Genomic DNA, 72,089 nt, shown 5'->3' with positions numbered 1-72,089 from the left:
CTCACAAATTACGTGATCTTTTTTCTGCTAATTTAACTTTGCTTCCAAACTTTTAGCCTGCAAGCTACGAAGGTTTATGTTTTTGTTTTTTTCTGATGAAAGTTTTGCTTAGTTTAGTATTTAAAAAAATTAGAACAAAGCAAAAAAAAACCTGCATGATAAGAGTTCTTTCTGCTACTTTTTTTGACAACTCCCTTTCTGTGTCTAAATCTGGAACTGAAGGGAAAACCAGCTCCTTTATGACAAAAACAAAAGAAAAAAAAAAAGCGTACCGGTGTGACTGTAGATTAGTGCATTTACAAACCTAAATATATCCAGGCGACTCTTTAATTATCGCCTTCATTCCTTGGCACATGCAGTTGCAGTTTTTGGTGGACCTGTAAATTTCCAGGGACTTCTGGCATTCGTCCCGTTTTTGTTCGCCTATCTGCAGACCTGTCAGCAGCACAGAGACGGCAGGGAGGGGAGCAGGGAGGGGAGCAGGTTCGCGCTGGAAAGAGAAAGACTGATGTTTGTGTGTGTTGCTGCTAGGTTACCGCTCGCTTCTTTACATTTCTCCTCCTGCCGTCTACACACCATATTTGCATAAAACACATCAGAGCCGCTGTTTTGTTTCTCTCACTGGTCATTTTTTTGCAACTTTAAACTTCTTATAAGACTGTAGGTGTAGGTGTAGGTAAAACTATGCTTCTGTGTTAAACAAAGCCATTGTGCTCGCACTGACTCCCCATGTTCGCGTTATCTTACCCTCACTCAGCGGTAGTCACCTGACGTGCAGAAATGAAGGATTTGCCAGCAAATAATTCCTTCAAAGAGCCTCTATTTCTTGCTGCCACATTCCAGTCTGGTTATTCCTGGACGGACAAATGGATATTTAGGTCATAGGTAAATGGGTTACTGACGGGACTGGGGGGTAAATGAGAACCAAGAGTAGCAGGAAGATTTCTAAAACTCAAAGCACAGTATGATAGAAGTTAAACTGTCTCATCTAAATGTTCAGTTTCTGTGTCCATCGAGTATTTTAGCTTAATTTATCGTTTCTCCTTGTTGTTATCAGAGACTTTGACTCTTTAAATGAGGAAGACCACGCCGCGAACCTCCAGCAAGCTTTCGACATCAGCGATCGGGAGTTCGGGATTCGCCCGTTCACTTCTGCTTTGGACCTGAGCGCCGATGAGGAGCTGGACAAAACCAGGATGATCGCTTACCTGTCGAAGTTCTACGAGCTTTTCCGTGGGACTCCTCTACCTTCGTCGGGTACGTGGCTCTGTTTTAGTTAGGATGCCCTGGAGTTTACATTCTTTTCACCGTTTTCTTTGTTCCCCAATTTCTTCATTTGAAAAAGAAAATGCATTTTACGGACGGATAGATGTTTTGCAGTTCGGCCCTCTTAAGGTGTAGCGGCTTGAGAAGAATGTCATTATGTAGTGAAACTATGCAGTCAAGTACTCTGTGATTCTTGATTGTGTGCACGTTTCAACAAAAGTGCTCTTTAATGTAAAACGTTTCCCTACACAAATACTGGCTCTCGAGACAAGTCCTGTTGCTTCATTCAGCAATGCTTTGTAAAGGGAAATCTTTTCTAATTTACTTCACTGTGTTTCTTGCTACACAGCAGATTCCAGAAGAGTGGATGAAAACAATGAAGAATATCCCTCGGAGGAAGTCAAAGCTAATAATAATGATCTCAATCTTGCACTGACAAGGAAGCGGGTACCAAAGGTAACAGAGATGTTTAATCTGCTGTACTAAAAATAACTTTAGTTGTGCTAATTTCTACTTTTTGTAATTTTTTTTTTTTTTTTACATATTGATTTGTCTTATTCAGCGGTTCAGTTGCATTTAAACTTATAGATTGTGCCTGTTTTACACTCTTCCGGTAAAGAAGAAAACCCTCAGGAAGGTGGTCCTGCGTCTCAAACTAGCCGCTTTCTGCCCACATTTAAGTGAGACATTGTGGACTCATCTGTTGGGAAATGTTGACATATATTTTCATAAATTACTTTCAGAGCAAGAACAGCCAATTCTCAAATAAGTTAATGTCGTATATTTGCTTTGAAGCAGTTGATTGGAATTTCAGCGCAAAAGAGAAAACGGCTCTGTACGTTAAAAAGAAGACAGGCATGTTAGACGAGGCTTTCAGGGATAAGTGAATGCCGCTGGTTGGAACAATTCAGGTAATCCACTTTGTCAGGAACATTTTAGATATTGTAAAATGATGTTGTGGAGTTTTATGTGCAGCCTATGAACCTTATAATTACGAAACGTTACAACAGCAAGTGCCTCCCATACAGAGCTTAATGCAAGTGCTGTCAAAAGACTGCATTTTTTTTTTTTTTTTACTCCAGCAACAAATCACAATTCAGTACTGTACGGATTTGTTTTGTTTCGGTGAAACAATAGAGGGGGTAGATAATTACTGTGTCTTAAATGTGTTCATGCACATTAAAAAGCATCTGGTGTGTTTGCTCAGTGCCTTTTGCTTTGCGAATGAGGCGCTGCTGCAGAAGAGTGTTCATTTTGTTCCCGTTGTGCTCCGTTTTCAGGATGAGAAGAAGTCGGACGGTACAGACTCCGTTTACAAAAGGAGGCGACGTTTCTTCTACCTGGAGGAGGTTTGTTTTAGTCTTTTAGTTTGTTTAGCACGTGCACTTTGTTGTTTTACTGTATTTCTGAGGTTTTGTTCTGCTCTTCTTCAGGCCACTAACATGCGTAGTAACGGCTCATCAGTCCAACACGAACGGGAACCCAAAGAAAACAAAGTTCGCTCAATGGCTTCGCAGCTACAGGCCAAGTTTGAAAACAAGAGCAGCTACATGTTTCAAAAGACACAGGTAAAACACTACAACATGTCTGGTGTGGTCCAATGTTTTTGCTGTTCTTTTAAATTAATTCTAGGGAATCTGAACATCTGATATATATATATCTTCAAGTGTTTTACACATTTATGGTTATTTTCTCTTTTTGAACTCAGTTGCTTAATTGCACAATCTTACACTGTGCTCTGTTGTTTAGGTGTTAAGACTCTTACTTCTAGCATGATTCTTTTCCTCTTTTTTTTCCTCTTTCCTGTACTTTTTCACTAACACTTCCCCAATCCTCCTCAAAACCCCTGTGCAGTCAGACTGTGAGTCGGTCTCGGTGCTCCCTAATCTTAATCAGATTGAGCTTCAGCCCGTTAGGATCAGGTCTCCGGTCCCACCTAAGCCGTCTTCGATGACACAGGTACATTCAGGTGGCACAACAGGCCCAAAAACGTTTTGTTTATGTTCACTCATCAGCACATGAAATCAGATATTTAAATTTATCTCTATGGATTTTTTTTTTTTTATGATTGGAGGATAATCCCAAACAGAAAACAAAGTCTTAATCAGTTGTGGATTTTTGTCAGGTCAGCAAGTTTTCAACCCCACGGACAACAGTATCTGTTTCAACACTTAAAACATTCCCAATTCATATTGATTTTTGATCAGATTTTTTTTTTAGATACAAAATCTAAAAAAAAAGTCTCAATTTCAATACATTTTTTGTGACTGTAGAGAACCACCTGCATGTTTTTTTTGTGTGTTTTTTTTTTAATAATCAACACACCCAGTGATTTTAGATGTGGATTTACAGGAGCTCCTATCTGTACTGTACCTTTCAGTTTGAAAAAAGTATCAGAAAAGCGGCTGAACAGTTAGCCAACCTTCCTCCAAAGACTCTGCCAAAACCCCAGCTCCGTCCTCAGCCCCAGCATCCATTTTTAGTCGTGAAGCTCAGACATGTTGATCAAGCTCTCGCTGAGACGACGCCCCAGCCTGAGCGCGAGAGTCCCGAGCCCCCCGCGTCTCCTCCTCCGTCCTGCCGCTCTGCTATCTGTTTCATGACAAGAGTTCTGCATCGCCTCAGAGAGGTGGACGAACACGTATCTGAGGTGAACACTTTCTCCTGCTCTGCCTGTCTGTTTTCCGCTCTGTGCTCTTCTTACATTGCTGCACGCTCCGATTCCCAAAAAAGGCCCCGGAGTGAATGATGATTGTATATTAAGTTCCCATTATACATTTTGGCTTGTGCAACATGCAGTCAGATGAAGTCAGCCCCCGATTATCCAGCTTTCCAGAAACGCCGCACAGCCCAACAAGCTTGGCTCGAATTTGTTTTACTGTTACAGTTGCAACAGCCAAATGCTTCTCATGTAAGCACATGTTGGCAGATTTTGAGTCATTACCTCTGTTTGCCTCTGTCAGTGCAATTTATACCAGTGGAACCAGCATTTCTTCATTTTCTTTCATTGAAATATTTATGCAACCATTCCTCAAAGGAAGAAAGCCAAGAAATCATTCCTTTTTGAAAAATATGCAGTTTTTTTTTTTTAACTATTTGCTCGATTTTTCACCTTAAAATGTTGTTGTAATGACTTTTTGCACACATTAAGAAATCACCTATTAAAATATGAATTTATACTTTTCCATTCAATGCACTGGTCATGTGCTAAGAGATAACTTTCAGTCGTTTATCTGTTTGAATGCAGTGTTTTTTCTCATCGTCTCTATTTAAAATTGTTAAAACATTATACTAGTAATAACTTTAGTGCACATTGGGTTTATGAACGCACAGCTGTTATAATATTATTGAACAGATCATGAGCAGTAACTCCATCACAAAGTGAAACACATTTTATGGATTAAATGCGCACACAATGATTTTCCAAGCTTTTACTTCTGTTAATTGTGGTGATTTTCTGCTTACAGATAATGAAAACACAACATTTAAGATTAGAACACATCATAATTTAATAAATATAAACTTTATACTCATGTTGAAAATTACTCTGACACCCTAGATCCAAAAGTTGGTGACAGAGCTCTATGTGATAGCTTAGCACAGAGCCTGAATCAGTTATTAAAATAAAATTAAAACATGTTTGGTAAGAGATGCATCAGAAAATAGTACCTAAAACAATTGAGTGGAATATACATCAAATGCCTGTGCTTGATTGAATTGTGGTTATGAGCCACATAAAATTATGGACCACACTTTGGGCACCCATAGCATAATAACACAGAAGTTTCTTAACTCACGATACAGCGACAGAAATGATAAAAAGTTATATGTGAAAGTCTAGATGTCTTGTATCCAGTCCGGTATGAAAGGAAATCATATAAATATTTTCAATCAGAGTCGTTTTAAATAACCAAAACCAGTTGAATGGAAGGTTCATCTGATTATCTATTAGTTTTCACACTCTCTGATTTCTGTCTTTTTCATCCAGTCACTGCAGGAAACATAACAATTCCTAAAGCAGAACATTACATAACTCAGGGGAACTGCTCCTCTGAGTTACGACTTTAACTCAACCAGCAACTGCTGCAGCAACTCTTTGTGTGAGGTCTAAAATTAAAGTAATCAATATGTTGCTGAAGGCAAAACAACTATTGTTTTCTTCTTGATAATATAGACTCTTCAGGGCCACACAGGTGTTTGGAGTTAGTACTCTGTCTAGTTTGTGTGTGGGTGAATGTGAAGACTGTTGATTTTCCCTTTGTTATCTTGTAGAAAAAAGCTCAAACCCAACAAGTTAGGGAGTTTCAGACAAAGAGCATAAAGGAAAAAGCTGTTCACCTTAGCGGACTGTTCTCAGGCGACAGTCCTGACGTTCTCAAGGTGACTATCGCAAATTGTGTGAAGCCGTGCTTGTTTTGAACGCCTGCATGCATGTGCTTGTTTTCTCACCTATGATTTAATTTTATTCACTCGTATGTATTTCCACGCAGTGTGTGTTCCCAGTGTTTACATTCCTAAAACAAACAAACAAACAAAAAAAAAACGTATAATCTCGAGATAAGCAGTGTTGCATGTTTAAATAGAAGCATTGGTGTGTCTGCATGACTGCTATTTTATAATTTTCATATAAAAATTACATGTAAAAATTCTGCTTTTCTTCGAGAGCTTGTTTTAAGTGCTCTTCCAGCTCCCCCTGTTTTTAATTACAAGCAGCCCTCAGAGGAGAAGCGTGTGGTGGCACTTTGTGGGTTTTTGTGCTCCACCCAAACGGCCCTGTTTAACTGAACAGCCAGATGTTGGAGAGAAGCACCTCCATCAGCTACAATCCAGAAATTCACGTCAGCATCAGATCTGAACCCTGCAGAGCCATGGAGCATCCTCTGACGGCCGACGTTTCTTCTTTTAACATGTATATTAGTGGCTCAAATGATGTGAAATAATTGGTTGCTTCTGTTTTCCAGGGAAGCTCTATAAGAAGGGCTTTTTGCCAGTCGGCTGACAAGTGCTACTCTTGCTCCAAGCGCGTTTACATGGTTGAGAGGGTCTGTGCCGAGGGGTTCTACTTCCACCGGGAATGTTTCCGGTGTTCCACCTGCAGATGTTCTCTCTCACAGGGAGCGCACGCATTCAACTCAGAAGAAGGTACCTGACTCTGTGCATTTTTTCATGTTGATCATGACCAACTTTCTTTAACAATCTTTCTACATTTTTTTTTTTTACTTTTGCAGGGAAACTATACTGCAAACTTCATTTTCATCACCGCAACAATCTGCGAAGGACTTTTTCTCTACCTCCAGTGAGTACAACATTAATCAATTTTTATTTTATGTTTTTTTTTAACATTAGAGTGGTAAAATGACCCAACATCTGTGTACGTCGTCCTCGCTCAGAATCGGAATCGAGCTCAGGATCAAATTGCTGCAGAAGGAGAGAGTTCCCAGCCCAGCAGCTCAGCAGAGCTGGAGAACCCGCCTGCGGCAGGTACCTGCACTTCGTTCATAAAGAAAAAGCTGAACTGGTCACTGAGTGTGACGCGCGCCGTCTGTAACGCCCCGTGGTATCTGTCTCACCGCACTCGCAGCGCAGCACAGGCCCTCGCTGGCCACCTGAGAGACAACGCCCATGACTACATGTTACTGTACGAGCTACTGAGCATGAGCTTACCCCTGTTGTTTGTTTTGCAAGAGGTTCTGCTGCAGATGCACACTGAGACTGTTCCCGATGAGCCGAGCGCCTTGCAACCCGCGCTGCTTTGGCTGCAAGAGCAGATCGGGCACAGGCTCATCTAGTTTGCGAATGGGCAAAAAAAAAAAAACTGTTTTAATTTCGAACATTTCTCCATCTAACCACTAAATTGGTGGACCGGGTGCACACTGATTGAAATGCTATCATTACTTGTACATGCATGGAAGCAGGATTTTGACGTTTACTCATTTGTAAAAGCATTGGATGCGTCTGTGCATCAGCCAAAGAGGAGAAAACTGATCAGCTATGAGGTGAGCGAATGCATTAAATGGTTTGAAATCAGAATCAGTAGATTGTAGTCATTGGACTGACTTAGCCTAATCACCGTTACTGTAGATTTGCCCTAGCCTATAGCTGTTCCTGAAATCCTGTGAGTCTTGTGGTTAGAGATATGACTCATGAGCTCTATGCACTTTATTTTGGAGAATTATTTTGTCCACGTAGCGATAAACTGTCACCTTAGACAAAAAGTCCTCTCTCGTGTTCGCAGCCATCGCAGCTTTATTCTTAATAAACGTATTATTTCGAGATGCTGGCAGAGCTGCGTTTTACTGACACTGTGGTAATTCTCTGTTTGATTTTATAACTTGTTTTCATTCATATTAGTTTTCCATGAATAACACCAAAGAGTCTACCACTGTCCTTAACTTTGGGGAGTGTTTTGCTTTATTTTGCTGCCATCTACTGGTGCCTCAGAAGATAGCAGCCGGACAACAGACATGTCAACCTCAAGTTTTTTCACCTATTTTATTTTTGATTACCATTTTTAACAACCCCCTTGTGTTTAATATGGTCAGATTTACTTTAATCTGAACGCATGCTGTAAAGTGTTTGAATGTGTTTGTCTTTTTTTTTTTTTAATTTCAAAGCACGTTGTTGGATAATCAACTGCGAACCTCTCTGACTGGAACCAACCAGCTGCTTCCTATAAAAGTACGCAGTCTAATGATGCTCACAGGGCACTTTAGATTGAGTTTCACATGTAGAGATTTATTTGAAAATGATTGCTTACATGCAACACATCTTCTAAAGTGTTTACAACGTGGTAAAACTTTATGTTTCGCTATGAGCTTTATAATATTTTGAACCTGCAACTGAATGTCTTGTTTACTGTTCAAGAGGAAAACGTCAGTGTTTCAAAATGCCAAAGAACTTTTTTTTCAGCGTGCAAACTGGACTCGTATAAAATATAATTTATACATCTTTAATGCAAATGAATCTGTACGTTGTTGGCTCATTGTGAAAGTCGATATCATGCTTGCATAAACATTAAATTCTTGTGTGCATTCAGGCGTTTTATTGTTGTCCTTATTTCGGTGTCAGTGTTTCAGCTCCTGTTTCTCTTCTTTTATCACTCAGCTGACGACTTTTGTGAAGCATTTGAAGCTCACGGATGGTTAGGAGAAATTACGTTTTGAAGGTGATTCCCTGCATGGCCACATGGTTTGTGCTGTGAACACTTCACTGTCGCAGAGTCTGATCCGAGTGACAAACTGTGGAGTTTGGTTTATCTAAAATCATGTCTGATGCGTGGCTTCTGTGTTTCCAGTGTTTTATCAGTCCTTGATTTGTCTGAGGAAGCTGCTTATGCTAACTTAGCATGACTTGAAACTTTGACACTCACAAGGTGTGTGACTTGTTCTAAACCAGAGCTTCTCACACCTTTTTATAATTACTGTCCAGCTCCAAATAACACCGCCTGCAAGGAGTTCTTAATTATCCCCCCCAACCCCTCCATTCTCTTCACTTTGAGAAGTTTCTAATAATGCAACAATGTAAACAAAAGGCCTATGTTGGCTGTTTGGTGCTGACTGCCAATTTAATTGTTTGCAATTACCCTCCAGAAACTGATGCCAAAATTTAAAGCTGGAGAATTCAACTGAAGAACCTTCTTAAGTCAGAATTTCAAACTTGGAAACTGAGGTGTTCCTCACTAACCCTAAACTTTTGATTTTATGCTGTTCAGATGGTTCGTGTCTCATTAAATCAGTGGCAAAACCCCCTAGCAATGTTTGTGACTACATAGTCCTTTGCTGTTTGCTAACTATCTTGCATACTACAGAAACAACCATATTTTTTATTGCATTTGTTTTTAAAATCGAAATGTTCAGTGACTCTTACAACTCAAGAGCCTTTGTTCTTCACACTGACTTGATGCTTGATGGCAAAAGCACCAAATGGCAGAACAATAAATTCATGACACGTCATTTGCCTCAGTTATTTAAATCGCTTAATCTATACCTAATGGTTGTCATAAATAGCAATTCATAAATGTACATATCCATCTTTGTAAGACCTCAATTAATAATTGACCATTTAATTCTAAAAGCTGCAATGTATTTGACACACATTTTCACAAGAGTGAAAGTTTATAAAATTACTTTTTTATTATAAGACGTTCTAAAAAAAAAAACAAACAAAAAAGACCCCAATTCTTTATGTATCTATTTAGTTTACAAAATAAAACTAAACATTTAACAGTGTACATTCTCTGTTGAATTGTGTACATATTTTTTGCCTCCTACATTTAGAAGCTGACGAAGAAGAGATGTGGCTCCCAGGACAGCAAGTTACAGCTTAAGCGTCATTATTTCTCATTGCTGATAATTTGATTTTATAGAGATGTTAAACTGTCTGTAAGTAATCTGTTCATGTCTTCATCATCATGGATGATTTTGTTGGGCTGCTCTGATCTAGTGTTGTACATCACATGGTGGCACTTTTTATCAGATGACATTATATTTAGCAGCTTAGGCTGTTATATATTTTTTCCTTGACCAAAATTAACAAGACAATTCTTCATCCATCAATTAAAAAAAACAAAAACAAATCAATGTCAAAAATCGTGTGCTTTCCGGATTCCTCGCCTGCAGTCACTTGGTCTAACAAATTTACACAAAACTCTGAACATAATGAGCATAAAAATAAGGACAATGTGTAGTTAGAGAAGATGTACCAGTGAGACAAGTAAAAACTGGATAATAAAAGTGATAATATTATAAGTTTTTGTCTGTCTTTTTTATTTTAACAAAACAACAAAAGAAAACAACTTAAAATCAAAATCCACTTATGTTTTGAACACTGTTCAGAAATGCACAAGACACTCCAAGGATTGAACCTTCACTGACTTTCCACAGCATATAAAGACACTTTTGTATCGTTCGTAGAAAAAAGGTCCTTGACTTTGAAAACAGATGATTGGCTATATGAATGAAAATGTTCTTAATTTTTTCGCAGAAAGGAAAATGAATTATTCAAAATTGGATTTATTTTCCTTTTATTTGCATCTGCTCATTTTTATTTGATTATTTAGCACACAGATCAATGTGGAACTGACGTTTTTTCAGCATGAAACGTCAGAAATAATTCACTGGTCTGCAGGAAATCTTACTTAACTCTATACCAGAAGGGGGCGCTGTGATGCATAATTGAAAATGAAAACGGCGCTATCTTGACAACATAGACATCAGATCGTCAATTTCTCAAAAACAAAAATTATAACAATAATTATCATATAAACAAAATTGCTGTGAAGGAAATTAATCTTAAATGAACTTATCAAAACTGTTTGAATTATTTTTATTCCATAAAAATAATTCTTAGAATTTTTAGATATTTTTTCTAAATAATAGTTTCTCCTTTTATTTCACTACAAAAAAATATTTTGAAAAATAAAAGTAATCCCTTCGTTTTACATCTTGAGATCAGTTTGAAGCACAACACTTCCTTTGATTTTAAAAGTTTGAGCACAGGAGACAGTTTACGACCAGAAAGAAATGTTTCCTTAGAAATGTATGTTTAAATACAGAAGAATAAAACTTAAGTAATAATAATAATTCAGGCATCTGATTCTGTAATAAAAGTAGGTTTGTTAATGTGTCTTTTCTTTTATGTACAAAATTGGACCGAACAGGAACTGATGCCGATTATGTTGCTAATTTATGAGCAAAACAGGACATTTTGTGTCTAAATTTTTTCTTATTTTTACATTAGAGTTTTCATATTAAATTCCATCACGTCCCACCATATTTTCTACCTACATCACGTGCAGAGGAAGCTTGTCACTATGCTGATTTGCTGTTTGAGCAACATCGTTCTCCTGCCCACAATGAGCCATTTCGTGAAAGTAAAATTGTTTGAAAAGAGTAATCTGTGCAAAAGTACAGTTGTTATAAAGATGTATAGATAGAGTGCAGAAAACAAGAGTATTCACACCTCTTGAGATTTTTCACATTTTGTCACATAACAACTGCAAATTTCAGTGCATTTTTGTGGGATTTTATTGACATAAAAAGCACATATTTCTGAAATGAAAGGAAGATAAAACGTAGCTTTTACAAAGAAAATTCTGAAAAGCAAGACCTGAATTTTTATTCACCACCACCTGAGTCAGTGGTTTAAAGAACCACCTTTTATTACAGCTGCAGATGTTTTGGATTACATCTGTTGATTGTCCATCATTCTTTGCCATTTTCAGTTTTATTCAAAGTTGCTGTTCACACAAAATTGCTGTGAACAGCAATTTTGGTGTTCTGCTGCTTGGATTCATATCTGAAGCTATTTTCACACTTAAGCTGCCCTATGTAGCTCTGACCGCATATTTCTGAAGTTTCAGGTTGTTTGCAGCCTTTAAAAGGTTTTCTCTCAAGATTCATGTTGCTAACTTCACTCATCCTCCAGCCAATCAATGACCAGCTTCCTTGTGACTGTTGGAGAAAATTATCCCCACTACATGATGCTGCCACCCGCTTTCAGGCTGGGGATATTGTGTTCATTTGTATAAAGTGCAGTCTTAGTTTCCTATTACACTCTATGTTTGGTATGTAGGCCAAAATAATTAGCTTAGATTTCATCTCACCAGAGCGCCTTCCTTCACGTTTGCTGTTGCAAACTTTGGATTTAACTTATTGACTTTCTTTCCATAAAAGCTAAATGCTTGTCTCTGCTCCAAAAAATACCAGAGTTGGAATGTCCAAGACAAATAGTTGTCCAGTGTCTAGACTCTCCCACCTGACCATGTGGATCTCAGCAGCTCCTTTAAAGTTATTTTTGGCTCTCCACAGTTGCTACATTCATCGTGCTGTAAAGTTAAAAACTGACATAATGTTGCTACATGCAAGGACCAGGGATTGTTGCAAAATCAGAGGATTTAATTTAGGGGTAGCGGAAGGAAGGGGGAATAAATGCAAAAACTATATTTATATTTATTTATATACCAAATGCCTTGCTGCTGAAATGTGCTATACAAATAAATAAATTTAGATTTTAGATTTATTAAAGAAAAATTTGCAAAAAAAAATGTCATAAATTCTGTCGGAGATATGGGAACGGATCAGTGATTTAAATAAATTTCTGGACTACTAATCCCTTAAAATGTTCAACTTTTTTGGGGTTTCAACATTAGTAATGCATGCACACACACACACACACACACCCCCACACACACACACACACACACACACACACACACACACACACATACACACACCCGCGCGCACACACCTAATCACACACATGCATGCAAACACACAATAAAAACAGGAGTATTAGAAAATTATATTCTATTATTCTGTCATGTTGATGGTAGGTAATTTAGAATATGTTTCCCATGAGTTTTATTTAATATTTAGATATTTCTTATAAATCTATTATTTGTACTATTTGCCTGATATGTGTTATCAAAAATGCTAAACAGGTCTTTGATGAACAACAACAAAAGTTTTTTTGAGATGGTTAAATCATAAAATAAAAAAGATTAATTTTCACCAAAACAAATGGTTTGTTTTCATATTTTTGCAAAATGTCCAGCAGAGGCAGAGATAGGTTTGCTTTGTTGTGTTTACCTCTGCAGAGTCTAATCTGTTTACTGACCTCTCACAACTCGTCCATCTCTTTTTTCTTGTTCAATAAATGACTTTTTCTTTAAATGCATAAAGAGTAAAGGAGAAGAGAAAACAGGCAGCACAGTAACTATGATTAACCTTCAAGCAAAGGAGCAATCAGAGTCTGAAAATTGCATTGAAATTACAGAAGCTGTGAAAGTTGATGAAAAAACTGGAAAAAAAACTGGATAGTGATAAATCTAAAAATAAAAATGTCATTATTTTTGCACTTTTACGCAAATCACCCTGCATTTAAAAACAATTCATCAGTCAGAGGAGACACAATGCGCTGCCAGAGTTAACAAACAATGCAAATGTTCGGCTGAAAGTCAAAAAGCAGCTGTCATTTCACCATTCTCCTCCATTCTGAACACTACACAATTCTGTGAGTGCAAACTTCTGGCTTTACTGTGCAGAATATGAACGAACAGAAACTAGAGGAAACTGGACAAAAGGACCAGCACAGAACCTCTCGCTCTCATGTTGCCACACAGGAACATCATGAGTGGGGTCATTCAGCGCCTCCGTTCTGCCTGCTGCATTTAACCTGCTGACATATAAGTGGAGCTGTGCTCGCTGTCTTTAAGAGTGCAGCTGCTGCTTCTGCTGGTTCGACGGCAGAAACAGCTGCACAAATAGGCCAATGCTAAAGCTACTTACTAGAAAGGAAAATTAAAACTGAGATTGTCTGATTCTTCTCATCCGCATCCATCTTAGTCTAGGAATTTTTAACATTTAAACGACCATTTTGACAACAATATGGTCTTTGTATTGAAGAAATCACAAACAACAGAGGGCATAGTGCAAAAGATGATCTTTTATGTTTTAATTTTTTTTTTTTTTTTTTTTTTTTACCCAAATGAATGATTTGGTTGGTTGTACTTCTGTGACTGCAATAAAATTATTGGCAGATTATTTAATTTATTTCTCCCATTTCCCTCTTTTTTATGACTTTATGTCAAATTTATTAACATATTTTACATGTCATTCTAACAAGTGCGATTTCTTGAAATGTTGTTTTGTTGTGTTGTTTTGTGTTGTTTTGAATGCCTTCTCAATGAGATTCTGTTTTCCTTCTTTTATTTCTTTACATTTTTTTGTACAGTTTTGCAAGACCCAGCTGTTTACTCATGCTCATGTTCAACTGAGTAAATTTGCAACAAGAACTGAAAGAATCTCAAGAGGGTGGAAAATGTCCTTATTTGTCTTTTTTTTTTCTTTTGGTTCCAAATTGGCAACAAAAAGGAAAAGATTACAAAGAAAATCAAAATTATTTCAGGTATTTGAATGAAAAGGCAACATATTACTAATGATTAAGTTTGTTTACTTACAAGCCTGTTATATAATTCTATGAAATCTATTTTAAGCTCCAATAAATTGCAGAATTGCTATACAATGTTGTGTCTATTTCCTGTTTTCTCTTTTTTATTAGGATGACAGATGTTTTTTTTATTTCAACGGCAATTTTGGCAAAACAAAAGAAATTAAAAATACTAATTTGAACTTAAAAAAAAACATCTGTTTTTTTCTCAATTGATTAGATACTTTATGGTTCCACTCCCCCAAGATTTATGTTTCTTCCTTTTCTCAGGAGGCTTTTTGAATTAAGCTCATCTTCCTTTTGCATCTGTGGTTCCACAAATTGTTCTGCAATTCCATAACTCAGCACTGGACGACTGTCAATGTGAATTTATTAAGTGGAAAAATGCAGCTCAGGATCCTTGAAGAAGTTAAAATAAAATAAAATAAAATGTTTTTGGACATGTCTCCTGGATTCAGCTGGTGCTGGGAACCTCACACACATAGCTGTAATTGCATTTTTAAAATCTAATCAAGAAGGACAAACATGACAGCCTTCAACACAACCAAAGTCCTTCAAATTTCTACATGGCGCCTGAAGCAAAAAAAAAAAAGAAAAAAAAAAAAAAAAAAAAAAATTCCATCAACCTGCTCAAATCATGCCTCTGCAGCACGCCGAACAAGGTAGAAAAAATGCTCTTCAGTCTTGTGCATTGTTGCTTTAGTGCCGGGATGTTATCATTTCAATTTTGATCATTTTCTCCATATAGGTAGGCAGAAAGACAAATAATTGCTGCGCATTATGTGCTGTAGATAGTTGTATAGAAAAGCTATTAAAAGAAACCATATTTCTGGTAAATGGACTCGAAATGAGGACGTGAAAATCAATTTAGATAAAAATGTCACGGATTATTACTTTAATTGCATTCCACATACTTGTCATTTACCAGTTTTCAAAGTGGAATGAAATATAGCTTTTCTTAATAATGCAATTATATTTCTGAACTAAATTATATATAAAAAAAAAAGCTGATAAATGATACTAAATTCTGGGAATATTTTCCACTGCATCGACTAATTGAAACATATTTTAACTGTTTCACATAGTGTTTTTCTAAAGGATTTTAATAATTAAACCATGCATAGAATAACACTATTTAATCGTCTGTAAATCTGAGAGAGGTGAACTTTCTCTACGCAATGTGATTTTTAATTACTTGCATTTTTTTTTCCTATGGAAAATCAGGTCAGAATCATGAAAACATCACCGCATTTTCTCATTTTCTGTTCAAAGATCGTTTTAACGTCTCCTGTGGGGGTTTGCTTATAAAATTCAACATGTATGTGAACGTGTGTAGCCGCAGATGCAGCCTGATGTTGGAATTAACTGAAAGAAGTCCGGTTTTCTTTTTCAGCCTACTGATGTGCTCTGATTTATATCAGCCAAAGAGGCTTTCCACAAGGACGGATGCAGCAGTCGGAAAAATGGGACTCGTAGATGAAAACAATAGATGAGAGGGTGGCACGTCTACCCTTCCTTCCATTAAATTATTTTTCAAGATTATTAATTCAAGTGGGTGAATAAGGAGAATAGATATTACAGTGATGGGCCAAAAAGAATATTTTAGGAGACCTATTCCAAATCTTTTGATACGATTACACAAGATGTTTTTCTTCTGTGTGTTTTATTTATGTGGTTGGATAAAGAGCTCAGTGTTAATGCAGCTCATAATGATATTTCAAAGAGTGAAACAACAGGGCACACAATATAAGTCTGTAAAAGGCTGAATCAATACTTTTTTTTCAATAGCAGAACACTGATTAAATGTAATTTTTCCTTTATTTTTTTTTTTTTTACCCAAGTATGTCATAATCCAATGAGGGTTAAATGAGGTAATTTCTACTGACATCCTGACCTGATTTGCATTTTGCATAATGACTTCCTAGCTGCTCATCATGGTTTAGTGGTTAAAGAAATGTCTCACTCTCAGGATTAGTTCAGGTAGAAATTCTGCTGTCAATAATACTCATAAAAAAAATAAAAAACTCAGAAGGTGAATGATCTCTGCAGAGCCTTTGTAAAGAGGTCTCCTTTTGGAGATAGAGTATTCTAGAGTTACTCAAAACTGTTTACATATTGTGGTCCTGATGCGATGCGTCATATTTAGGTTTGTTTGCATGAAGCCTAAGTTAAAATATTTATTGTGTATTAAGAAGTAAAACTCTTTTTTTTATTAAATAATTCAATTAAATCCAACTGGAGGTATACCAGCTGAGTTCAAGACTGTAAAAAATAAAAATAAAAAATGAAAGTGGTGGAGTGGTTAAATGTCCATGTACAGAGTTTCAGTTCCTGACCTTTGTTACACGTCTTATGTCTTACATCTCTGGAGGCTTTCAGCTCCCCTGATGCCAAACAGCAAACTTTGGAAATCAAAATTACGCTGACATGGAAGCTTTATTAATTTTTTTCCACTTCTCTCACCTATTGCTCTTACTTCTGAACACCTTTATCAGTGGATCAGGTAACTGAATCAACCATTAAAATGGTAACACAAGCACCAAACATGGCACAAATACTCCTTAACCACTGTGTTGGTGTTGTTGGTAGTTAGATTTATTAGACTTGCCGACTTATGATGTCACACTATTTGACTATCTGATACACTGCACACCTATGCAGAATCAATAGGGTTTTTTCATTCAAAATGACTCAGGAATTGAAGGAAAGTCATTAAATCCTTTTATTCGGTTTGAGTATTATTATTCCAGTGATATTTCAAATCAATTCTAAGAGCCTTGAGCAGTTATAGTGTGTTATGTATCCATTTTCCTTAGAAAATTAAGTCTTGTTTTTTTTCCATTGTTCAACCTTGACAACTTTCTTATCCTAATATTTAACACTTTTCACACGTCTCGTTCTCTTTCTCCCTCTTTAGTTAGTTTTTCTTATTGTATCACTGAAAAGGATTTAAGATGTTTTATTCCTGTGTGATTGATGTTTTGTGCCCTCTTTCCAGGTCTTCATTGTTGGAAAAAATAAAAATAAAAGGATGGCAGCTGGGGATAAATCTGATTACTGGCAGCTGGAGAATGCTTTCTGTCTTGTTTTATTAAAGTATTCATACATATTTTCAACAGACTAGAATAAATCTTCAACACAAAATATGCAATGATTCTAGGAGAAAGAAACCCTTTTTTTTTAGATTTTTTCTGAAGAAGTTTAATTTAAAGTGAATGAATAAATTGGCATTATGTCTGATTTTAAGCTATAAAGGAAGTAAGCTGTTTTTTTTTTTTACATAATCGTTTATAAAAACACAAAATACAAAGTCGTATAATTTTAAAGTTGTACAGTTTATGTCAGAATCACTCCCAGTTCGGTGCCCCTAATTTCGATTGTAGGTGTTCACATGAACTAAGTCCAGGTTGTCTTGCCAGCCTCCTCCTCTGACATTTAAGCTTGGATTGTGACAATGCATTTCAATAGCCTATTGTTCTGAACCTCTATCATCTGTGGCGCCCAGTACCTGGATGCTGCGCTTTTTTCACCAAAAAGCAGAAAATGATCACCCATAATCAGACATCATACACCAAGATGTCTTGAACAGGAGCATTTCCAGCCATTAGGTGTAATTACAGCCCTGTATCTGCCTTTATATACCACTGTATTCATATCTAATAAGCCTCTCTGCACCTACTAAGACCACAGTCTCTCGCTGGCCTTTTTATAGGACAACAGCGGTTCAGCAAGCAGTTAAGAAAAACACCCTGAAAAAGTGTATACTTGGCAGAGCCGAAACTGGGGATGAGTGTCTATTAAAGGTTTGGAGCTCGCATGTGCTTGTTATTGATTTGTGCTAAGGCAACAGAACGGGAATATTTCACAAAAATTATCCATGTTTTCCGCTGTTATCATGTCTCTGTGTGGACGTGTAAGTGCAGGTTTGTGGATTTTGAAAATCTCCAGAGAAAATCAGCACCCCTTTTTAAAAATATACACACACCAGAATAAAAAAAAAAATATGTAGGGAACATTTTTTTGTGTGTGTGTCATAATTTTGGAGCCCAAAAGCTTTTTTTTGTGCCAGATGGGAGAAATTTGACAATAGTGTTAGTTGTTTTGTGAAGCACAACATAAAAAAAGAAGAAAAAAATAAAAAGGAAACATGCATCTGTGTGATATCAAAAAATCCTCTGCCTGAGATACAATCGGAGTGCACATCTGGTCATAATCACATTTCAAACATTGGTTATGCAACAATCTGCCTTTAATGTCTGCAGCCCATTGGCAGCACCATTGAAATGAGATAAAGAGATTTGTAGGTATCAACCATGTATGCAAACTGTTTAACTGTGATAAAAAACAGGGAGTGCAGTGTTTATTAGGATTTAACATAATTCCATCGAGTGACACATTTTTCAATCACTCCTCCACTATCCGTTTTGCGACTGCATACTCCTGTGTGCTAGTACACGTGGTATGTAATATCTGATGCAATTTGGTGTTTTGGTTTTATGGTGACTTTGTCATTTGATAAAAACTCACAACTATAAATTAGGTGTTGAAATGTTGGGTGAGCTCCTATTTAGAAACGTGAGACTAGAAACAGTTTTTGACTGTGAGCTGAAGAACCGATTGCTGTTGATCTGAAAGAGAAATGCTTTCCTATTTCTTCCTGATTTCAGCTGCTCAGTAGAACAGGGTGATCTTTTGTTTTTCTTTTATTCATAGGGATGACAGGCTTTTCAAAAACTTTCTTTAGGTTATCAAAATAATACAATTCTTTAACGGTTGGAGCATCGTTGATGACTGCAGTTGGTACAACTGAGAATCAGTTCAACAAAATAGTTGACCTTCAGAGTATTTTTTCAAATGAAGACAAATATTTTCTCTCACATTGGAATTAAACTCGAAATGAAAAGCTTTAATAAATTTAGTTTGGTCTTGCATTCCTCAACATTTTGTCTCTGGGTCTGCTTTGATAAGTACAATAATAAATCACCTTGTTCTAAAAAAAAAAAATAAATAAATAACTTAGCAAATCTGCAATGTTGAAATATTGGAAGTTCTGCCAAACTGAGCAGATAATATTGCATGTTTCTTTGTGGAAAACCATGTACTAGTCATTTATAGATAATACTAAGTGGATATCTGGTTTTGTCTTTTATTGAATAAAAAAGCAAGACATTAGTCCTGTACAACTATCTATCGGGTGAATTTTCTGTCAGTCTCGCCTTCATTTCTACAGATTTTCTCACTATTGTTTTTGAAAGGAGAAAAACCTCTGCCAAAAAGGCCAAACAGACACGTCAACAAAGAACTAGTTGTAAATTATATATATAGGCATGCTTCCTTGCAAGGAAGGACACAAACTATTCCCATTTCTTTTGGCTAAATTTGGCTAAATTCACAAAACATGACAAAGAAAACAATGGTTTGATGGTGCATAAATACCATTTTATGCCAGTCTACGAAAAATGTAAGAAATTACTTTAAGTAACAAGTCACAAGTTTATAGACCTGTAACGTACTCCAACCTCAAATGCTGGTTGCTTTCAGAAATTAAGTTAAGGGTAAATAAAAACGGAATGACACAGAGAGCAGATATTGACCACACTTATGGTGTGGGAAGCAAAAATACTGATACAATTAGACTGTTCGATTTGACACTCCTTTCTTGGATCAGAACCTGGAATACATCATCTGTAGCTGAAGTGTTAAGGTCTTTGGTAATTTGAGTTTGTTTTGGGCTTTGCTATTTGTGTTCCTTAATTCTTATCTCTATTAATTCTGCTTTGTTTCTGTTTTCACTTCAGTTGAATGACGTGAAAATAGACATTGGTTGACTTTACTTTGACTACACATATCCTATTCAAAGCTTTTCTTTCCTTGTTGCTCACCTAGAGTTTGTGTATAAGTGCAAACTTCATTAATTTTCTTTGCTGCAAATAAGCAGATACACATCTGTTCATCATATTCCTAATTAAAATCACTTTTTTGTATAGTCAGTGTCAGATTTGGAACAACACCCTGTTAGACATTGAGGATCCAGATAACATGTTAGATGGTTACAAAAACCCTTTGTTTCTTCACAGGGTTTTAAAAAACTAATGTCTCTTTTGAAAACAATAAAAATAAAAAAGGTAAATACTGATTGGGAATTATTTAAGTTGCATGTTTTAAACATTTCAATATTCATAGCTTTTTGACTAAAATAATATATTTGCTCTTTCGCAATCTGTTGAGATGTTTGACTTGAGTCATATAGCCATTTGGCAGAGTAATATAGGAAAATAATGAGTTAAAGTGACCAAAGCCAAGAAGCATCAATGAAATAGGTATAGCTATGCTTTTAAAAGAAAGCTCAATTAGTGATATAGCAGTATTTTAACTTTCAGAGGCTGTGTTCCCTTTGACCACAGCAGATAACCATGGAAACCAGAGCACTGTGGCCATCAAACTAGAGAATGATTCAGCAGCTGAGGTCTTTTGATCCAAAAAGGAAGATAATTAAATTCAGTAGAGTTCTGAGCAACTACTGGTCTATAAGTAAAGATGGTTTAAAAGTGAGGCTTTTGGATTTTGACCCAGTAATTATCTGTGCAGCAGTTCAGAGACTTTTAGCTGTAACAGTGTTCAGATTGTTGTTTTCAATTTTTGGCATCATCATCCTGAGAGAGGATCAAGTCTTACTGCCAGCGCATCTTGTTTTTACTTTCAACTTTATTTTTTTTCCCCTTATACATCCACAAGCATGTTTTGATTGATATTTGCTTATAAGACGATGCTCTCCTCACACGTTATTTAGTCTGCAACCAGTGCTTTAAGATCATTCTGCCACTTTAAGGGGTGATGGAAAGAGACCCTGATATGAAAAAAGTGGACACAAAAACTGGGTTATTGTGTCACCATGGAAACTCTCATCCCCACTGTATTTTACTGCATATGCCCAATCATGTTTACTGCCTTTGACTGCTTTCATTTTCATTTTTGAAACCATGCAGATTCACAAGAAAACCCTGCAAAGCTTGCCCATTTTCAACAGTTGGCTCACTTCTGAAAACGCTGATCAGTTACAGTTCACTCTCCTACATCAAACTGGAGGCTTTCTCCAGTACATGATTTCATTTTAAAACATTACTGGGGTTAGAATATCCTATTCTATTTAAATGACTTGCATACAATTAAAAAATAAATAAATAAATAAATAAATAAATAAATAAATAAATAAATAAATAAATAAATAAATAAATAAATAAATAAAAATTGTAATTAGGAATGTGAAAATGTATTAGCCAGGTAAGATCAGTAAATAAAAAGTGAATGTAGCATTGTGTCATAAAACACATTTTCTTTATGTGCTTTGACACATAAAGAATAAACACATTAAACAACACGAGTGCAACATAAATATATAGAAAGAGGAGAAGCTGCATCGGCTGAGCGGTGGGCTGGCCCATTCCTTTTCGTTTAACCTGTAAGTGGCCCTCACTAGTCTCTCTCTTATCTCTGAATAAAGTGAATCAGTGTGGCTGGCTGAGCAGTCTAAGCGGAGAGCCAGGAGAGCACCTGGCCTTACACGGCGATCTGATTAGAGGAGGTTGCAGGCCAGGCTGAACCAGACCAGGCCAGAATGTGGCAGCAGCAGGGCATATGTGAGTGAAGTGAACAAGATCAGACTAATTCTATTGCACCATTACCTTCTCCTTTTTTGACGGAGCAGGGTCAAATCAAAGCAATGCCGCAGCACAGACCAGCCTTTTCAAGCCCAGTAACAGGAATGGGGGGCAGGGGGAGCAATAGACACACTACTACTTTCCTGGTTCAGAACAGATGAGTAAAGTTCTGTGAAGCGTGTATTTAATAATCCAGGTGTAGTTATCTATGATGCCCCAAATTGGCTTTCAAATTAGATTTCTCTGACATATTTTTCTCAGTGTGAAATTGAGTGAATATTGAGAGTCACAGTAAAAATTGAGGCATTTTGTTGGGTTATACACACAGATATGAAAGGCAATGAAGAGTTATCTTTTTTATTACTATGATAACTCATTGTTTGGAAATGGGGTTAAAACAAAAGTTAATTATGGTAATATGACATATTGTAAAGTAAGTGTAAGTATGTGTGACAGTAAATGGTTAGTTTATATGATATAAAATACATCTGGGTCTGTTTTTGCTCAGCTAAGTCATTCTTTATAATTTACTAATTGCTAATGGTTTGTGAGATTCAGTAAAAATAACTGATGGGGGAAGTGATTTGGTTTGAACAGAATTGTTCATACGCTAACACGCAGTCATTAAATTAACTTCTGTCATTGCCGTGTTTGATTGCCTGTGCTTCAGTTCAGATTCACCTACATGCAGATTTTTCTGTGAAACATGCCTCCAGATTATTAACTCACCAATTCACAGATTGTTATTTTTGTAAAACATATCAAAACTGTTTGAAACAAGCTAAAAAAAATACCTCTGCACAGTTGGACTTGACATATTGTTGTCTGGCGTTGCAAAGCAGCCAATCCAGGAGTGGCTGCAGTTAATAATGACAAGGGTTTTAAAGTTGAGTTAGAACAACCTATTGACAAGTAATCAATGTGAAAAGTTTGGTTCCCGTATTCCTTTGAAAGAGGAGAAGTTTGTTCATACCTGTCCACTCCAAGTAAATTAACTTGTTCAGGGTATCTCCAGTTGAAATGTAATAAATTGTAAAATGAAAACTGTGAGTTTCTCCAAACACCAGACGTCCAGGATGTCTTTTTTTTTTTGTCGATTTAAGCTTAGCCAGTCATCACTCACATTCAGCCCCCAAATTATTATTTTTTTCCTATTTTCCTGTCCATATTTAATCTTAACGACGAGAACAACTCTGGGTTTAATGAGCACTAAAAACTTTAAGAACACATTTAGACATCAACAGTAGACATCCTCAACAGATTTTTCACTTTTACTCATTGGTCTCTGGTCTCATAAATTAGTTGATGCAACTTACACAACAAGAGCATACTGTACACCACACTACCGCTTTCTGACTAAACAGAAAGTCACTGTTCTTCTTTACTATTTGTGAGAATGATCAGATTTAATACAGCCACTGCAAACAGGAAGATTTCATTTCTTTTAACAGTTTAGCAGTTATCATTTGGTGAAACAATCTAGCAAATTCTGTCCCTCCAGGATGCGATGACACTGAAAATGACTCAGATCCTCTTACACGTCCCCTCTTCTGACACTGGACACATGTGAATATAGTAAGTAAATAAAATGTAATTTATGCAGCACCTTTTAAGATATAAAAATCACAAAGTGTTCCACCGTGAACCAACACAACTTCACAAGAACCTTGAAGTCTAAGAACACTGCACTGCTTCTAAGCAACACTAGTTGACAAATTGCCAGTTTTGGCTCCAGCTGCACTTTTACATTCTTCTTCAGTGTCTTACCAAATATACTGTTCAATATTTTTCTGGGTGACATGATATTAGTTGCTTTGATATTTGGAAATACTTCACTATGCAGATAGTTGGATGGAAAAGCACTGGTCTTTTAAACCTGAACATGCAGAGACATACGTTAAACGGTGTTGATGGATGTCCTCACAGGAGCAGTCGTCCATCTTCATACAGGCATTTCTTCTTGGGGATCGGTGTCAAAACCCTGGCTTCTGATGAACAACTTGTTCAGGCAGGACTGGAGCTGTGTGTTTTCACTGTTTCCTGTCGCACTGTGTTTGGAGTCATTCTCGTTAATGGAATCAAGCTCATTTAAAATAGTCCTAAAATGGAGTTTGTGCTAAATGACACCAGCAAAAAAAAAAAAAATTAGTTGCAGTTAATAAAAAATGAGCTCTTATATTTTCTTATAGAGCCAGGTGGATTTGGATAGTTTTTTGTGTTTGTTGTGTTTTAAGAAAGTGTTATAAAAATTGTTAGTTTTTTTTATTTATTTAGTTTTTACTTTCAAAGATGCGTCTTTTCATCGGACATGGGGGAGTATCTGTGGTGTTTTCGACACATTTTGTGTTGCAATTAACTAATTTTATTTCTATCCAATGCAACGTTCAACAGAGTAGATATCCCTGGCTCAGCAGCACCTGGTGAAATGTGTATTCTCATAAAAAAAATGTATTAAATATTAAAATTTCAACTCAGATTATCTGACTGTAAAAAAAGATAAGATCTATAACCTTATTGAATGTCCAAATGAGAGCGTATTAATGATTGCAGTGCATGGGCAGCTTTACAACTGTAAAGCGGTGATTAAAAGTGAGAAAACAATGTTTGTATTGTTCTTCTTTTCGCTTTGCCTCCGTGGCATGCAGCTTGGTTTCATTCTGCGAAGCTAAGAATTCGGAGTTTTTTGTTGTTCCCTGAAGGCGTCAGCTCCTGGGATGTTTAGTGCCTCCTCCTCCCAGTCCCCGCCGCGCTGCTGCCGCTTCGCCGCTGCTCCTGCTGCCTACTGCCCGGGCTGGCTGCTGGCCGCTGGGCCCGGGATGACGCCACCTCTCGCTCCGCCCCGGCGTAAACTCGCTCCCTGCGTTCATTTCATTCCTGCTCTCATTCCGAACATTCTTCGCATCTCTGTCAGTGCGCGAAGCGATTCACCTACACCTTTCCTGGCTGGCCCAGAAACACTAGAATAACTTGACATAGTATTCAAAATACCCACTAACACCACATTAGCAAAAGAAAGGGACATTTGTAAATGAGATATCAATAACGAGGTAAGTTTCATTTGTAGTTGCAGGTATGCAAACTGGTTGTAGACTTCTGCTCCCGAGGGTTAGTTTAGGTGTCTTAGAGTGACTGCACAATGTATTAAAATGTTATGTTATTTAGGTATTTAGGAAATATCCCATCTGGTGAAGTAAGGTTTGGTCGTTTGTTTCCTCGGTGGGGATAGATGGCCGCTGTTGCAACAGGGTGCTCACTTTAAACACTCTGCTGTAGCCCACGGCTTTGACACGGCAGCGAAAATCTTTGACATTTTTCACATTTTTTGAAAAGAAGCCCTGATCCTACGCCCCTTATAAAAGCCTCTGGTGGCGTTTGACCCGTGTCAGGCTGCAGGGAAAACTCGCTTTGGATTTAGGGCGAATAAAAAAAATAAATACACAAGAGGAATTGAAGCTTTTTTTTTTTTTTTTTTGGGACAAGATGACGGTTGAAAACGTTGCTGTTTTTCTCTCCGTAGTTGGCTCGGCCGGGAGTTGTGGGAGCATTTTCGGACCACCTCGGAGAAAGAAAGAAACACGGCGGGGAGACTTGTTGCTTCAGCTCGGCTGACGGCGCTGTTTTAAAATCGCCGTCGAAGTTTTACCCGTGTAAGTATCGCTTTTTTTGTTTGTTTGTTTTGTGTCCCTGTGTGTGTGTGTGTTTTTTTTTTTGAACGCTTGCTTGTGATTTATCTCTCAACCGCCCGTGTGTTGCTCTCCATGTTGTTACTGCAAGTAACAAAACCGACTGAACAGTGGGGAAAAACTCCTTATTGTTTCATATCAAATCTGTCCTCTTCGTCTGAACAGGGCAACTGAGTTTAACAGCTTTGCACAATCTGTGACCCTTTTTTTTAATATTCTGAAACCGTAGTAAAATGGGATCTCTCGAGATTTTTCCTGTTGTTAATGAGAGAAAATTTAACTAAATTTATCAGCAACTCCCTCCTTTTTACAACCGACTATTCCTTTTATTGAAGCTATAAAACGCCCTGTGCCGACTTATTTGAACTGAAACCAGACTATATGGAGTTTATAGCGCTTTAATCTGGGGTTTCCTTCACTGTTGTCCTTTTCCTTTCTCTGCTTTGGGAAATGCCTGCTCAGCTAAAACTAGAGTGCCCCCCTCCCTGTCCAGCTGCAATCCAGCTCCGTTACACTGATTTCATCCACTTACATTGGACTCTGGGGAAAACTTTTCTCCTTCATAAAGAAATACTTTTTTAATAGAGCTCAGCTTTTATTAGCTACTCTTTTTTGTATTATTACCGTGGTGCAATTATAATTTTTCAGTTTTTATACCTCATTGTTTTCTCTGACTTTTGGGAAATGCTTAATAACAATCTTGGAGGAAAGCAAAACATACGCGCATTATCAAATTATAACACAAATGCATGCATACAAAATTATGTCTTGCAAAGCTATCTTACTCCTTGAGCTTTTTCACATTACGCCAGGTGACAGCCACAAACCTGAATATGTTTTGTGTGATAGGCCAACTTAACGTTGTACAAAACTGAAGTAGAAAGGAAACAATATTTTTTTCAATTTTTTTTACAACCAAAAAAAAAGCTCTTCTGAATAGATGATGTGTACGTCTCACTGTCATTACAGCTGCATGTATTTTGCAGTACGTCTCCACCACCTGTGAAAATCTAGGAATGAATATTTTGCCTGTCTTTCTTTACCTCAGTTCAACATCATTGAGATCGGATGGGGAGCATCTGAGAACAGCTGTCAGATTAGTAATTGTATTTAGGTCTGGACTTTGACTGGGCCATTCTGACACAAATAGGCTTTGATCTAAGCTATTTCGTTGTGATTTTGATTTATATATTTAGGATCACTGTCCAGCTGGAAGGGGAACAGTTATGCGCTACTGTGTATTGGTTTGTTGTACAAAATACATAAGCATATGGTTGTGATGTGACGAATAATACTTTTCAAGCCTTTACATAAAATTTTTAGCACATACCCTTTGCCCTTAACTTTGCTGGGAAGACTAACTAAGCAAACTAAAGAACATACGATTAAAAAAAAATGGATTCAGTTTATTTTCTGCAACAGTCTAAGAGATGTAACACATCAGTGGATAAATCATGCAGATGTATACAGACATAAAAACTAGATGAGATTTTGAATATGGGCAGGTAGTTTTTGAGTTCCTACATATTTTTGGATTTCACACTTTATCTGTTCTGCCTTTGTTGCTGACACAGCTCTGATAACCTGATGCGATTCAATCAAGTTGTTTTTATAGATTATTAGTTCAGGTGAGAACGATGCATCAAATCACGCAAACCTATTTGGTCACCTGTCAGCTCCGTTTTTAAATACTTCATTTAGATTACAAACATGTTTACATGGAAAAATAGGAACAGTTGCAAAAGACTAAATGATATGCTCTGAGTGCAAGGGGTTTTTCTGAACCTGTCAGATTTTTGCAACTTTAAAAAAAAAAAATCTGATAAAGAACACTAAATTCTTGCAATTAGTGTTTGGAAATCAGCTTGACTGCTGTCAGGTGTAACTGTATGTCACAGTAAATCAGCTTACCAAGAAGAAGGGAAAAAAAACAAACAATGGCTTTGTTTTATTTTATATTATACAACTGGTGGACCTGTTGGAGAGAAGCCTGCATAACATTTGTACAAGAACAGCTTATTGTGCCTGCATTGGCTGTGGACTTCAACTCAGAAACTTAGGAAAAAAAAAAAAAAAAAAACTCTGAAACTTATTTTTTTGGTCTACTTTAATGCACTTAAAGCATGACCAGGAGAACGTAGAATAGAATAGAATATTTAGGCAAATATGCATGAATAAAAGTATACTTAAAATATATATATATTTTGAATTTCGTGTTGGATCATTGTCCATGGAGGCAGATCCAGATACATTTCTGAATGAGAAGGGTTCGAGCTGAGGGACATCTATCCTCATTGTTCAGGTTGGCTTTCTTCTCGCTGCGTCGTCCGGGTCAGAGGGCAGAGCTGCACAGTGTAGTCTATCTGTGATGAAGTGTGGACAGAATAATGCGCTTTTGTGAAGCACAAAGTGGATTGTGTTACTTCTTGGAGCCAAGTGAGACCTCTTTCTTTCTCTTGTTAAGAACAGCATTTTGGTCAGAAGTTGTATCAGATAACTATTTTGTAGCACTTTTTTTTTTTTTTTCAAAGATGTAATTTACTCTGGCAATTTTGTTTTATTTCAGTTCTTTTTCTTTCTTCTTGGTATTAATAGCGTACACAGACTGCAAATCTCGTTGTCTTTGCATAGAATATTGATAGAAGACAATTATTAAATTAAAACATATACATACATATGATCTTTTGATGCACTTTTATCAATTAAAAAATTATTAACACTACCTGCATGACTAAACGTATATTAGAGATTACAATACTCACAAAACTGATAATCATAGAATATCTTTCTTTTAGAAATGTCTGTGTCTGCGTGGCTGGCATGAAGCCTGGCTGTGAATAAAAGTCCATCCTTTCGAAGCGCCTCTCTGATGGAATAGAGGCTGCAGCTATGTGCCCGTGTGCTTTTGCTAATTTCTTCACTTCTTACCCCCCTGATGGATCAATGTGAATGAATGGTGTTGTGGTCTGGCAGTGAGGATGCAAATGATCTGTGAGCATAGTTTCCACTTTGTTATGTTTCTTAAGTAAAACTACAGTGGAAGAGGTAGGTGCAGAATCACCTCAAGTTTTTATTTTGCGTGTTTTGTAGGTGGTGTGCTGGAAAAAAAGTGTACAGAACAGTGTCATTGCTTGGCACATAACGTCGTACACTAATGGTCCGTTTTTGCAGCTTTAGCATAGTTTGTTTTTGCGTGGAGGATTTCAGAGTCTCTGCCTGTTAGAAACTTGATTTGTAACTTCAGACTTAGTCCTTATACAACTATGATGTAAAACTGTGTCTAAATTTGAACTGAAATGATGCTCAATATTATTATTCTCATGAAAGAGCTTGTCTGTGTTAGTTTGAATAATGATACAGTTATTAAATGTGTGATCGGATGGGGTGCCGGTGGCTGAATCGCATCAATGCATCAGTTTCCCCCTGTCGTGGTAGAAGAGCTGCTCTCCTGCAGACGTCCAGAATGTGTGTGTCCTGAGCTAAACCTGATCTAGAAAGGGAATTTCAGAGTACGCGCTGCTGCTCAATAGTTTCAGCAGGGACTGCTGAGGCCCATGGAGAGTGGTTCTTAAAAGGAAAAACTGGCTCAGAGCCACTGACGTCATCTAAGTAAATCTGGTCCAGTAATGCTGCCATAAAATGAGTGCCAGCTACTACATGCACTTTGACCCTGTCAACCACCTCAGTTGGAATACTACTCACCCTTTTTGCTCTTTGTGCTTACTGTGTGGAACGTCATATTTAGGTATACTAAGATGGAAATAGTTGTTTAAATTAAACAAGTTAAGTTTCCAACAACTAGATCACTATTGTTTGTCTTGACAATCCTGAAAGAAATTTTAAAAGCAATTTTAGGCGAAGAACATAATAGTCTATTTGAAAAGCTTAATGCTGTCTGGGAAAAAAAAAAAAAAAAAAAGGACATTCTCAACACACACCATAACAGATTTAGTGGAGCTGTGTTCCGCAAGTTAACCATATCAGAAAAAAGGAGGGAACAAAAGAAGAAAGTCGAAGGAAAAAAATCTGGGAAAAATGTTAATTAGGTAACAGCAAAAGAAAGACGAGGTCATCAAAATGGTAGCCAATCTTGTAGCTGTTTACCTGGTAAGCAATGTTCAAATAATTATGTGGTTTTGTTTGTTTTTGTTCTGTCTTGACATGGAGGCTAATAAACACAAAACGCCTTTAAAATTTACAGCTTCTGCTTGGTACAATTACAACTTTAGCTGCAAAAGGTAATGAATATACTAAACTTTCATATAGGCCCTTTGTGTGCTTTTCTAGACAAGGCCAGGATTTATTTTCCTGTTTTGACGAGAGACGTTTTCAATTTTCTAGACGCAAAAAGGAACCAGACATGTGTCATTTAGAATGAGTGCATTATGTAGAAAGGACTCGTTCTGCATAACTTGCCTGTTTGCACTGCGGTAATGATTAAAGCTGAAATAAAGAGAATTTAAAAATTCACACACCTGTGTCTCTGCATACAGTCAGAGCTACAGTCACACAAATACTACAAACATATAAAACATCATAAACTAACTATAACTTTAGATAACTATTATAAGATAGACCAATTCAGTACACCAGATACAATAAATTCGGCAGATAAACAGCATACAATATTAGATTCACACACCAGAAATCACATTCCAAACTATCCTCTTCTGCAGGTTAGATTTGGCTGTTTTCACAAGTAATCATTATTATTGCTGTAATTTCCCCCACAATTATAAACAAAACAACATTTTCCCATTCATAGTTAGAGAAATTCAGAGTGGGAATAATTTTTAAAGCAAATATATACAGGAACCTGCAGCTAGTATTTTTTAATCTTTAATTGTTGAATTAGAATAAAAGAAAGAAGGGTGATTATGAGTTTGTATGAGTCCCTTTTTTTTTTAAATTTAATTTCAGTGAAATCAGCCAAAATTAGAAATGGCAGGTCAAACCTCTAAGAAGATTGGAAATCGTTCTTGGCCCACCAAACTTCGATTGGTGCACCGCTAATAGAAAGCCGTATATAAGTAGGCGATTGTTGGCGTTTTTAGTTTCACTGTTCATGGGCGTCTCAAATTTACCAACTTTCTTGTGTTGCTTTAAATAAATCATCAAATGACTGATCCACCCTTATTGTTTGAAGTCAACCCAATGTAACCCACTCTACACTGTTTACAATGTGGTGGCCTTAATCATTTGTTGTGTACAAGAGAATTTCGGCTCCATGATCCCTCATTTGGTCTCTAGTGTTTCAAAACCTTTTAAATGATATGTGCTTCCCCTTCTGTTATTACAGTTTTTTAAAAAAGACAAATAACTGAGCTTCCTCCTCATCACACACACAAAAAAACAATATGTACTCCATGAATCATTTTATGAGTCAGTTTCTGAAACCACTACAAACACTTCTAGCTTTTAGCCGCAATGAAAGCAGGAAATCTGGGCTTCAACAACTTCCTTTCTAAGTGCTGACCAGAGAGGCATCAGCGATGCGCAGCTTCTTCAGAGTGAAAGGAAAAAAAAAAGGCATCCAGTTGCTTCATTTATGGAAACTGTTTTTTTTTTTTTTTTGTGGCTTTTTGTCTATGAATAATCTTTGTCGCACAACAGCTATACTCCTAGTCACTGCTTGGGTCAAATTTTTGCGCGAGATTTCATCAGTGACAGCTGTTCTGTTATCATGGCTAACACGGATCAGAGAGGTTCTTTTGTGCCCCGAAGTTGTCCGAGGTCCAGTGAAAGGCACAGACAGAGCTGAATGAAGGCTTCTAAAAAAGAATATGATGACTTTGTCTGGTTTATTAGTTTGTGGTCTGTTCCAGCACTCTGCAGCTGGGAGCTGCCATCCAACATCCAAATCTTCTTTTTTTCTGTTTGGTTTGGCAAATTGGCTAATATTTTTAAGCATTTCAACAAGGGTCTTAGATTTATATTGTCAGCATCATAATTTTCCTATGGCATCTAGGACAAATATATAGTCTTAAGAGTACTAATTTTCCACATTTTAAGCATACTGCTTTCTTCTGGGAAAATGAAGTTGAAATATCTCTAATTGCTGCCATCCTTTTTCTAAACTAGTCACTGGTTTATTATTGGCATATTGTTAAATAAAAAGTAGTATTTTCACTAACTTTCACTAACTTTCTCATTTGATCTTCTGTGATTAGTCAAATATTAGGATCCTAATGATGTGTAATCTTGCAAACGGGAATAAACACAAACATAACCTGAGGTTTTCCAACATGTTTGATCATGTTGCAAAATCAACTCATACTAAGGGAATGGGACAGTAACAAATAATAAATACTTAAGTTTAGTAAGTTTTATTAAAGGTAAAAATGTAGTAGCAGAAAATGGAACAAATCTCTAAAGTCTTATTATTTATTGTCATTAGGAAATGAGATGCCTTGTCTCACTCTAATAGGTAGAGCCTTTAGTTTTAAAACATTCACTGAATTTAGAAAAAAACAAAACAAAACAAAAGAAAAAAAAAACTAAAATCTTTAACAGGAAATGCTCAGATTTCGATCTTTAGCCAATCAATTCCTGCATCTATATTCATTACTCAATTACTACTGATGACCTTTGGAAAATACTTGAGGAACATTAAATTTTATTGCACCCACTGGTGTCCCTGTCTCAGCCATAGAATAAACAATTAGTTTGTACTTAAACTGGATTTAGTAAAATTCAAAATACTAATCAAAAATCTTAATGACACGACTTACAGCAGAAGAGTTTGTAGTACGGAGGAATAAAAACAACAACTTGGCTTACGGAAAATAATAACAAAAGAAAGATACGAGGGGATAAATGATGGTTGTGGAAGCAGAAAGAAAGAAAGAGAAGAAAGGCAGCAACAAATGCAAATGGTGGCCTTCACGCTCATCACTATGATTTGTTTTTGTCGTGCTTGTCCGCACGCGGCCTGAACGAGCCAGCAGCCAGCCCTCGGCCTGCTTTGCTCTCATAACTGTCAGGAGATCCTTTATCTGACAGACCTTTATTTACAGCTTTAATTTCCTGAGCTTTATGTGTTCCGCTCACACTCCACGCCGCTGTGACATGGACTCACGCCGCCTGGAATGCACTGCACATTTTTGATAGGCAAATGCCCCCTGAGCTATCATTCCATTTATGTTTGAATGGTAAATTGTCCCCCTTTTTTTATAGTCTAATATTACTGGCAGAGCAGGGATGCGTCTTCAAAGGGGAAGATTTTGTCATTGCAGATTTATAGTCAATTTTTCTGCTGTTGTTCAGCGTTAAAGACTTACTTGCACCTGTTTGCTGGACTGCGAGTGTCTCTCTGTTGTCTACATCTTGTTGTTATCGTCCCTTAGACTGAGACAGGTAGAGGGGCTGCTTTGACAGAACCTGTAAATCAATCTAAAACAAAGATTGATCCTGCGGTGGCCTGATGGTTGCTGGGTAGTTGGATACAGGCCTCATGTTTGAGAAAGATGATATCAGACAGACTCCTGGCACTTACGCCTGCCAGTTCAAAGAGGCATGAAATAAGCACCAGGCTGTTGTCAATAACAAAGGCGGCATAAGTCAGCTTTCTAGCATCTGCTGGACTTTTGGGCATTATTTGCAAAACTATTTTAAGGAATCTCTAGTACAGAGGAAGGTGTTGGTGCAGAGTCGTTATTGGGATTGTTTGTGATCATGCAATATGCACTTTTTTTTTTCAAAAACTTCTTTGAAAAATGTTTTTTACTTTATATTTTCTGTATGTGATTTGAGTCGGTATTCGACAGCTGTTGGATGCCTCAACTTTCATTTTGTAAGAATTTAGAGAATTTTGCTCTTTACCTTATTTGTCCATTGAACCGCATCTGAAGGTCCTCAAAGATCTACTGTAAAAGGTTGCATTCCATAAACATGCGATTCTCAAGGTAATTCATTTGTTTTGTTTTCTTTTTCTTTTTCAGTGATAAAAAGTGGAATTTTAGCACTTTGTGACTGTTAATGTTCATAGTTAGTTACTTTCATGAAAGGGGAATAAATCTGACATTGCTGTCATAATTATGCAGAGGCCAGGATATGTCTTTACAACATGTTAAAAATGTCGAGTTTTGAAATCACACGGTAATTACAGTTTTGCACATTGTGGCCTTAGCTTGTGTGGGCCATTATGGGGTGCACAAAAGTCATTCACAGAATCATTATTGCACCCTCTGAGATAACGGCACAAAAGAACTCCACATGGAAAATTACATTTGAGACCTCTCATCTGCTATTTCATTACCCTGATCTGTCTGATGGGTGAAATGGCTTCTCTTAATTTAAGGAGCTGGATTCCAGCTTGGTGAGTGGTTTATGTAATCTCACAGTAAGTGTAATTTCCTATAATTCCATGTCACACCTACTACTCTGCTTAGCTACCGCATTCAGTTCTCACATTGCGTGCCGTCTTTTGCTACCGCATCTTACAAATAAGGCCATTTCTATGGTGTGCAGCCTGCAAAGACAGAAGTATGCAATTATTTTTTAAGCTGCAAGTGTTTCTATGGGTGACATTCATACCTTCCTTTGACAGACGTAATTAGCCTGCAGATTCTGCAGCACTAAGAGACCGTTCCTACTGAAAATTGCTAGGTTATTCACGTGTTTAAACCTGCAGAAGCATCTTGTTGATGCAGATGCTTCAAATTTAGTTAATGGAGAAGAAAAAATATATGTTGTGGGCAATTTTTGCCTATATTGTGTCTAAGTTTGGACAACAAATCAACAAGCATTACCTTGCAGGTAAACAAAGCAGCCACAGTTCAGCAAACCCCAACAACATGTTGTTGATTACGTCCATGCAGTTTTTTTTTAGTTCTTAGTTTATTGTAAGAAATGTGTTTTATACAATCCCGTACCATTAATAGATGTTTCATTAATTGAAAACAATTAAAAATGTTGGTTTTACTCTTATGAAACCATTAAGACTGATCATGCTGAGAGTCATGTTGTGATTGTGGTTATCTGTTGATAGTGCATTGAACTGTTATAGTGTTTAGCTTTTGTAAAAGCAGACTATTGACCTAGAAGTGGGAGAACAACCGGAACTGCAAAGTGAACCTGCAGCTTATATCCCGCTGGTTATAGTTGATGAGTTTCAATACTAAAAAAAAAAGTCGCTAAAACAGAACCCATCTTCTTCAAATAATCACTTGACTTGTTACATTTCCATTGTTGCAAGGGCAAAAGCCACACATCAATGGCAACAAAACTTCAAAATGGCTTCTTTTGTTAAAATTCAACAACAAATTTGAGACATTGGAATCGATTACATCCATTTAAAACTATTTTCAGTAAGTTGCGATTTAAAAGTTGTATTGCTAATAAGGACATATCTTATTGCACTCATAAAAGTAAACGTACAGCAAAGAGAAGCAAAAACTACATGCTCAGTGCAGTGGTTTGGCCATTTTCCTTTATCTTGCACTTCTTTCAGAAATATTTGTTTTGTTAAAACATTTGTATTAATTTTGAACCCCCCCCCAAATCCTCTCACACAATTCACATGCTCCCAGAAAGCCATTCACGTGTTCAGGAATGCGTTCCAGTGTTTCCACCTTACCTATATAAGGCTAATTGCTATTTTTCAAGATATTCAAGTGAAGTATTCAAGTATTTCAAATTCAAATATGCAAAGACTGTTTAAACATTTAAAAATCCGAGGTGAACATGAGAGTTTAGCTGTATGTCTCTTGCACCTCTTCAGTGAAGTGACTCTCCTTACCTGCTTTTTTCATTTATAGAAAGAAAACCCATTCCATGTGAGAATAACAGTACAATACATTAATCTTACCAATGACATAGGATATGAAACTTAGTTTATCCGTACTTAAGGTGGAAAATCTTTTTCCAAAAAGTTTCTTTCAGCACTTAAGTGATATTTTATATTAGGCTATAGTGCATGCAAACATACTTTTTTTAAATTCAGACTTTGCTCTAAAATGGAAGCTGGATTTGATTAGAAGCTCAGTTCATGATTTTTTTTCTTTGCATGAAAGGCAGAGATCTAGAAAAAGTCCCTGGCTTTTAGTGGTTGAAATGGGAATGTTTCCCCTCCCTCATCAGTTTGTTAGTTCTGCAGCGTCAGCAGACACCACACAAAAACGGAATTCAGTAAAAGCTCCCTCTGCTCTCTGGGAGGTTTTTTTTCCCCTCAACAGCTTGCTCCCATCCCCCCTTCCCCCTCATCCACTGACATGTTGGAAGAAACATATGCTACTATTCCTGCTTCCTGACAGTTTGCACTGCTTCAGTGGGATCTTGCTTTGGGAGGAAGCAGTTGTCTGGAAAACAGGGAAGATTAAGAACTGAAACTGATATCGGTGCATTGATATCAAATGGACTAAATCGAAGTATTTTTTTTTAAAGGGCAGTAACTGGTTGACAGCCAGAGCAGTAATATTTTTAATGAAGTCTTTCTTATGCATTATACAATTTATGGTGATAAAATCAGAACACATTGTGATAACATTGTGAGATTTTCCTCGATGTTAATAGCTAAATCATTCAGCCTCTGCACCCCAGATGTTTAACTGAGCTCACAGCCCAATATGCAATCTTCTGTGTTGTATGTTTAGCTGAAAAAATAGATGAGAAGGCTAAATAACATTTCAGTTTGCACAGTCCGTATGAAGTGGAAACAAATATAGTAAAGACGGCTGCATTGATTTGGAAATTGCAGGGGTAACAAGTGTGGATGATGCAGCCAGTAATCCCTTGAGAGTGATTGGTCAATTAGAAGTAAATTAATTCATTAATACCTAAGAACTTGTTACCTGGAGTAGGTTTAAAAAACTTGCCTTCTAGGAAATTACATTTTTCTTCATTTATGCTAAAGGCCTGTATTTTTGAAAAGTTAGTACCATTTCTTTATTCACACATAATCCAATCTGGTGTAAAGCAATGGTTTCTAGAGTGAAAGTCTGGGCCCCACTCTGGTTTATGAAATACACAAAGCATGGCTCCTATATGCTTTTAAAACGATGATGGTGGATTGAATCTGGTTTATTTAAATCATGACAATTCAGAGCAAATTTCATCTCAGCACGAACAAGCCCCATTGATAAATATGTAATCAAATCAGGCTAAGATATTTCAATTACTGTATATAGGCAGATTTCCGTTTACTACATACATTTCAAATTTTTAAAATGTTTTTCTGGAACTGGTGGCCTTTTAATTGCAGCAGATCAGACAGGAAATGGGTAGAAATGGCCAGTTAAACCATACACAGAGGACTAACAGCCTTTGCATACTGGGCGGCTGCTCTGCATACATCCCAGTTTGATCCTAATTATATGACAATGTAGTCAAATTCAGTTTAATGCCAGTTGACAAAAGTCAATGACTTACTAAGATCCTTGAGTCCGAGTATTTCTGCAGATGTCAGGACTGTGTCTTGTGCTGGAAATCTGAGGTGAGAGTACAGTCCCCTGTGGTGCTTCTGTGCTGCTGACCACTTGGCCAAACACATGACTCTTTAGACCCTTTAGTGTGGTATATGTGCCAGGTGATTGTTGAGGCCTCCACCTGCGACTTCTGGAGGTTTTGAAAATGCAAATCAGGTTGAATTGTGTTAAATATACTGGATAAATCAAACAACGTGATCCTCACTGCGCTCCCTGCTTTGTCAAAATGGCATTGGATTTATTGAAGCAGGTGTGTGTGATTGCATCTTTAATTCTAACTCCATGGCAATAAAACTGCAGAGGCTCCTGATATGTGCCTGTTTGCTTACCCAAGTGGGCCAACAGGAGTCTCTGCAGGATCGTCATAATATGGGATGTCAGGGCAACATGTCTGTAGTCATTGTGGATAAATGGGTGAGCTTTCTGTGGTCCGGAGCAAGGCAGGATGTCTTCCACAAAACTGTAACCTTCTCCTGGGTCAAACTGAGGTTGAAGAGGTTCTGCAGAATCCCACAGAGCTGCTCTGCACAGGCTGTCAAGACTCTGTCTGGCATTGACATCATCTGGGCCTGCAGTCTTGTTTCAGTTTAGTCTTTCCAGCTGCCTCTTCACCTGACAGACAAGTGGAAGAGGGAGGGAAAGGGAGCAGCAGCATCTCCTGATTGGATTGAAGACAAAATGTAGAAGAGGAAGAACCTATGGCTGAGGTGGACATAAAACATTTGAGGTGTGTCGGGAAAGCTGTGGGTGAAAGGAGGGTAGGGCTGTGTGATTTTATTGATTCTATGATATTTATCAATATTTTTTTTCCCCTCAAAGTATTGACTTTTCATCCACGATTATTTATACATCGATACAATCCTACTTTGAGTTTTATGTCAAATACACATGAATTAAATGACAGCTGTCACACAGCATTTTTTACTCAGTTGCACATCTACATTAAAAACGACATGTAATGAAACAACCAGTTACAATTAATTGATGAAATGAAATGAATAAAGTACATTATCTAATATAAATGAATAAGACAAAAAAGGTTCCTTTCCTGCATAACCAAAAACACAAAGCCACACAATTAACATTTAAACAAAGCAAATGCACAGCAAATGTATAACAAAAACATTTATTGCATTACATCAGTTCAATTAATTCAATCCAAGTCTATAGAACAGTCCCAAAATGTCTCACTCTGTCCCTCTAAAATCTTTCAGAAAATCTTAAAAAATGTATCAAATCGTATCGAATCATATAGTTTACTGAATATTGATATATATCGTATCGTGAGCAGAATAACGTATTGTATTTTATTGTGAGATTAGTGTATTGCTCCAGCCCTACAGCAGGGTAGGATGCCTGTTTGGCTGGGGGCAGATGAGGAGGATCATGAGCTTGTTGCTGAACTGAACCCATTGAAGAATGTGTTCAGCTCATTGACTCCGTCCAGACCTCCATCCATCTGATCCTCCTCCTACCCGAAGCCTGTGATACTCTTCACCTCTCGCCACACATCTTTCTGCTGGAGCTTGCTCCAGTTTCTTCCTCTCTGCCGAAAGGCAACTACAGCAGCATTTAGTTTCATGAACCCAAAGAGATAAATAGGGGTTTTTAAGTACTTGAATGTCCAAATGTTTTAAAAAGTTCTAGAAAAATCTAAAAACAAATCTGTTTTCAGACAAATATTAGTCATTATTTGATAAGATGGGTGTAATGTGTTTGGTCATTTTTCCAATGTTTAATTTATTTATTAGCAATTTATTTACACACTTTAATCAGTAGTGTTCTCTGCCACTGTTGTTTAGGATCATAGCTCTAAGGTTAAATACAAAAAAGAAAAAAGGGGGGGATCGAGAAATAAAGCATAAAGGTGTTCTTTAAAACTTTAAAATGTCTGAAGTTAAAATACTGCAGTTTCTAATAAATATGGAATGATAAAAAACACTTAGAATAAATCATACTTTTTCATTATGTATTGTATAACTCATGAGATATACATCTCTCTGCTGCTTATACAATTCTTATCTCACACACCTTTAGTAGAACTTCAGGCAAAGGTCATGAATGTACCACATGTTGATTTTTGATATTATATTAAATGAGGAAAATCTAATTAATCACAAAATGGGATTACTTTGAGGATCTACTGGTTTACATAATTAATAACATATTAAAACCGCATTTTTTGCTGTTCTAAATAGTTCCTTGGTATACAGTGAAAGCTGCATGCTGGTCTACTTGATTTCTGCCCATCATCACACTCTATATCTATGATTACTCTATAGTTATTGCATGTACATGTTAAAATCCCCCAAAAATCGAAATCACCATCTTCTAGTCGAATCAGCGTGATTGTCTGTCTGTACTTGATTTTCTGTTATTTTTCCAGAAACTAACACTAACTAGTACTGTGCACTGTTGCAAACAGAGCTCTTCAGCTGTACTTTGTTTAATGATGACTGGGTCTCTGTGTTGGTTTGGGAATTCCAGGTCTCTCCCTAGTCTGCTCCAGGCTTCAGCTTGGAGAGCCCAACCGCCAAGATTGATCCGAGCAGCTGGAGCGGCAGCGAGAGCCCTGCCGAGGACATGGAACGGATGAGCGACTCGGCGGACAAGCCTGTGGACAACGATGCCGAAGGGGTCTGGAGTCCTGACATAGAGCAGAGCTTCCAGGAAGCCCTGGCCATCTATCCTCCATGTGGTCGCAGGAAGATCATCCTGTCAGATGAGGGAAAGATGTATGGTAAGTACGGATGTGTGTGACTTTAAGACTAAGCTTCAGAGCATCTGTTTTTCTGTAATCTAAGAAAAATGGGCTTTGTGTTTTGGACTGTCTTTTCTTTCCTTTTTTGGGAATCTGGTTGATAATATCAACATGACAATCTTTTCTTCATCTGAAAGCTAGAGGCAAAAACATCATAAGCTTACCATTAAGAGTGAATCGGCTCCATCAGATGGGCATGAAATCTGCTGGTTACCGCTATGAAAGGTTTTATCTCATTTTTGTCCTAGGAATTAATTAAAACATTTCTTGATTTTTCTTTTTTTTTTTTTGTTTTTGTTTGTTTTTCAGGTTGTTTCTAGATCATAGGAAAGGGAAAGGTTATACACACACTATACATTCAGCCACATTTGTGTTCCTCTTAAGACCTAGTGTCTGTATCTGTGTCCAAAAAGTGAGCATTGGTATTTTCCAAATATTGTTCTTAGATCCTTAGCTGTGCTTTTCAGTAAAATATGATGCATTGGTGACCATACAGCCAAACTACATGGTTCACATGAGTGCAAGTTTATGAGTAAAGCAACATGAACTATTAGCCAGAAGCAGATGGTACCACAGCTGCCACCAGCTGTACCCCCTCTCTTTGCTTCGCCCTCCACTCCTCCCTCCCCGTTCCTGGCTGGGTGATGTCATGGAAAGAGGGAATATTTCTTTTTGTGATGTTGGACTGTCTCTCAGCCTGTCAGTGTGAAGTGAAAGCAGAAAATCCCGCTGAGCAGTAGCTTGCAGCTGTCATGCGACCCCTCCGGCCAAACAAAATGTAAATTTCACGAGTTGCATTGAGACCTCTCAGTGGCCACTACAAAGATGTAAGCTCAGACAACACCTCCCTCCCCACTGTCCTTTCCTCCAGCTTCTCCAACCCAAACAGAGTGTAACTGCCCATAAATCCGGCTTTCTGCTGTGGATAAAAGCAGGTTAATTTTATTCTAGTTACAAATAAACAATCCTAAAAGGAGGGCATGTTTCTGCTTAATACTAGTGTAAAAAAAAAAAAAAAATCATGTAACAATATTCACATGCCCTTTCTGACATAATTGCAACTCGTCAACTTAAATAATCCAATTTAAATTGCATACATAATAATTATACCCTGCCAGATGTGTCTCTTTTTGTTTCAGAAAACATTTGTGTTTTGAAACAAGCTGAAAGACATTTTTTTTTTTACATTTCTGGTTCTTGCTGAGGAGACATCTGCATCGTTGTTCGGAGGTTTGTCCTACCAGATGTGCTCTGGATCTAGTTACAGATGTCCCGCCAGTAGCAGTGGCCTCAGGCTGTGTCCCTTTCTTACAGCATGAAGACTGTAAGAGGCACCAGTACAGTGTTTTTTTTTTTTTTTTTTTTTTTTTTTTAAAACATTGTTGGGTGAGGAGACAGAAGCGCAAAATGAAAATGGCAAAAATAATACCTAGATTAAAAAAAAATGGGGATGTTTTTGAGCACTTATTTTGTTATTGATGATGCCATTGTACACTGTCTCTGTAAATCAAAATTTGGTGGCGATGTGTTGCAAACTACTGGGTGCTTGTCATTTCAGCTTTGCAACTATCACTGCGTTTTTGCAGCAGTCTTATAACAGAAAATATAACCTATTCCCAACCTCCATCAAGTAGATATCCGTCTACTGTTATAACAAAAACAATCTGTTTTGTGTGAGGAGCATTGTTAAAAGAATCCAGTATGTGCTCAAAATTGTAGACAATTTGTCATTGAGCCCTTTAGATTGTGTAAAGAAGCCAGTAAAACATGACAGCGCTGCTGCTGACAGTTCTGAATCAGAGTGCTCCATTAAATTACCTTTTTTTAAAATGTCAGTGAAATTAGAGTTGTTATGAGTTTGGACATTTTGTTCCACATTTCTTGTTCTCTTAAATCACTGAGAGTGACTGTTTTGGCTTGACTTTTTTTTTTTTTCCTTGTTTGATTTAGCAGACCTTTGGTTACACTTTCTAAAAATGGCCCTGATTTCATGTTGTTAAAAAAGAGATGAAGTTGAACATTGGGCTGCATTTATAAGAATAAATAAAACTTCTGCAGAGTTGTTTTGAGGTAAACTTTTATCACCTGTTGCTGCATACTGTAGGCTACCTGACTGAGATAAACTAATAACTTTTTCATTGCTTTTAGAAAGTCAAATTCAACAGTTTGTAATTATACCCGTTTGGCAAAAGACGGGTATAATTACCCGTCTTTCGTGGGAATATTTTGACTAATTTGATTGTGATTTTGATGCCATTGAAGACTCCAGTGAATTTAACATTCATTTTGATATGTTTGTCTGTCTTTAACATAAAACGACAAAGAATTTTTCCATTCGTGATGCAAGCTACGGTTGCAGCCCTTAAAACACACCCAGTGCCAAAGAAAACCTCTCATGGCATCTGAAGTAAATGGTGGCAAAAAGAAGACAGGTATTTTGTAGTTTAGAGACTCTGGGGATGGCATAGTGTTCCATACACAGAGCTCATCACAAGAGCTGCCCTGAGTGCCCTTAAGCCCTTTGTTATCCTGGGATAGAGTGCAGTTAATTAGCAACAATCACTATAGCAACCGTGTTGCAGTACAAAACAATTTCTAATTTCTGCTTCTTAGCCTATTGTGGTGTTTACCTGAAGGGCTTCGAATGTGCCGAGACCAGTGTTGGCTGGCACTGCGCCTTTTGTCTGAGGCTAATTGTGGCAGCACTGGAAGACACTACATCTGCATTTACTGCTTCACTAGTGCTGCAGTTTACTTAGCAGAATATGCTTTTAAAAAAAAAAAAAAGTAATTCAAAATGGACGACACCGCCGCCTAGCCAAAGGCCCAAGATGTGGCACTTGCATAATTTACCTGCTGTGCGCGGCTGCATTCATTTATCCTAGAAATAGAGTTGATAAGTGACACAACACGCTTCACTCAAATTGTATGTTTATTCATTGGGTTATGTATTTGCTCTACTCAGCAAGCTAAATATCATTGTCAAATATCTACCAGTTACTGTCGAGCAGAAGCAAACCAGATTTTATGCCAACTGTAGACAACTATGCTAATACTTCAGCATATTTATTAACATTAGTCCCATTTCTTAGTGTCTTTCTGGTAGGGACGTTAGGAAAGATCAATAGTTTATAATAGTCATTATATTACAGCTAATGTTTTCTAATAAAAAGTTGCAGGACCAGTAATCAAACCATTCAGTTCAAGTCTCCCTTTAAAATTGACTCAATACGTTAAGGACCCAAATATGTAGTTTGGCAATTGGATCTTATGCCTCCATCCACATGTCTTTTGATGTAAAGCTGTTCCTATCATCATTCTGCTGTTTGCTCTGCCATCTCATCAGAGGTCCAGCTCAGACCCCTCCTGTGGGAACTAAGTGGCACTTGGTTTGCAGAGATGCCAAGGATGAGTTAGATATAATGAGCAGACCTGGCTTGCCCCTGATGGCCCAGTGCTGTGCTCCTCTGGGGCTCGTCTCATCGGGCCAAGCATGCTCCGAGACGGAGCGAGCGGACCTGATCCCCCCTGCTGGGCAGATAATGAGGAATTCTGGGATCAGCTCAGGCTCCCCGAGTCACCTGCATTCACTCGGAATAGAGTGTGAGGAACTTCATTGCAGGAAAGGCATCACACACCTCTAGAATAATCCCTCGTTTGCTCGCCTGCTATTGTCAGTAAGGAACTACCGTGTTTTCACACACCACGATGGTGAAAAAGTACCAATTATTTTATGGGTTGTTTCTTCAAAGAAGTAACTTTTGAAAGTGTAAATGGAATTAATACAGCTATGGTAAGTTATTTATTCAGTCTGCTTGTGTCAGTATGGAGTCATGGACAAGTAATTTCATGTCACCTCAAACTCGGGTCTCACTTCTTGACAATGAATAGTCATGTGATAACAGAAATGTAAATTTGAATGAAATATATTTTAATAATCACCATTGTAGTAAAACTACCCTAAACAACATAAGCATAAATGTCCCAGTAGTCTCTCTAAACATCAAAACTGATTAACAAAAGGGAAAATGGACAAACTACAATTTAACAAATTGAACATAAATGATTCCAGAAGTCTGGTTTTGACCTTTTTCAACCCAATCTTGCAAGTAAATGTAATAAGAGCAATATACTTTAAATAATGTGAATTTGATGTTTTGAAAAATAATTGCACATTTATCCCCCCGTCATTTAAAAGTAACATCTTGGCACAGGTGTCAGAACAGGTGGTCAGATGTAGAATATGTTCATTGTTCCTCACCAGTTTATGTCACTGTATTTATATATGTCACTGGTTTTAGGGTAGCTAAAGCAGAACAATAGCACATGATCTGTATCTATTCCTTCCAGTTGTTTATACAAAGAAATGGCATCGTACCTCCCATCTACACGGCTGTGTCTCCACACAAATCTTTATGGATGCAATTTCTATTTTAACTTATACTTTTGTCTCCCTGTAGGCTTCTGGTTTTACTGTTATTTTTTCAAAGTATGCATTTAAAAGTCTCAACAATCGGATCCTTTTGGCTCCATTGAAGACTGGCTTCCTCTCTTTGTAGATGGGTTTGCAGTGAATGGTTAGATAGCTGGCTGTGGCTCCATGCCTGTATGAATCAGGAGTACTCGGGGTGTGTCCCTGCTCTCTGAGGTCTGTGTGAGGCCCTCTGAGCCAGGCTTCTGGTTTCAGATTGCATGTTCCCAATTGGCTGCTTTTGTTTGACAAAAACACAGTCAGACTCCGGTTTCTTAAAGATGCAGTGTCACTTTTGGTGCTCTATTTACAAAAACTTTGCAGGTTTTTTACTTGATTGCACAATATCCCAAAAATAAAATACTTATATTCTGATGACACGGCGTAAAATTGATGGTACAATTTTGTGCAATCAAAATATGAATGGAATTTTAATGTTACTGCTTTGCTCTCACAAGAACATGGGGACAACACTGAAGCGCTGACACAGGCTGTCATCTCTTTCTGTGGTGGTGTGGAGAAAGGTCTTTAAACACTGAACTGCACCCCTGGAAACAAAGAAGGTCTGTAGCAGTCACTGTAAGATGATCATAACAGTGCTGTTTTATGATCTAATGCTGAAACCGTATCCTTTTCTAAATCAAGTCAAAGTCAAAATGAGACTTATTATCTTTTAGCTCATACAGCAAAGAGCGCACCACAGAAAAAAACTAAACAAAATGACTTTAAAAAACACAAAAAGATTAAAACTACTGAATATAGACTAACGCTTTTGCGATGCATAACAAAATCAGCATCATTCTGAAAGAGAAGAAAACAATAGAAGGGAAAATGATTATTTCACACAGAAAATTTGAATTGTAATTTTAGGGGGTATGTATTTTACATTTCATCGTGCTGTGAACTCGACCAGAAGATTTAAAAGAATAAAATCGTAATATATCTTTCATTTTATTTCGGCCCTCTAATTTGCTTCTGTATCTATGAAGAGGCCAATAAATAAACTTTAAATGAATTATACCTTAAACGCAAGCCCCCCCCCCCCCCCATTTGTGTTCATAATTGCAAAACAACGTGCAGGACATGAAAACCCGTCATGACCACAAAGTTTGACTTTTCATTTATACATATTGGTCGCAGCCAGCATGTCTTTCTCTGTGCTCAGATGCTGAATTGATCCTGAGAGATTGAAAATATTGATTCGACTCGGTGTCTTACTTTGTTGTGGAGAAGAAGGCCAGGGCACCTTCCTGACTGTTAGCACCGTGTTCACACGTTGGACCTGCCACACTGCCAGTTCCTCGGGAGACTCATAATTACAGCAGTCCTTTCAGATTAGTCCAGCGGCCAGCCCAACTGTGGCCATATATTTCATCCTCTTTTGCCTCTCCTGAGAGGCAGACCTCCACACAGTGACCATGGCAGCCTCTACAGTAATGTATGTGATGATAAACGCGGCGGCTCCTAATTGATAGAGTGATTCAGACAAGGCCTTGCTGTGCAAATTGGTCCCCTGTGAGTATATTGCATAGAGTTGGGACCGTAGCAGGTTTCAGCTCCAGCCTTGTTTGAGAGGCACAGAGCCAGGAGAGCGGAAATAGAATGGGCTTGGACCCGCTGAGTGATAAAGAGGCTGTCTTTACGTCTGTGTACAGGCACAGTTCAGCAGAGGTTGGCTGCTGTAATCCCCTCAGTGTCTCCAGGAAGGCTCAGGTTAGTGACCTGCTGCTTTGTGATGTCTTGTAAGATTTTCAGAGAACGCCTCACCTTTAATCACCCACTGCTCAGCTAACACATTAGCTCAACCGCTCCTGACCCAGCCTCTGCAATAAAGCCTTTTATCTAGCTCAATAAGGTCATTTGAAGTTAAGTATTGATTTCTTCTGCTCTTCAGAGAAAAATGGATTTTTAAAGAGCTGTTAATTACACTTGCTCACTGCGTTATATCGAGAACTTAATTTCTGTGACTGTATTTTGTAATCCTGGCTGATACTCAGGCGTATATCAAATGAAACATTTGTGTGCGGAAGCTGAATGCTCAAACTGAATGATGCATACGTACCCAGGGAGCAAAAATTAAGAGCATACATTTGGAAAATGTAACAAAAAATGTTTTCTGTTTAGGTCAGTGAAAAACGAGTGTCAGTGTTAGCAAAATGCGACAAAACTGACTTTGGATTAATGAGAATTTTACATAAATGACGGAAAACTAAATTCCTCGTGAAGAGATAGATCATGGCTCAGAATGATGAGAATTTAACCTTATAAAAAACAATTCAACAAAACAATGCCTTTAAATTCTGATTTTACATACAAGTGAACAATAAGTCAACACTGTCGATGCAGAATCGCCACAACAGAAGGATCCTCCGATGCATTATTTGGTAATGTATCATCATTAAAGGTCATGCATTTAAGTTCTCAATGCCACTAATATGCAGATGAAGTGTTACTATCCTTGATGTTGACACTTGAAATATAATTTAATTAGTTGAAAGGGAAAGTTTCCTAAAACTGGCGAGACAATTTTGTTTGCAAAAATAAACAGAAACCAAGAGCATCATCACAATGTTGTGCAAAAATATTGCTGCATCACATTTTCCTATCGTTGTGTAACCCCATTTTTGTATTAATTTAATCAGTCTGACTTAACTTCAGATTTTATAATAGCCAGTTTTTGCCCTTTTCTCTGCAACAACTCTGGCCACATTTAGATCATGTTTTCATCTCATGATCTACATTAGTTCTGACCACCTCTGGGATCACCCAAAGCCATCCAAATTAAATTGATCCTCTTCTTGTGGTTGGCTATCATCCACCCTAGAGGTTAATCAGAAAGCCATAATCCTTAAACTTTCATAACATTCTGGGAGTAAAAAAAAAAAAAATAGAAACTAATATAGATGGCTAAACTCAAAATAATATTGGAAAATATGTTATACTTTATCCTTTTTTATTCATTGAACCAAAAAGCATTAGCTGATTCTGTAAATCAAACCATCAACTTAAACAACAGGGATTCTCAGGATTGCTTTGGTGAATGAAAAATATTATGAAGAATACAGAATAAATTTGCACGAAGGGCGAAAACAGTTTTGCCTCAGTCTGTTTTCAGTTCAGAAATCATTTCCTTGAAGCAAATGAAACAGTCTTAAGTCTTTGACTTCTTGTTTCTGCTTTCTGCCCCAAATGGATCAATTTTCAACAGAAGAGCAGGAGCTGCCACATGTGTGCGAAACCAGAAAACAAGAGTCCCTCAGAGTTTGAAAACTGCTACTTACAAATTACAGCATGCTATAGGACCGCTATAATAATCACCTCCCAGTGTAAAATTGTTACAATCTAAAGCCAAAGTACTATACAAACATTGTTGTGTTTTGTATCCTTCTCAGTTATTATGTGTGTATAAGTAAAGACTGAACCAAAAACACACACGCCACATTAGGAGAGGATGACGCTTAAAGCTTTGTGCTTTCCCCGCAGGCATTGAGATGGTTTTCACTAGTTTGAGAGTGTTGTACAGAGGAGGGATTTATGTTGTGTGGCAGAGAATAAAGCCGGCCTTTGTTGTCATCGTGGCGTCACACATGCAGCAATCGGCCTTGAAGTCTTTCTCATGTGCTAACACTTGTGAGCATGAGAGCTCAACAATGCAGGATGTTAAAGCACTCATTTGAGGTCGCTGGTGGATCTTATGATGAGCGGAGATCTAAAATATTTGACTTTAGAGTGGGGGGGAAAAAGAGATGCATGCGATTTGTTTTTGTGTGAATAGTCATCAGTAAGCTAACAATTTTGCCTTTGACCTTCAAGACATGTCCAACATAATGCTGTGAATGGATAGCATGTGGATTTTCCCTTATAAAGAGGACTGTCAGGTTTTCTTTTGAAGCCTGAAGTGAGTGGTTCTTCTGTGCCTGGCCAGCAGCTTTGGTTTCCTAGTGATATTTCAAGTAAATGGCTTGCTTCCCCCTTTTCCTGTTCCCAAAACCTGGAGCGAATGCCTTCGTATTGTTGGCTTGGTCTTTTATGATGCTAATGTTTGTCTGAGACCACCGAGTCATCTATCATGGATGACAAGAGAGCTGGGGCACTGAGACAGTCAACTGCTTTCACACCTACGCACACATATAGACAAAGGCATAAAAATGAACCCTCAAATCATCTATGTTTGTTTTTGCAAATCAGATAAACCCCGTCTTTTGCAAGCCCACATTGTGCTTTTCCTAGTGTGCCGTCACCTAGAATCCAATTATTGATCTCTGACACTGCACAGCATACTTCAGGGACCGAAAAGGCTGGGTTTCAACTTTATTCAGGACCCCTCTGAATAGAAAAAGGCAGCTGTATTGACTCTGAAAGCTCTGAGCTCAAAATGTACACGTCCCCTGAGTTGTAATATTCCCATCATTACCGCCAAGAAACAGCTGTTTAACAGTACAGCTATGGTTGATTGATTAATCAGAAAATAAGGTAAATGTCAGTGGTATTGTTTCTCACTAAAGACTAGAGCCGGATGTTGACGTTCTTATACACAAAGGTAACAGTCGGCTGTCAGTGAGTCACTGATATTTGCTTTGCTGAACTTGAGTTGGTAAGAAAAATCACTCTGATCTGCTTCTCTGTGTAGTCAGTTTGGAACAAGTCAAGTCATGACATCTGTGTATTTCTATAAATAACCTAAACCAACATCACACACAATGTATTTTTTTTTAATGTATAATCATTATCTTAAAAGAAAAAAAAAAAGAGAAATTGAGAGAACTAAAAGCAGAGGATGGGCTAGTATCAAATTCTTATAAACTAACCTTATATGAAAAGAAGATTTTTCCTATTGCTGCTAAAATAACATTTATTATAATATTTATAAAATTCAGTCAATATTATTTTTGATAGGCAGAATTAAGCAAACTAATTACACTATAGCGCTCTTTAAATGAGTAAAAAAAAACCCAACTAAAATTAGTGTTTACAAATAATACAGATACCAGCTGATGCAAACAGAATAATTTGTCAGGCTGCATCCCGCTGCTTAACGGGCAGAGCAGCTGCAGCTAAACAACTGTAGTTTTAAAATGGCGTTAATTTAATGACAGAAATGTTTGAGTTTACACAACATTACCTTCTGTGTTTCGTACAACCAAACAGTTTTTTCCAAGTAGCTGGATTTGTTTTTCTTATGGAAAGTAGCAGTCTTCTCTCAGGGGGCTGACTGGTAGTGCACAGCCAACAGATGGAGGAGTGGAGTGGTGTGTCGTTTTGGTCACTGAAATACTTTTAATGAGGACAATTTCAACCCGGAGGAATAGTGTATTGTGAAAATTTAGCCTGATTAAAATCTGCAACTTTTTAAGCCCTCAGTATACTTTCATTGTGAAAACTAGTTTGTAACAGGTACCGTATTTTCAGCACTATAAGGCGCACCGGATTATAAGGCGCACCTTCAATGAATGGCCTATTTTAAAACTTTTTTCATATATAAGGCGCACCGCATTATAAGGTGCATAGAATAGACGCTAAAGTAGAGGCTGGTTATGCATCCACTAGATGGAGCTGTACTAAAGAGAATGTCAACAAAACAGTCCGACTCCGGTCGGCGAGGAGAGCCTTCCGCGACTGGGCCGGGGCGTGGCCGGACGATGATCACCCTTCTCCGTTCGCGCACAGCATGTTCATGGAGAAGGTGGTGCTAAATGACCTGCAGACGACCTGATTCTAGATGGTCGGTATTTAGATAGGTCAGTCAAACTTTATTAACAAACCAGCGTTCTGACAACTATCCCAGCATGCACCGCGCTTCTTCTTCTATGGGCGAAAATGAAGTTGGCGGCTGCTTACTGTAGTTGCTAGACCTGTTGTGGCTCAATATTGGTCCATATATATAAGGCACACCGTATTATAAGGCGCACTGTCGGCTTTTGAGGAAATTGAAGGTTTTTGGTGCGCCTTATAGTGCGGAAAATACGGTCATTAAAAGGATTTACAAGATGTCATTTGTTTCCCAGTTTTCAAAAAAAAAGTTCATTATCCACTCTACCCACTCACAGTTTTTGTTTGTTGGGAAAGTAAATTATTTATGTCCTCCTTCTCGTTCTTAAAATTACTTGTCTTTATTTGAGGGGTTTGGAGAAAGTCTGTTTGCGGTGTCTGACTTCCAAACTTGGACCGCTCACCAACACTAAGAACACAATGTCTTTTGTACTTTGGCAAAAAAAGTTATTTCACAAAGAAGCCTTTATTGATCTACTAGATTGCTTTCTAAATGCAGATGGAGCTGTTTTCCTTTATGCACAGCACGTATTAACATATGTTTTGTAACTGTGGGAGAGCTATTCATTGTTTTTAGCTTTCTCGTGAACCTTTTTAATGTTTGTTCATTAATTTTTCAATGTTTAGGTTTAAGTGAAATAGAGTGAGTTGCAAAGCATTCATAAGCTGAAGTACCACTTTTATGTTGCTGAGTGTTTCCGACAGACAAAGAAAAAAATTTATCAGGTAATTGATTAGGGGGAAAAAATGGCTTCATCGAGCAGTTGATAATTTTGTTACTTTTATTTTACTTTAAAACTTAGAACTACTAAAACCTATAATTAACATAAAAAACAAATATGGTTTTGGAATGCCTTTCTAAGTCAATTACAGCTTAATAAAATCTTTATATGTGCTTGCGCTGTCCCTCTCTGCTCCATTCGATCAGACTCCCAATACACAGAGTCAATTTGAAGCCACATGTATGCAGGCGATCTGCCGGATGATTCTGGGCCAGGCCCGGTTCTGTCTCATGGCAGAGAGCTGGGCCAGATGTGACTGTGGTTGTGCCTGCATTAGAGGGAAATAAAAGGCTGTTACAGGAAATGGATGCTTTTAAAAGGAGGAAAAGGGGGAAAAAGGGACCAGAGCATTAACCTGTTCAAAAGACTAAACTAAGTCAGTTTTTGACTCGATATATTTCATTTAAATTTGATCGGGTATTTAGGTCGTGCAGGATATTTAACGGCTTTTAGACTGAATAAATATGTAGGCCATTATGGTAAAAAATGAAAAAAAAAAAGAGATTTAGCAAAGCTAACCTAGTTTAGTAAGCTTCCATAAAAATTCAAATAGGAAATTAAATTTAAGTAAAAAAAAAAAACAACAACAAATTATTAATGCGGGGACATTATTTGAAGTTGATTCAAATAATGAATATTAATAATGAATATTAATCCTCTTTTGATTAATATGCAGAGCATTTTTTTAGAAATAAGAATGAACTACTAAGTCTTACTTTTTGTTTTTCAACTGATTCACACTAATTTCTAAAAGCAAAAAGATGCGTACAATGCTGTTTGATGAAATTTCAGAAATTGTAATTTAATTAGTCTGGATTTCAAAAGTATTTAAACATAATAGTAATAAAAAAATATATTTTGTTATGAAAAATAAAAAATGTGTTATAACAGAAAATAATCTAATGTAATCATTTCAAAAAACAAGTGTGGAAACATAGAAAAATGTAAATTCTCAATTACATCAATCAAAGGCCCCAATTTAAAGGGTCTCTTTACCTGAAAAAATATTTGCTGGTGTTGCATTGTGTGAAGAGGTGAAGGGAGTAAAAGGCTAATGGTCTATAGGTTTTTAAGAGCTTTGACACTGTTGGGAAGCTCAGAAAGCCAAGGTTTTTTCACTTTAATACCTTGTGACTGTTTAAGAGAAAAATCACCATTTCTTGAATGGCTCTGTTGTACATGCAGCTCTGAACCTCAATAAGCTCATGGAGCGAGTCATAAAAATAAATTGTTCTGTAGAGACAGCAGTGGATCTTAACATTTGAACTAACTTGTGCTTGAAAACAGTCAGACTAAGGCTACAAAATGCATTTTGTGTACACTTCACACAACAACACATCTTTAGAGACAGAAGATAATAGTATTTATTTTTTCTTTAACTTTTTTTTTTTTTACAGCAGTTGGCAATGAAACACTGGAGACTGTTTTTGCCATTTTTACATTTCTTTGATTACCAATGCAATGCTTGTCTTTTTGTTTCTGATTTCACTATAGTGTTATTTATTTGAGCCGGAAAAATTATGATTTATGTGACATAAACCCAACAAAGATTTAAAAGATACACTGAAAAACTGTATTCTTTTATTTAGTTGCAACGTGGTGCATTATTTCTTACCATTGTATGTTCAATATAGACAATACTTCTTCAAGTGTGTTCAGACTAAGAGGCAGGGTCTCGGTCTGGGGAATCTTTGGTTTGGGGGTTTGTTTCATATGATTTTTATCAGAATTTAAACAAAAAAATTGCATGAAATGTCTTATTTTATTAGCCATGTAATTATAACTGAAAAAATACCTGATAAGTAAACATTGTATTTTACAAGACCATTGTAAGGTAATTGGGTGGTTTGGTATTCCCAAGAGATGGAGCCTTTTTCATGTTGAGGAATACATTGAATGCCTGGGAGAGTAAAAAAAAAAAAAAATCTAGGGGACTCTTTTGAGAAAGTTGAGCTACCATCCCTTTGTGGAATTACTGCAGGAGCACCATTCATATGTAATGGATCCTCTAGAGCAGGGGTGGCCAAGTCCAGTCCTCGAGAGCCACCATCCTGCAAGTTTCAGATGCATCCCTGCTTCAACACACCTGAATCAAATGAATGGCTCGTTATCAGGCCTCTGTAGAGCTGATCCCGGTCTGTTGGAGTAAGGATACTTCTAAAACTTGCAGGATGGTGGCTCTCGAGGACTGGACTTGGCCACCCCTGCTCTAGAGTAAGATTCATGGAGGAAGTTCACTCAGACTAGGCTGGAGGATTCCTGCTCCACAGAACAGATCTTTCCAGGAGAACCACAATAAATATTTAATCTTTTTTCCATTGCTTTGACTGACAGGAAAATCCTATAAACAGTAAATGTTCTCTGTTCTGAACAACTTTTGATTCCTGGACTTTGCTGTGGACTTAAATTGTAACAAGAAACATTTTAAACAAAGAGATGACTTTGTTTAAAAGTCTACACAAGAATAACCACACTTTTATATAGTTTCTATATTTAAGTATTTAAAAAAAATCTTTTCAATCAATTATGCAGAGTTGTAAAAAAAATAATATTCAGTTTTTGATTTAAAGATGTTTGTGATTACAATTCACCTTTTAGAAAAAATAACTAACCATAATTATGTTTCGAAAAGAAAAGATGATAAACATATCACATCCCACACGGGTTGCCCATGTCCTGTCCTAAATATCTAATGTCCTGCAACTTTTAGATGAATCATTTCTCCAACACACCCGAATCCACTGAGTGGCTTGTTACCAGGACTCTGGCATGCTGATATTCAGCCATTTGATCCAGGTGTGTAGGTGCAGGGATGTAAAAGTTGCAGAATGTATTGAAGCTCTGGAGAACTTGACTTGGACCTTTATTCCCTACCCCGTGATTGCCAGTGTTACCCCCTATCGTTTAAATAGATACTGAGTATCGGACTGAGCTATCTTGTCTCATTCCTCACTTTCAGCCATGAGATCTTTGAGGAGATGTTTCATTCGGGCACAGCCCATCTTCAAGTCACCTTACCACATCTCAACCAGATTGAGATCTTGGTTTTGGCTTTGCCTAGGACTCTTTGGTTTCTTCTTTGGTGGACTAACTGGTATGTTTAGTGTAATTGTTTTGTTGCAGCGTTCAGTTGTGCTTCAGTTATTTTTATTTTCTACACAGTCCTGTATTTTTCTCTAACATCCTCTGAAACATGATAGAATTAATGATGGATTCTGTGATATGTCCTCCACTTGTGGACTATTTTTAGTAGGCCGTGGAATGGCTGATTTAAAATTCTTTGGGGTTGAGAATCCCTCCGCACACTCATAAGATGCCACAATCTTCCTTCTGAGGCTTCAGTTCTTGTCGTGGTTTTTACTCACTCCAGCAGTCACTGCACACCAGATGAAATGCCTGAATGCTGAGTAATGATGTTCTGATCAAATGCACCTGATGTGAACAATGTTTAATTTTGGCCATGTTAAGTGGACATACATGTGAGTTTCCTTACCGGAATTTGCATTTTTAATACACTTGACAATTTTTAAAGGTGTCTTGTTAGTTTTTTTTTTTTTTTTTTTTTTTTTTTTAATTTCAGTTTTTATTGTTAAAACATTTAAAATTTCTAAATGTCCACATACGATCACAGGATGCTATCTATTTTGTTTTACACAACTTTATTTATTATACAGCTGCAAAACCAGAAAACACTAAATTAAGATTATATTCTTGGCTATTTTTTTTAACACTTTGTTCTTATTTATGAATATTTGTATGATACAGCTACAGTTTTGATCAGGGTTAACTGGAAAACATCTATACATCTGTCACAATGTGTTTTTCCCCAGAATCATCAGTAATGCATTTTTCATTCAAAAACCTTACAGCTCTTGATAAGTGAAATGGAAATTCTGAATAACTTTCCATAACTTGATAAATAGGTTCTTGCAGATTATTTTCTGTTATACAATTACTTTCAGTGGCTTTTGAGTCGATGTATCTTAATATATTTTATGTTAACAGCAGAAGACTTGAGTTTAAAGCTTATTTTTATTTTTAAGTTTGCTCCACTGATTTATTTAAAATAATATATATATATATATATATATATATATATATATATATATATATAGACACACACACACACACACACACTCAAATACATAACAGGTTTTCATTTGTCATCTCTTAGTAGGTGTATATTTTGTAACTATCAGATGGGGGGGAATGTATTTGTTGTATGTTTAATGTGTATACTACCATTTTCCCCCCCAACTGCTATTGTTTTGCACTGAAGAGGGGAAAACATTCAGGCTTGCTTGGACCCACTGGGCTTTTTTCTCCAGCCTGGTGAAAAGAATGAATTATTCAGCAGTAGGCAAGCTTTCAGCTGCCCATTTGTGTGCTTTGATGTTGGAATCAGGACTTTGCATGAATGCCTGTATTGTCATGTTGCGTGTCTTCTGTGTATGAATTACTGAAAATGATTCTGATGTCTGCTTCATCAAGTAAACTTTGCAGAAAGTGCAAATCCCCAGATGTTGTGTTTTTAATGTGTAAGGTCATGTGACGAGGTTCGGACTGGCCTTGGATAAATGCAGCTTGAAAATAATGTCAGGGTTGACCAACCAACTACAGCTAGAAGTAGAATCCCAACCTTCTACTGTTTAAATTGGAGAGTAGATGGAAACAGACTACTCCTTAATTTAATACTCTGAAGATGTACACTGGCTTTAGAAAATACATTTTCAAGAGTTTGACTTTGCTTTTTTGTTTTTCTATTCTCAATATAAAAATTCACTAAAGTGAATCAAAACTGACCAAGATGGTGAGAAATAAAGTTAAAGTTTCAACTTCTGACTCGTGACTTTTGACATTGCTCTTCTATACACGTCTTAGGTGTCACCCATACACACAAGCTGATTCTTTTAATGCAAAACCTTAACAAATGTGCACGTGTCAGCTCTAATGAAGATAGTTTTATTAATTTTTGGGATGTGAAACTTAGTAGACGTTGTGGCGGACCTTTATGTTTTGTTTGCCGCCGTCTCTACTGCTTTGCAGATACTGATAGTCGTTATGATTCAGGCTGCCTGTCCTAAGATCTTGAAAAGATGAGAGCGTCCATGAACCTGGTTCCTGTTGGCATTCTTTTTTCGTTTTAGGTTTTTAGCCCCACACAAAGCAAAACTTCACTGATAGTTCATTAATCCACAAGCCTATTTTATTGACTTGGCCATATCATAAACTCTCATGCCAGAAGTGAGAACCATGAGATAAAAATCAAAATCAAAATCAATGTACCTGTTATCTTTAGGTTTGTAAATAAAGGAGTATACCAGGTGGGGACAAATTGAAGATTCATCTAGGACCTCTCACACCCAAAGCGAGAGAGGTCCTAAGACTTTAAATAATGCTGTGGCCCTAAACATTTTTGTGTTTAGGTTTTCTGACATTTTATTCTTCAGGCAATCAAATGATTAGCTTAGATTACATCCCAAGATGCCTCTGGAGTCCTAAGACTGTATGTCACAGAATGCATGGAAGAAATGACTCTTTCAAATTAGAGCTCTTAAGTGACTTCCTCTCAAGAGAAGGTCTCAACGTCATTGTGCGTTTCCATGATGTGAACAAAGATGTCCTCCAGAGAATATCGGATGTCTTCTCTCCCTCCTACATGCAATTGTGAGATTTCCTCTCATGTTCTTTTTTGTTTTGTAATGTGTTGACTTTGATGAAAAAATCTTTTCCCTCCAATTTCCTAAGATATGCTTTATTAATACATATTAATACAAGTGTGATTCACTTGTCGGAGCCACAGCAAGACCTTTTAATTGATAATGAAGTATAGCTGGAGGAAAAAAAAAAAAAAGCTTCATCCTGACTGGGTTTGGCAAATTTAATGGAGGAGTACTGCAGTGCCATGGCGCAGACTGGCTACAGCTGGACACATAATTAGAGTGCCTCCCTATCGATAATTTGTGTAATAGTTTTGGTTGGCAGTGTGTTATTACCATATGAAAGGGCTAAGCAGGGTCAGTGCATTGCTACAGCAATTAGAGCGGAGCTGAGGGCAGAAGAATGTTTTGGGTGGTTGTTAATTGGAAATTTCTACAAAGCTATGCTTTAATTATAATTGAGTCAGGGCTGCACTGTTTTAAACCCAATATATTCAGTTGCCATTATTTTCTGTAATAGCATGAAAAGCTAGGTCTGTTTCCTTTCAAAATGTTGGGCTTTGAAGAGCCTGAGGTGGAATTAGATTAATTTTAAAGGCTCTGCTACCACTGAGCTTTTTTTTTCTTCCCATGCTAATGGAGCACAGTGTTGTCACAGCAAAACTGGATCTGATTTGTTAAAATGTACATACCTTATGCTTTGGAAGTAAGCATAAGGTATGTATATACCTTATGCTTACTTGTGAATTATTTTAGTACACCTTCCTTGGTAAAATAAATAGTTTTATATTCAACAGCTACATTAAGTCAGCTGGAATGAAATGGAATTTTTGGGCCTTACTTTTTCCATACTTTTCATCCAAACAAGAAAAATGCAGAATGTAGAGTCATATAAAATATCTATTGTTATTTTTGTCATTGCTGAGAAACCAAAATTTGAACACAAACAACATAAACAGTATTAAACACTGCAGAAAACACAGTTGTATCTTATTCTGAATATTAGCTCCATTAGGAGTAACACACTTCAATTATCTTAAATTTATGTTTTTATAACAACTCATTTGGATTTTTTTTGTCCCATATTCAAACATATTCCAATCAAGCTTTTGTTGGGCAGAGATATATTTTATACAGATGCAGCCATCAAGTATCTTCCGTTCAATGTTAATTTTCTTTCACTATTGAATCATTTTTGAGCTGACAGATGTAAAATTGTTGGTTACCTTTTTTTTCCAAAGGATGCAAAACATAGAAGGAGAAACGTGCTTTGGAGTTCTTGATAGAGGAATCATAAATCCAACAAGAAAAATAAACAATTCATTGATTATGCCTATCTATGCATAAAAAGCACATATCTCACATTTATATTTAACGTTTAATAGATTTAACAAAAAATGCATCACAGTAAAGACTCTAGATGCATTTATAGAATGAAAGTGATAAGATCAGTCACCTGATTTACCAATCTCTTATCAGTGTGATAGGAAAATTTGCCCATTCCAAACTTTGCATTTCTATCTTTTTCCTCTTAGTTATTCAAATCTGTTTATCACGCTCCTGTTGTTTCAGGTCGAAACGAGCTGATAGCCAGATACATCAAGCTTCGGACTGGAAAGACAAGAACTCGCAAGCAGGTAAGACAAGTGACAAGAAGCTCCTGTCAAAGAGGTATTGTTTGCTTTTCTTGGAGCAAACAAGAAAGCTAAACAACAAAGTTTAGTCAGCCAACTTATGGGCTCCATTGGAGTGCATTGATCAGGATTTTTAGAACCTATTATCAGAACTCGCAGATAACAATTACATATCAGAAGATTTTTTTTCTCTTTTTTACTCTAACAGGGCTGTTAGAGTAAAAAACTTCAGTGGAAAATACACCAATTCTAAATAAAAGCTAATTGCAGTAAATTACATAGACAAGCAAAATCAAGGGATTTCCCTCTGCACTGCTATTTTTATTCTTTTAGTAATTATTTTTACCTCAACCAAAGAGGCAACATTTACTTAATAACAAAATTCTTCTATTCTGATTTTTCCATTTTTTTAAAAACCTGCCTTTTTGATGGATGGTATACACTATCTTAAGTGGGGACTTTGAGAAGGCAAAACATTAATATTCAGTTAGAAAACCTGTTGGTGAAATTTAAAGGCTACCTTAAGCCAAAATTTGCCGAGGTGTAGAAGAATTTTGGGCTGGGTACTGCTAGTACCCAGAAAGTACCTCCAAAATGACCTCGGGTGAGGATTCAGATCCTCTTAGTGAAAAAACAACATTGATAACAACTGGCATAGATATTACAAAATGTTTTTATTGCAGAAGAAAACAGTTTAACTGAATTGTTTCTGCTTATTTTTTTTATCTGTAGATGATACATTCTGTTCCCACAACTATTGAAGCATTTAGTTTTATTTACTGGATCCACATACATCTGCACTCACACAAGCAAATTAGTACCACTTCGCTCTCGCTTTTATTTTCAAGTGGGATGCATTTTATCACATGAAACAGCACTAGATACTCAGCGGACAACGTGTCTTATTGTTTGACAAACAGAGAAGTACCGATCGTAAAAAAATATAATAATAATATTTGTGCAAGCTTAGTCCGGTGTGTTTGAGACTTTTCCACACTACAGTGTGGGACATTTTGACTCGGAGCTTCAACTGAACTGTGGTTTTCCAAAATAACTCTAATCTTTCAAGACAAACATCACACAGTGCTTCATGATGATAGGACATAACAATTAAAACATTAAATTAAGACAGTTAAAATTAGAAAAAAAATAAAAAATTATGTACATAATTAAAAATTGTATTCACTAATAGTGTTTGAAAAGGTATTAATAAAAGAACAAAAGTCCTTAATTTTTGAGTTGTGTTTTGTGTAAAGTGCATTGTAAATAGTTTTTTCAATGTTCTGCACTCCCTAATGAACTTTCTAAATAAGGAGATCCATGCAGTCTTTTCTGTCTTAGAGACACTTTTGATCTTTTTACTAACTTTTGATCAATATAATTTAGGTAACTATTGTAAGTAATTAGCATAATTAGTAGGTGATTATAAATAAGACAATTCATTGATGTGAAATGTTGTTTTCTTGACCTATAAGGATATTGCTTAAGGAATCCATAAGATGTGTATGATTTTTGGATCAAAGTGAGACATCATGGGATTTCCTTAGTGATATTTCAGGAAATTATCAAATCTCAATGATATTTCCTTTTAGAAATAGAAATCCCTCGAGGACCACCTTAGTGAATGACTATAATAAACAAGGTGGTGTCTGCAGTGACACTCAATCCCTGAGTGTGTATTGATCAGTCTGGACCGGAAAGGCTGCATGGTTTGCTGCTCTGGGACACAGAATTAGACTCGGGGGTTGTTGTTTACACACAGCTACAACAAGAAACGCTTCTTTTCCTGTTGGTTGTGCAAATTGATATTGTAAACAGTCCCATCACATGCATAATGGTTTATTTACTCATTCATAGCACAGTGCAATAAATAAATTAGATGCACATGTAGATTTTATGTAGTTTTTGTCTGTAATTTTATCCATGACTTTAATGGGAATATTTGTGGAAAAACAAGCTGAAGCTGCAACAACTATCTGATTATTTTACCTCATTTAATTTTGTTCTGTAAATAAGCTCAAACCAAAACATGCATGGTTTCTGATGCTTAATAATCAGATAATTGCTATAGCCATTGTTCAGATGTCAAACTAAGGTAGGTCTGTCTTGATATTTGTGTAAATTGCATGCATATTTTTGAACTACCAGGTTAAAAAGGCAGCAACTGCTGATACTTTTCCATTGAATCCCTTTACTTCTGTTACACTATTCAACTTAACTGTGATTTGTGTGATTGGAGTCTACGCAGCCCACCACTCAAACCTCCTATTAATGCACATTACTTTTAATTAAAGTGCTTCTACACTGCCTCATTTCTAAGTACAGGATCGTTTTGAATTGTGCGAGCGACTAAGGTAAACTTGGCTGCAGAAAAGGCCTTGCTCTGCACCAGCAAGATACTAGACCAGCCAATTTTCATTCAGCACACAGTGGATCACATCTGCGAGCTCTTAATGTGTGCAAAAGGAGCCTGCATCTTCCCTAATCAGCTCACTTAAGTCACGACAACACACTGTACATCGCCTTTATTGGTTGTTAGCTTGGTGTGTGCTTTCAGAAGGCTTCACTTATGCTCCTTCAAGTGTTTTTAAACAAATAAAGAATCTGTGATCCACTCTGAACCTTTTTTGGGGTCTTTCTTGTTTTTTTATTGTACTTTTTCTCTTGTTTTCCAATGGAGGTGTCTAGTCACATACAGGTCTTAGCAAGAAAGAAAGTTCGAGAAATCCAAGCTGCCATTAAGGTACGTCTGGCTTTGCCCAGTTGCAGGGGGCTTTTCATTGCCATGGTTACAGGCTCTTCCTTTGTTTTCCTCCCCTCCCCTGCCCCGCAGGTGTCTAGTCACATTCAGGTTCTTGCCAGAAGAAAATCTCGTGAGTTTCATTCCAAGCTAAAGGTATGCGCTTTTCTGCTTTTGGGCTTGTTGGTTGCTGTGCATCTTAAACTTCCTGTTCCTGTGGTGACAGAGTGAATGCATGGTCCTCTGGTTCCCTGTAATCCCTGACCCTCTGCTGACTGTTACCTGTTCAGCCTTTTCTAACGTCCCTTCCGTTTCTTGCTTGTCTTCTCACCTGGTCATGCTTTCACTGTCCGCCCTGTGGGTTTTTTCTGTTTGTTTCTCTTTATGGGCCATTGCTTCAACAGCACCTGCACATCAATTTAAAATCTGTCAAGCAATAATGAAATTATTTGTATATATATTAACCAAATAAACGGATATTTGGAAGTTTCAAATATTTTTTTTTCATTAAAAAAGGGCAGCTATTACAGTCGCTTTGCTTTCGGAAACTACAGGCAGTCGAGATTTGTTTTTAGAAGAGTGCCACCCATCACTCCATTTAAGCTAAATTTAAGGAGGTTAGCTACCAAAGCAAATAACTCTGAGAATTTACAAGGATAAATCAACTTCAAATGACTACCATTTAATAACTGGTTTTGACTGCACACCAGTTGTAAAAGACATGTGCTAAGTGAATTTAAAGATGATAATATGACCTGTGATAAGTAAACAAATACTTGAATAAACAGTATTACTTTCATTCTTCTCTGGGTTCTTGATAATAGTGAAGCCTGATAAACAATCCAGCTAGAGGAAAATAATACACCATCTCAACAACATGGTTGAATAAAAACGCATCTGTCTACATTTACTGTTTTGGCAGTAAAACAGATTAGTTGTAGTTTCTTACTAACTACCAAATTTTCTCCTAAAATATTTTCTGCAGCATTAATAATCAAGTATTTTCAAATATATTATAATATTTAATGCAATGCAAGAAGTTCCCAAGAATATTGATTTTTTTTAATAGAGATATTGTGGTAATGTTAAACTTAAGAGTTTTCTTTTGATGATTTAGGTATATTGACATATTAAATCTTTAAGCTTATTTAACTGAAACCAAGAATCTGCATCAAGCTGACTGAAGTTGGAAAAAAAAAAAACCTCCCACTTCTCAGTTTAAAACTACAAAATTTGACACAAAGCACCACAGAATGATATTGACTTTATTGGTGTTTTATGAAAAAGCAAAACCCTGAATAAATTTAAGCTTCATATTAAAAAATTAAATGCGTCCTACTGATCACCAAAGTCTCTTGGAGTGAGACAGTTTTTTCACTTAAGTGAAATTCCTAATGGTTAAAAAAGATAAGGATATGTTCAAGTTTCTTAATTGGTTTGGGTTTTAATATAATTGTGGAACAGTCCAGGGCTTTAATTTTTAATCTATCTGTGTTTAGTGAACATGTTGTGAAGCATGCTGGCACTGGCTGTTGGTGAGTGGCTGAGCGCTGACTCTGTGCAGAAAACTGCCTGTGTGCCTTTCTTCCCAAGCGGACTTCATTAAAAAAAGCTGGGGCACAGAACGGGAGGAAGTGTATGTGTTTAGTAAGGAAATGAAGAAGACCTTATTCCTCCACTTCCTTCAAAAGAGTAACCCAACTTTTCTTGGCTGCCGGGAGTCTCATTGGCGCACATTTAGAACGGAGAATGGCTGTGAAGCTGCCTCTTTCTGAAATGCCCTTTTTATTTGTTCTTGTCCTTTTTGTCCCCAATCTGTTGATAACTCTAGGTTCTCACAATGCCATGGCTGTCAGCCTCTTTCCTTCCTCTCAGTTCAGATGTCGTCATTTCGGAGCGTTCGCTTCAGTTATTTCAGAAATGGTGAAATCTGTTAAAGTCACGAAGAAAGGCTTTTCAGAAAGGCAGAATAAAGTGGGAGAAGCGCATTGTGAAATAAGTAATCTTGAATAATACCGACGGGTATTTAAGGTATTTTTTATATCAAAGGGCACTTTACCCGTGTGCCATTTCCACCTTTTTCCTGGGACTATACATTTTGACTTTCACACTTTGCTCCTCTCCTTGTATTCAGCACGAATTAATGACCCCTCATTAATCTATGTGTGTGGAGAAGGAGCCACTAGCCACATCAGTGGCTGCCCTTTCAGGGGCACAGGCGGCTGCATGAAGAAAAACAGACAGCTTTTGTATGAATCCCTGTCTTTTTTCATTTAAAGCAAATTAGTGTTCAGCAGCAAAGAGAAATCCAAGTGTACCCTTCATTTAGGCAGCATCAAAACCTGCTGCCTCTGCTCTTTTCTGTTGCATTTCAGTAAAATTACAGTCATTATGTTTTGTCTTGAGTGATGACTACTGATCAGGAAATTATAGAGCAAGACTTTAACCACAAAGGCTAAGGCTAATTTGTAAATACAAATTTCATTACCCTTTTGTTCCTGAGTGTTCCTGACACTTGCGTGCATACTTGCACACTTGTTCTGTAGTCAAGGTTTCACATTTCATTGAATTATTAATTACATTTTAAGTATTTTTTTTTTGTTTTATGTGTATCTGAAATTTTAATTATCTGCATTATTTTTGATAAGCTTACAATGAAACCTTGTTCTTTGCATTTAGGTTACGAGCATGGTGAGTATTTATTTTCATTTCTGGGTTGCAGTTTCTGCTTTATTTAAATGCTGCTTTGTGTGTTGCTGCTAATTTTGCATTTGTGCTGCAGTCATAGTGACACAATAGTTTGTGCACTGTTTTTTTTTTTGTGTGTTTATTGGTGCCTCTTTGTGCCATCACTCCGCTACACTGACATCCACTGCCAGCATGCCTACATGAAGCTTCTGCCACCAATACGTCTGCATGGGCTTTCCACTGTTCCAACATGCACACGCTGTTGCAGCATTTATATCTATGCATATTGTACAGTTTAATTGAATATTAACTTGGTATAATGTTTACATTAATTAAGCATTTAGCCTACCTTAATTATTTCCAAACTTGATTACTCTTTAATAATCTCTTTTTTCCTATAGATTTTTTTCTAGCAAAATCTAGAATTATTTCATGTGGCTGAGGTCAAACTGGAAGAAGAGTTAAAAGGAAATAAACAATATTAAAAAAAATCTAAGAAAGAAGTGGCAACAATTTACCGAGAAGTTAATATAAACGAACCTCAATTATAATTATTATTCTTTAAAAAATAAAAACAAAATGCCACATCCAAAACTCAGGATAACCAGAAAAACTAAAAATAAGTCTAATTTATGTCCAGGAATTCAAATAAACAGTAGAGCAGCGGAAATTTAAAGATGCAATTCTTTGGCCAAACTGAAGGGCGGCGCTGTTCATTTAAATGATGTAGTTCCACAGTGAAACACAACAGCGGCGCTGCACATTTACACTTTAGTAGGTCAGTGTAACAAAAGAACTGTGCTGTTTATTTACCGTGCATTTTTTAAAATAGTATATATTTTAATGATAAATTGACAAGAAATAGGGCGAAGAGAGAAGGGGAAGACATGCAGCAAAAGTCCTGACCATGTTGAGGACTGTAGCCTCTGCACAAGGTGCTGTGCTCTAACACCTGAGCCCCCCACCGCCCTGGTCTTTATTAATCTTACCGAAGCGGAGTTGACGACCTTCAAGTTTACTTCAGAAATTCTTTCAGATGTTTTTATGTGATGTATTTTGACATGCAGACAAATGCAACCTTGAGATGAGTGTTTCTGAATGAGCATTTTAAAAATATTTTCATTGGAGATTAGTCATCAAGTAAAGTTTAATTCCACTGCATACCACTCCCTGCTGTCATATCTTGGAATTTCAAAGTTATTGTTTAGCGCATACCTTTAAAAAAAAAAAAAAAAAACTCAAGTCTTTCCTTAGCATGGCAATGCTGATGGTGCTTTTTTCAATGTGCTTTCTGTGTACTGCTGTGAAAGAGGTCGCTGGTGCTTTCAATGTGCAGTTTAGACTCTGTTTCTTGCTACCTCACCAACATGTGCTCCAAAGCTCCCCAACTCTCTCCTGTGCGAGTGCTAAGCCTTTTGTGACTGCCCTTAAAGGACCAAGCCGTGAAGGACAAAGCCCTCCAGAGCATGGCCTCCATGTCCTCGGCTCAGATCGTCTCCGCCACGGCGATTCACAACAAACTTGGCCTGCCAGGCATCCCTCGGCCCGCCTTTCCAGGAGCAGGGGTAAGAACTTCACCGGTACCCTGTTATTGATCCATCCTGTCCCACTTCACCCAGAGCAGGAGCGGGGCCAGCTCCATCAACACCCTGGCCAAATCACATTACACACCACTGTTCCAATCTGATAAACACATGATGGGAAGGAGTGCTAGTCAAGATAGCTGTAATCAGTGAAGATTAGGACCCTTTTTGATGTTGCATGTATCAGATGCCCACAGTTGGGCTTACTTTGATGATTTATGTTTCTTCATTCTCCAGTTATGGCAGGGTATGATATCAGCTGGGCAGCCGGGATCCTCACAAGAGTAAGTCTCATCAATAAGTGTCAGAAACATTTAATCTGTTGTTATACGTTTCATGCCTCCATAGAGCTCTTTTCACTGAAACCTGTGCTTTCCCTTTTCAGTATTAAGCCTTTTACCCAGCAACCATATCCAATCCAGCCAGCGGTCACAACAGCCATTTCAAGTAAGAATCAAGTCTGTAAATAACGGTCATATCTGTCATTTTTAAACTGTGAACATATAGAATAAAGATTAACTTATCTTTACTCGAACCTAATTTAGTAAATTATGTTGTGCTAAGTTTTTTTTATGTTGTATTTTCAGTCCATAAGACTGTTTAGTTCTGATGGGCACAGCTACTTCCTGAATCTTTTTTTTTTATGTTTAAATGAAAATAAATATAAACTGATTATAGCTTTGAATTCAGAAATGTTTTAATATCTTGTGCAAGCAACGAAACCATCTGTACACTGCAGGTTTCAGCTTCACTCAACTGAATAATGTGGTCCATCGTTTTTATCCACACTGATGTTTAATAAATATTGTCTGTGACTTCAGGAGTGAAGTGGCCTTCACACTTACTTTTAACCTTCTGTAAATATGTGTGAAAAGCCAAAAAAAAAAAAAAAAATCCATACATATTTGGTCACAGTAGCATAATTTCATTATTTTATATTTGTACAAATAAAACCTTTAATTTAAGTGAATGTGTAGCTTCCTCTTTTAGATTGATCAGAGTGTTCAGGACACTTGCTTACTCCATTATCCTCCTTTGGTTCAGACATGAGATAACACAAAGAACCATTTCCGTCTATTGGTTTTCAAACTTACACTTGTAAGCTGTAACTCTTAAATTAATTTGCCTTTTCACTGAAAGAGGACAGCGATTCTTTAATCCTGAACGTGTTTAGTGTTTACTGTGAAACATTTCAGAGAGGAGATGAAACTCTGGCCACCCTTCTGTATTTTTCAGGTTATGAATCTGCCACTGCTCCAGCTCCCACAGCTCCAGCGTGGCAGGGCCGCTCCATCGGCACATCCAAACTCCGGCTCGTGGAGTTCTCCGCCTTCTTAGAGCAACAGAGAGACCAAGACTCGGTGAGGAGAGTTGTGTACCTAAAGACTTGACTTCTAGTTTTCATTCCCACCTTGTGTCAGCCAGCAACTAGCTTCTCTCTGTGAATGAAGAGAAAATATTTTCCCAGACAAGCATTCAGCTATGTGGAGGCCAAAACAGGCTGAGCGGGGTAAAGTCTGCTTTGCAGCAGCACATAATGATTTTAGATCAGTCCGCTTTCTTAAAGCATCTTCTTTAAACCCAGATCAAATTTATGCAGAACTTGGATTCACCAATCGTTACCTGGCTTGTGTCTCATGTTTGCTTACAGTCATTTATTTTGCATAAAGCTGAAGGATCTAAAACGTTTCATTTCTCAGGAAAGCTGCATGTTGTAGACATTGATCTGACTCTTTCACTATCACCCTCAAAACGTTTGTCAATGGGTCCTTAAGGACACAGTGTCCTCTTGACAGCTAGGAAGTTTTAAACTTGGGGGGACAAAGCATGAAATAATGTTTATGCTGAAAAACATTCAGGAAAGAGGGACCACCATTTCTCCACAAGCATTTAAAAATCTGGTTGCAAGTTATTATGAATGCTCAACAGCACCTAATGTTGCCAAGAATGCCTCAAACATTTACTAGGTTTGTAGAGAAATTACTTTTCACTTATGGGCAAGGCTGGTTTTGAAACAGAATTTCCCATTTGGAAACTTTATTTTGTATTTATTTAGGTTGTCTGTGGCTGATCTGATATATTTAACTAGTCTTTATAATATCAAAGAATATATTTTTAATGCCATCAATTGCACTTTTTTTAATGAATAAAATACGACTCCTTTGGTCTTTTAGTACAACAAGCACCTGTTCGTACACATCGGACAGACAAATCATTCCTACAGTGATGCTTTGCTTGAGGCGGTGGACATTCGTCAGATTTACGATAAATTTCCTGAAAAGAAAGGAGGACTGAAGGAGCTGTATGGAAAAGGTCCTCAGAACTCCTTTTTCCTCATCAAATTTTGGGTAAGTGTGAAAATACAATCCACATTTCTAAAGTTATTAAATGCAATTTAGAATCATACACGTAATTATTGCTAATGTAAAAAAAAAAAAAAAAAAAAAAGAAAAAAAAAGATCCTGTTCTGTATCACTTTGTTCAAGTTTGTATTTGGTGATTTGGAGTAATCAGGCTGCACAGAGAAGATTGTTCCCTTAATGTTTGCAGAATGCACTGTGCTATATTTGGACTTGCATAGCAGGAGAGCCTTTTGATCAAAGCTCTCGCTAATTCAGCGTAATATCTCCTAACAATGGAGTGACCTGGTTGCACTCCTAATGGCTGTTTAAACATTGTATGTATTTCCTCCCTGATGCAAAATGCTAACAAGCGGCGGCCAACAAAGTAGCCCCCGTATGCATTTGGACTAAGTCCCCTTGAATTCCTTTTGAAGTGACCGGCGAATCTGAATTTCAAATGAACGACAGAATCTGCGAAATAATGAACGTGTAGCTGCTTTGCTTAATGAAGGAGGAGAATGTTGTTGGGAGAATGTCTCCTCTCTTTGTGCCCATAATGAACAGGATGTTTGGGGCACAGAAAGGCTGCCCTCCAGGAGCCGTCCCATTCGTCCTGAGAAATCAGTCGCCTAATGTAACTTCATTTAGTTCTTGTTAGGTGGTGCCTTCCTCGGGTCGGATGCACTTACATGCTGAAAACTTGAATTCAATGCATATTAATAATCCCAAGAGATCTGCGATCAATATCTGCTATGTGCGTATGTTTATAGATAGCGTTTTTGCCAGATTTTCCATAAATTAACATTGTGATGTATTATGTCAAAGCCGAAGCATATGTAAATAATATTTAATGTACATAATGTTGCATACAATGTGTGAGATGCTGATAGAAAAACAAACCCCTGCAGACGTGTAACAAACACACAACCCTCCACATTTATTGACGCTCCTGTTAAAAATGTGTAAAAGTTAATATTTTAGTCTCACATTGAAACAAATCTCGTTGTTCTAACTACATATGGGCAAGTTTAGGTTTTCTACTGGTCATTTGTTGGCTGTAAAGACAAGACATATTCACCTGTTTGAACCTTAAAAAAGATGATCATTCTGTCTTTTTTCTTTTCCATCCAGGCCGATCTAAACTGTAACATTCAAGATGATACTGGATCATTTTATGGGGTGACCAGCCAATATGAAAGTTCAGAGAACATGACCATAACATGTTCGACAAAGGTTTGCTCCTTTGGAAAGCAGGTTGTTGAGAAAGTAGAGGTATGAACTTTTTTCTTTTTCTGCCGCTTAGATCAAAAATGGCTCAAATTGAATTATTGTTGCAGTGGATTTATTTTATGTTTTTTTGTTTTTCATTATATTTAGTTACATTATATATGTTCCAGATTTGAATACTCTTTTCCTTCCCACAGACTGAATATGCACGGTTTGAGAATGGACGCTTTGTGTACCGGATAAGCAGGTCTCCGATGTGTGAATACATGATCAACTTCATCCACAAGCTAAAACATCTCCCAGAGAAATACATGATGAACAGTGTCCTGGAAAACTTCACCATCTTATTGGTAAGCATCTCCTCGACCCTCCCCCGGACTCATTCTCCCTCTTTTCTCTGTCAGGATGTGCTGTCGGTGGTTCCAGTTGTCATTTTTGCCGCTCTGACATTCCTCTCATTCCACAGAGGATGAAACTCCGTCCCAGGAGTCTCATTATCTGAAAGGGAAAGGGAGGATAAGAGAGGGCAGGAACTCCTGCTATCAGGGGTCTTAAGTGTCATTAACCACAAAGAAATAATTAAGGCAAAAGAAAAAAAAAATATTAAAAGACAGGCGCAGATCGATATTTGTGTGCGAGCGTATGGAAAACAATAACCAGGGTCTCTTTTTATGAAGGATTTTATGAGTTTTGCTAAAAGCAGGACCCCATGGGGTATTAGAAGCAGTGGTAAAATAATAATTAACCTGCCTCCCATCTAGACAATAAATGCAAGAGAGGATATATTTTACTTTTTTCTAAACGCCAGGTTGCCACCATGGCCAAAGATTACTGACTCCGAAAGTGTTTAACAGCTTCTAGCTTCAACAAATTGAATGGACTTTGTTATTCAAGAACTTCCTCTCACTCCTCAGGCTCAGTAACTTTTTAGTTTAAGTTAATTTTAAAGATATTACTTTTGCCAAGAAAACATGGCATCATTCCAGCCCAACGTATTTTCATGAGAGCACTTTGGTCCCTAAGAATCAGTGACAAATACAGATTTTAGCAAATCAATCAAATGACCTACAAAGAAAACTTAGTGTTAACCCATAAACCAAATCCTTTTTTTTTTTGTCTCATTAGCTGTGAGGACAAGTGTCCTAGTTTATGGTTCTTCTTGTGAGTCTTGGCCAAAGTGACGGCCTAAAACAACTAACAGGTTTATATTGAAACTATTTGATGCAGTGTCAAACAAAACGATAAAGAAAGGTGTATAAAATACGAAATATATTTAAAAGAATTAAAAATTAAATAGGCAAAAACGGAGCAAGTTATGAGATAACAGTAAGCAGATAAAGAAGAGGAAGTCTGTAAGCGGATATTTTACTGCTCATTCCAATAATCTCATCAATGAGTTGATAATACATGCCAACTCATTTTTATGGTGTGCTGATGACGTCCGTAGTGAAACAGCACAGTGCCACCTAAGGGCAAAATCCAGTATTTTTTTCCATGTAAGAGAAAATTCTGCTGTAGCACTTCTCGACAGGAAACAAGTATTCTTCTTGGGTCTTTAAGTTATGAATTACCATTTTTTTAACCCCTCCCTGGTGCCCTTTTCAATTGTTTACATTATTTTTAACTCTTATTACATTACTTTTTTTTAACTCTTTTACCCTCTTAAATGTGTTTACTCAGTTTCTGAGAGCTCAATGAATTTTCTTATTTTGTGTTTATATGCAGTTGTTCCCCTTGCCACAGTGAGTTAAACATCTAAAATTTACAGAGGTCTTGAAGTGAAATATATCAGTAGAGATATGGCTCAGTCTGAGTTATCATGGCCTAACAGGGTGAATTGTTCCACCCCTGTTGGAGATTTCCTGATCAAACTCTTGCAACTGGGCAAGAAACTGCATGCATTTAAATTATTATTCAATTTTGCACTATTTTAAGCAGGGCGTAATTAGATTTCAAATTGCAAAATATGTAACCCTAGAGTGAGAAATAAAATAAATAGTATATGCAATTTAATGAAAATGAAATTCTAACTTAAACAGACTGTTCATTGGCTAATCAGATGTTATAGACAATTCCCTAAAAAAAAGTCTGCACATAAATGCAAACATAAATCTTGCTTTCCTGTCGATTGTAAGAAGAAATTTCCACCGTCATTATTAACTCCTGATGGACTTGATGATGCAAAGGTTTTTTGTCTTTGAACATAATTCAAAGTCAAAACTTGTTGATTGTTGAGCTTCAAACTCAGAGGTTCCAGAGACTTGATTCAGTTACAGCCTCATTTTAAATATCTTCAGCACAATGCACTTAGCATATTTTAGTGAAGTTCTGGTTAATTAAAAAAAAAAAAAAGAGTACAAAAACATTCACCTTCATACACAGCTTTCAAAAGAGGTTACATTAAAAACAAGAACAGCCAATAAAGTGTTCCTCATGGGAAAAACTATATTTCTTAGATTGACCTAATAATGTGCAGAGGTTAATTGTTAACCACAAAATGTGACTTTTAGAAACTGGTTGCACAAAAGGTGACCAAATAGCTTTCTGTGGAGCCAGGACTTTAATTTCAATATATAAAAAAAATGACTTGATCTGGACATGGTACCTGTAATAGAATCAGAAAAATCCCATTTCAAACAATTTTAAAACTGCAGAGCAAAACTTCCAATTGAATATCTGGAATGTTTTAGAAGAAATTGGATAATACAACAATTTTCTTAGCCTGATAAAGAATAATTTTAATATAGTTTCTGATCTGCCCTTTAGATAATTTTCAGAAAGTGTGATACGACATGCATGCTGTTGCATTTGGGAAGGGAGCGGGAGTTCCCACAGAATAACCACGCTCACAAATATCTCAGCTCTTGGTTCTCTTGATGATTTTTCTGTTTCTTTTGAAGAAAGATTCTTAGCTCTGCTCCACTAGAGAAAGCTGTACGTTTTCTGTTGCAGGTGGTGTCAAATAGGGACACCCAGGAGACGTTGCTATGTATGGCTTGCGTGTTTGAAGTGTCAAACAGCGAGCACGGCGCCCAGCATCATATCTACAGACTGGTAAAGGAGTGAAAGCTCTCTCCGTTTTATACATTTCTTTCTTCATAGACGTATCAACCTCAAAACAAGTGGCAGTGCCTCTGCATGGAAGTCAGCCTTTCAATGCTCTTTGTTTGAGGGAAGTTGTGAAGTCGGTTTGTCATAAGTTTGTTGTATTTGTTGTTGACCGCAGCTGTGAAATATGGTACAGTTGTTTTATGTTTTAATGGGAGTTTTATGGGAATTTTCATTTTTAAATATGTTTAGTTGGTTGTTCCAAAAACGATCGAGAAGATTTATTTGTTAAATGGAAATATATGTGTTGTCTTTTTCTGCTCTGTTATGTAGACTAAGGGGAAAAAGAACTTGCAGCCTGCGATGGTCTGTACAGTTCGTGTTGAGGATGTTTTGTAAATCTGTG

At 37.1% G+C, this 72,089-nt stretch overlaps 2 protein-coding genes across 11 annotated transcripts in view; both read left to right on the top strand.

Moving 5' to 3' along the window:
- The window catches only part of mical2a (microtubule associated monooxygenase, calponin and LIM domain containing 2a), a 35,506-nt gene extending 25,465 nt beyond the window's left edge, over positions 1–10,041 (top strand). Inside the window, exons 13-24 of one of the 5 annotated variants that reach the window (XM_015033253.1) lie at positions 1,058–1,257; positions 1,616–1,722; positions 2,547–2,615; positions 2,700–2,834; positions 3,121–3,225; positions 3,647–3,916; positions 5,539–5,646; positions 6,228–6,408; positions 6,495–6,562; positions 6,657–6,747; positions 8,371–8,431; positions 9,543–10,041. In XM_015033253.1, coding sequence (XP_014888739.1) covers positions 1,058–1,257; positions 1,616–1,722; positions 2,547–2,615; positions 2,700–2,834; positions 3,121–3,225; positions 3,647–3,916; positions 5,539–5,646; positions 6,228–6,408; positions 6,495–6,562; positions 6,657–6,747; positions 8,371–8,429 — 1,393 coding nt within the window. In that variant the 3' untranslated portion in view covers positions 8,430–8,431; positions 9,543–10,041. Of the gene's footprint in view, positions 1–1,057; positions 1,258–1,615; positions 1,723–2,546; positions 2,616–2,699; positions 2,835–3,120; positions 3,226–3,646; positions 3,917–5,538; positions 5,647–6,227; positions 6,409–6,494; positions 6,563–6,656; positions 8,302–8,370; positions 8,432–9,542 lie in introns of those variants that run through there. The other 4 variants (XM_015033251.1, XM_015033250.1, XM_015033252.1 and 1 more) reach the window with 4 other exon arrangements.
- A 14,608-nt stretch (positions 10,042–24,649) lies between these two features.
- tead1b (TEA domain family member 1b) lies at positions 24,650–71,707 on the top strand. 6 transcript variants are annotated; one of them, XM_015033243.1, is made up of 15 exons: positions 24,650–24,919; positions 25,390–25,519; positions 39,466–39,718; positions 57,994–58,058; positions 60,736–60,798; positions 60,889–60,951; positions 63,475–63,486; positions 64,917–65,048; positions 65,304–65,350; positions 65,452–65,513; positions 66,303–66,427; positions 67,241–67,414; positions 68,540–68,680; positions 68,833–68,985; positions 71,588–71,707. In XM_015033243.1, exons 3-15 carry the CDS (start codon positions 39,562–39,564, stop codon positions 71,699–71,701), a joined length of 1,308 nt encoding a protein of 435 aa, XP_014888729.1. In that variant the 5' UTR covers positions 24,650–24,919; positions 25,390–25,519; positions 39,466–39,561; the 3' UTR covers positions 71,702–71,707. The 6 variants fall into 6 exon arrangements, with proteins under 6 accessions (XP_014888729.1, XP_014888731.1, XP_014888733.1 ...); XM_015033245.1 differs by lacking the exon at positions 60,736–60,798; XM_015033247.1 differs by lacking the exon at positions 60,889–60,951.
- Positions 71,708–72,089: the final 382 nt, after the last annotated feature.

This window comes from Poecilia latipinna, unplaced genomic scaffold (genome assembly GCF_001443285.1).
Source record: "Poecilia latipinna isolate Pla-1442-1.1 unplaced genomic scaffold, P_latipinna-1.0 Scaffold262, whole genome shotgun sequence".
In the NCBI taxonomy this organism is placed as follows: domain Eukaryota; kingdom Metazoa; phylum Chordata; class Actinopteri; order Cyprinodontiformes; family Poeciliidae; genus Poecilia; species Poecilia latipinna.
This window is presented reverse-complemented; position numbering and strand designations above follow the sequence as displayed.

Excerpts from the sequence above, each read along its gene's own strand:
- tead1b (XM_015033243.1), top strand. The coding sequence starts at position 39,562 with ATGGAACGGATGAGCGACTCGGCGGACAAGCCTGTGGACAACGATGCC. Across the intron at positions 39,719-57,993 it reads AGATGAGGGAAAGATGTATG|GTCGAAACGAGCTGATAGCC; the intron begins GTAAGTACGGAT and ends CTGTTGTTTCAG. Across the intron at positions 68,681-68,832 it reads AGGTTGTTGAGAAAGTAGAG|ACTGAATATGCACGGTTTGA; the intron begins GTATGAACTTTT and ends TCCTTCCCACAG.